Source organism: Orbicella franksi, chromosome 15, assembly GCF_964199315.1.
Source record: "Orbicella franksi chromosome 15, jaOrbFran1.1, whole genome shotgun sequence".
Taxonomy (NCBI): domain Eukaryota; kingdom Metazoa; phylum Cnidaria; class Anthozoa; order Scleractinia; family Merulinidae; genus Orbicella; species Orbicella franksi.
The window spans coordinates 12,439,193-12,510,974 of NC_138159.1; the positions used below are offsets into that span (position 1 = coordinate 12,439,193).

At 42.8% G+C, this 71,782-nt stretch overlaps 5 protein-coding genes, 1 long non-coding RNA gene and 2 pseudogenes across 7 annotated transcripts; 6 read left to right on the forward strand and 2 right to left on the reverse strand.

Moving 5' to 3' along the window:
* Positions 1-17,002: 17,002 nt before the first annotated feature.
* On the forward strand, positions 17,003-17,762 carry LOC145470033 (uncharacterized; annotated as a pseudogene).
* Positions 17,763-18,190: 428 nt separating this feature from the next.
* Positions 18,191-24,316, forward strand: LOC145470036 (uncharacterized; annotated as a pseudogene).
* Positions 24,317-24,511: 195 nt separating this feature from the next.
* On the forward strand, positions 24,512-24,892 carry LOC145469223 (uncharacterized). The gene has a single exon (XM_081452913.1). It carries the CDS (start codon positions 24,512-24,514, stop codon positions 24,890-24,892), a length of 381 nt encoding a protein of 126 aa, XP_081309039.1.
* Positions 24,893-26,918: 2,026 nt separating this feature from the next.
* Positions 26,919-30,709, reverse strand: LOC145470030 (uncharacterized). Of its 2 annotated transcripts, XR_014042413.1 has the most exons (4): positions 30,313-30,709; positions 29,827-29,924; positions 27,886-28,013; positions 26,919-27,445 (listed from the first exon to the last, which is right to left on the reverse strand). It is a non-coding gene; the product is annotated as an uncharacterized LOC145470030 (long non-coding RNA). The 2 variants fall into 2 exon arrangements; XR_014042414.1 differs by having other exon boundaries at positions 29,801-30,709.
* Positions 30,710-40,885: 10,176 nt separating this feature from the next.
* LOC145469224 (uncharacterized) lies at positions 40,886-47,042 on the forward strand. Its single transcript, XM_081452914.1, has 2 exons — positions 40,886-41,789; positions 42,004-47,042. Exons 1-2 carry the CDS (start codon positions 40,886-40,888, stop codon positions 47,040-47,042), a joined length of 5,943 nt encoding a protein of 1,980 aa, XP_081309040.1.
* Positions 47,043-53,078: 6,036 nt separating this feature from the next.
* On the reverse strand, positions 53,079-55,456 carry LOC145469225 (alpha-1,6-mannosyl-glycoprotein 4-beta-N-acetylglucosaminyltransferase-like). The gene is made up of 3 exons (XM_081452915.1): positions 55,438-55,456; positions 54,774-54,857; positions 53,079-54,459 (listed from the first exon to the last, which is right to left on the reverse strand). Exons 1-3 carry the CDS (start codon positions 55,454-55,456, stop codon positions 53,294-53,296), a joined length of 1,269 nt encoding a protein of 422 aa, XP_081309041.1. The 3' UTR covers positions 53,079-53,293.
* A 508-nt stretch (positions 55,457-55,964) lies between these two features.
* LOC145469227 (uncharacterized) lies at positions 55,965-56,336 on the forward strand. The gene has a single exon (XM_081452916.1). The coding sequence runs from the start codon at positions 55,965-55,967 to the stop codon at positions 56,334-56,336; it is 372 nt and encodes a 123-aa protein (XP_081309042.1).
* Positions 56,337-56,801: 465 nt separating this feature from the next.
* Positions 56,802-57,170, forward strand: LOC145469228 (uncharacterized). The gene has a single exon (XM_081452917.1). The coding sequence runs from the start codon at positions 56,802-56,804 to the stop codon at positions 57,168-57,170; it is 369 nt and encodes a 122-aa protein (XP_081309043.1).
* The last annotated feature ends 14,612 nt before the right edge of the window (positions 57,171-71,782 follow it).

Below are 71,782 nucleotides of genomic sequence, written 5' to 3' on the forward strand. Positions count from 1 at the left end.
ATCAACATTTTCATCCGTCATCCTCGGCAGTTGAAGTCACTAAAGCAAGAAGCTGAATGAAAATGTTTGAGTTAAAAATTCTACACTAAATGTGTATTGCAAAAAAGAAGCTTTGATGGTTTAGCGGATTTCATCCATCATGACGTGCACATTGTATGAAAATGTTTGATCATTGGGAAAGCCGACAGACCGGCTTAAGATTCCTCCTTAACTTGAACTGTTTCAATGATCTGTTTTCAGAGCCCATATTCAGCCGGATAATTTGTGACCAATTTAACTTTAGATATTGTGCTTCAATGACATAACGAAATTAAGGAATAATTTTGCAGCAAATGCAAAAGCGACCCCAACTATAACAGCCGCACACAAACAATTAAAAGCGACGCGCTGTTTTTCAGCATAAACACACAGTAGGATTACAGTCTATCCTTTTGATCAGGACAATTTACCAGGCTCTTTTCACCAATTATACTGCATAAAAAATTGTTGAAATTCTACAATAATACGAATTTCGTGCATTGCATTGTTACGTTCGTGTACCAGCAGCGTGCACCCATATATTCAAACATATCAGTTATTTCTCTGAAACCAACAAAAAAAAAAAAAACAAAACAAAAAAAAGCAGCCAGATAAACATGAAACACACAACATACCTCTTTAGGTTCGTGGCAGTCACCAATTCCCGCAAATGAATGGACTGTTTTGGCTTTGTTTTTTAAAACCTTCGCTGCACGTCCAGTCGTGCTTGTTACGCAAACCGTTTTCTCTGTACGCTCACAAATTTGCTTCATGAGGAAGGACTTCCCACTACCGGCGGCCCCAGCAATAAAAGTATTGTGGCCAGCCAAAACGACATCCAGCACTTTCTTTTGACAGTCAGTCAAACCGCTAGAGGCAAACGAACAGCAACATAATTTTTAAGCTGATCTGAATCGCAGTACCGAAAAGGTCGCCAATTAACGTGAATCTCGCCGTCTCAAATCACAAAATTACCTTAAAGTTGATTGACATTGGCAAAATCTTCTCCTACTATTAATACTTACCTCATGTTGTCAGGTGGAAGAAATTTCCTAACATAACAGTCATGAAATTCCTGAATTCTTCCAAATAAATGAGAACTCTTTCGAACTCTTCCCGCCAGTGTGGCGTCATAAATCGGGAATATCTGGCCTTGGCCTTGTGGCAGCATTCTATTTCCGGAATAAAATCATCCAACTTCCGGAATTAAAACTGACCAATCAGAACAAGCGACACTATCACTTCCGTTTCGATTCTGTCAATCAACGTTTCGCATTTCTCACTTCCGTGGCCCCCAACTGGCAGAAACATAGTGCGAAAGCGAGTTGTTTAAAACAACGCCAAAATATCGCAGACCTTCTAGATGTTTGGGCTAAATGAACGTAGATATATTTAGTTTAATGCTTCTTCTTCCCACAGAGTAATTTTCGTTAAATTACGAAGTAAATTTCTCCTCGAACTAATGCAAATTTAGAACGCTATCATCTCAGTTTCATTCCTTGTCATTTTCTTAGAGCTCCGAGCAGGCTCCGAGCGATCTTCCGTAATTTCCGTTCCAGACCTCGCACTAGCACACCGCGCGCGTATTAAAAATTCAAAATGGCCGCCACAAAACACAAAACACGCGCGATAAAGGTAGGTTCATCTTTTATTCATATTCTAAACGGATGTGAGGGCTCCCTGTGGCGGGCTTATAGATATCGGGCGCACGTCCGGGTTCTTTTAAATGCTAAAGGAAAACGCGGTTTTTCATTAAATTAGGTTATTAATTCTATGAGACCATATCCCCAGGCTTTCTTTAATCTTGTATAATCCACAATTTCTTCATTGAAGTTTGTCCAACAGTTCCTTTTCTTATCAATGATATGTTGCGAAACGGCTAGTGAAATCGCATAACACTTAAACCTTTTTATTTCTATGTGACTGTGTCCCCAGCTTTCTTCAGTTTGGCGTAATATAAAATTTCTCTGCGGTCAATGATATGCTGCGACACGACTAGCGAAATTACAAAACACTGTATTTCTGCGGGTAGCCAATGCCAGTAACTCTATTAAAAAGTGCGACCAGATTTCAGTCAAACAAATGGCTACGAAGCGACTTTGCAACACGTTAAACTATCAGTACTTACGGCTTCGTATAGGTCCATATGGTGATTCATCTCATCGTCGGTCAGCTCAGCCATGATCAGCGCTCGTGGTAAGTGAAAGGATTTTTTAGGCCGCTCCTTTTATACGCGAGCCTGAAAAGTGATTGGTGCGCTCAGTTTTGAGAAGTGCCGTAGTTGTCAGCTGCTTGCGCGCGCGGCCAAAGTTCAGGGGTAGCCGGGGCTCGCGCGGGCGGTCAAAGGTCAGGGGTAGCCGTAGTCGTCAGCTGCTTGCGCGCGTCAAGGTCAAAGGTCAGGGGTTGCCGTAGTCGTCAGCTGCTGGCGCGCGGCTAAAGGTCAGGGTTGTGTGCGCGGGCTAGGGTTAAGTTGATTTCTGCGCGCGCCTGGGTCGGGTTGACTTCTGGGCGCGCCTGGGTCGGGTTGATTTCTGCGCGCGTAAACCCAAAGTCTACTTAGGTGGCACACGTCCGGGGCTGTGAGTGGGGTTAGCATAAAGCGAAAGCGTTCGTGCCAGACTTTATTCGTGTCTTCCACAGTGGTATGATGTGTGAGTTATGAAAAAAATAACCAGACCTTTTTTATTCTGAACAACAAGTTTAATGATTGCTTTCAAATAAAAAAAAACTTTTACAACTTCCAACGTTTCTTGGCTTGCATGATTCTCTTAACAATGCGTTCTGTCATGGTTTTACGTCCGGGCAAATTATCGATGCCTTTGATCATCTTGGCGTCGGCTTTCCATTTGTCCTGTAAGTTCTTGGCCCTGGAATAGTCAATGTCGTGTTGTTTGGCCAGACGGTCCAGACGATTGATCCCAGGGTCTTCTCGCGCTAAACGTTTCTTCAATTTGGTCCCAGGTCCCATGTACTGATAACCGGGCCAATGAAACTCGATCCCAGTCTTGCTCAACCATTTCTGGATGTCGATCCCGTAGCCTCGTTGACGTCGGGTACTTCTTCTTCTCCCAAGTGGGGGGTGCTTTTTTTTTTCTTTTTATTCACTGTCATAGCCTAGTTCCCGTCTCCAAGACTCCTCAAAATCTTCCCACCCTTCTTGTAACTTTTCCGCCTCTGTCGACTTGGCCTTTTTGTACTTTTTTGCCTTGCCTTTGGGACTGTAACCACCGTCGTCGTCGTAGTCAATACCGAGTGGACTCAGTATCTTTTTGGTTCCTGCAGGTAATGGTGGTTTTTCTCACTCTCCTTTGTACTTGTGGATGGTTTCTCCTTTTTACTGGTGGATGGTTTGAGTGGAATGGGAGGTTTGGGCGTTTTCAGCGGCTTTTTAAGACCTCACGTGGAGGGTTTGGGAGTTTTCAGCTCCTTTTTAAGACCTGTAGTGGAAAGTGGTTCTTGTTTGATGACAACGGGGGCTACCGGTGGTTTGTTGACTCCCTCGATGATCTGTTTCAACAGATTTTCGACGGGTGCGTCGGCCATGCCTTCGGGTTGTGTCGTGCCTTGGTACGAGATAGGACCGCGTGTGCCTGTCCGTATACGTTTCACCAGTTTAGTTTCTTCACTGGCAATGGGTTTGGTCATCTTGACGGCCATGCTGTCGGGGATACGACTGTCTTTCAAGATGAGATGTTCTTCGGCGGCCAAACGTCCCGCTTTGTTCAACAAGGCACTCTGGGTAATCTGATCCTTGTAATAATCTTGTAATCGCTTGAATTCTTGGACGGGTACCATCATGACTTCGTCCATCCCTGACTCAAGGTCGTATCGGGGAAATCGGACACTTGTCTCAAGGCCGTCTCGTAACAGTCTTGCCAGTATCGTATGGCTTCCTCTTTCTTTTCCAGCTTCAGTTGAAGACTTTGGACGGTTTGCTTGCCTTGACCGCACTCCGTGCACAGCTCTATGCACCCACCGGGCGGAGTGGTATCTCGCTTCGTTTGACAGGTTTCACAAAAGTCACCCTATTTTAAAGCCATATGCCCTTGATACAGAGCGTGGTACCTACGATTCCAGTACTCGGACGAATCTTTCCATTTGGCTTCGCGTCGATTGGCGTCTTGTAACAACTGGACGAGTTTGGGGATGGTGTTGGACTCTTCTTCTTTTGGGCGGGGTGGGAAATTGGGTACCACGTCGATACCCTCGAACGGGTAACCGTCTTTGTCGCGTCCTTTTACCGTACACGACATGCTCGAAAACAACAGTGTAATCCGCTCCAGAATCCGCTTCCGTTCTGCTGCAGGAGATGTTGCCTTGGACGCTTGAGGGAGTTTCTGCGTTTACTCAATTCTAGCAATACGTTTTTATGTCTTTTCAGTTTCCCATAAGTCACTGCGTCGATGGGGATCCTCCTTTTCAGCAAATTGAGAACCATCTCGCTGACAGCATTGATCTGATCTTTGTTGGCGTGTTGCAACAATTCTTGACGTTTACGTCGATTGGCTTCTTTCAGAACGCTCTCCAAGAAATGACGTTGTCGTCGTAACCGCTTCATCGTTGATGTCTACGTCCGGGTGGCTTGTCACGCTCTTTTATTCACAAGCTTTCGAGACCCTTCAAAGCTGCCTTGGCTAAAACGCCTATCAAGGAACCAAGATCTTCTCCCTTTTGGAACTTTCTTCTCTTTTTGGTGATTTTACGTATTTTTATACGTGATGACGCTTGCCGTTTCTTTCCCCTTGACGTCTTCGGCATGTCGGTTCTAATGACGACTCGCACACACTTCCACCTTAATGATGCATGAAGGTGATCGCGTGTCCTTTTATAGAGGAACGTGATGAAACTGTTTTTCGTAGTCTCGAACGTATCGGTCGTAAGTAGGAGGTGTGAAATCCGTCACCACGTCGTCTAACGTTTGCATCTTGGTCAAAAACCCATCCAATTCGTCCATTCCACCCAGAGCATAGTTCCTGAGTTCGGTCAGCGTCTTTTCGTAAGTCGTGTAAGCAAACTTGGTCATGTCCATCTTGAACGAATACTTCTTGAAATCGTTCCATCCTTTCAGTAAGGTGGCGAGAGCTGTCAATCCTACCACTGTGTATCCATCTTCACACACGGATCCCACGATGATACTCGCGGCCACGACCAGTAAGGCTAGTCCGTTGAGAATGGCGTTACACAATTTGTAATGATTAAACATCTGTCTTCAACACCACCAATACTTGTGATAGAAAGTATACAATCCATCCAAACGTTTCAGGGAGTCCAATTCCACCACGGTCGTTAAAGGTTCATCCAATAAACAGACCGACGTACTCATGACTATCTTCTAACTTTCTTTCGGCACGTTCGATCTTTTTAGCTTGTTGCTCGTAGTCCCAGATCTCGTCCTTGAAAGCGGTCTCGATGGACTGGGTCAGGATGTCCTGGACTTGTCTGTAACTCTCACACCCGTCCACGATGCGTTTCATGTCTTCGTGATCCATGCTAGTCTCATCCCAGTAAGCAGAAAGTAGAAAGTAGGGCTCTATAATCACCGCCTGATGCCATCTCTTGCTACTTTCTTCTTGGCCAGCACTTCTTGGGTATGAATCAAATTCTCGAAATCCTCGTCGTTATAGGCTTTTACGATGGACCGCACTTGACGATAACTCGAACAGAGACAGATTTGTTTCACCGTCTCGTAATCCTCTTGAAAGGAATACGTGCGACGTAGCATGGCTATGCAACGGAGAATAAACCTAGGGAACCACTCGGCCTCACTCCTCAACATGGTGGTAGCGCAAACTGATGGCATCGTACGAATCCTTCGTCTTTCAACACACGGCTGAGGACCCGTTGATCGTCCAGACTGGCTGGATGAAGATCCAATAGCATGTAACCGTAAGGACGATCGGTGACCTTTCGAAACGTGTCCAACACCTCTTGCCATCGTGTGGGAAACGATTGCAGTAATAGATTTCGTATCCCCAATTGATCCCGAGGGTTCTTGAAGGCCACGACGTAATGGGCGTTGCGGGAAATGGTCTTGGCGAATTTTCCGTTGGGGAATAGATCCTGACACAAGTAAATCACCGTGATGTTCCGATGATGAGAATGTTTGATGAAGAGATCCAAGACGCGCTTGTCGTTACCGCCCTCGTCCATCAGGTCGTCCAGGACCAGGACACCCCCTCGTGGGAACCATCGGGGTAGCTGTTCGCTGTCCGGGATGCCTTCGTGAAACTTGACCCCTCCCTTCTTGAGCTCGTCGAAGCCATCTTGCCACGATCCGTAACAGTAATGAATACTCTTCGGGGGTTCTTGGAAAGAGTCGCCGTTCTCCAAGAGATGTTTGGTGGTAAACACCGTCTTGCGCAGCCCGAGGGACCCGCTATCAACAGACTCGACGGGGTGTGAAATCGAAAGGCTTTGCGTCATTCCATGTTTCAGACTAACTTGCAAAATGATGTCGGAAGTACTTATCGGTAAGCGTCTGTTTGCATTCTGGCTCGCAGTCGCAGGTAGAAAATGTCGTGTCGAAGTAAAGTCGGATAGGCTATATCCCTTTCAAGTATGAATCGGACTCGCCGATAACTGTCGCAATCCGCAATGCGTTCCAGGACCCTACGATGGGGATGATTCGAGGACAAGTCGAGATACTTGTCTCGACACAGTTTTAGGAATCGAGGGAACCATCGGACTTCACCACGCAACATTTTCGACTGAACACTTTTATTCAAACCAGCTTACTTTAACAAATGACGCACTCCTCTAGAGAAACCTCGCGTGTCCTGGTGACACGGGGTTTTACAAATCTTGCGCCAGATCAACTCGTCCACGACCAAACGTGTTAACATCTGTCCTACTTTATGATCGTTCTCTACAAAGTCGTTTCTCTTAAAACGATTCAAAAACGCGTCCATGTCACGACCTTCGGCTCGGTCGATCAGGAACATCAAGGCGTAGTCGCCGCAACTTTGACTGAAGAGTGACTGTAAACTCTGGCCGTTGAAAATCTGGTACTTGAAATGACGGTCCAACCATTCTCGGAGCGGTTCGGCGGTTCCGTATACCTCCAACGGGAGACCGTAACTGTCCAGGATCTCACACTAGTCCTTGTCGGCCCACAAAGCGATCCAATGCATGCCCGGTTTATCGTGAGGGTCCGTGTTCACGTTGCATGCGGTCGGTCCTTCTTGAGGCAGTGTGCTGGGAAGCCGATCGCAGGGTACCGTTCCGTAAAAGACACGACAGAGTGTCGGATGCGCTCGGGCCAAATGATCCAATTGTAGATTATTCAGGGCCACTTTCTCCATTGTGTTCACTGGTACACGTCGTAGACGACGACTCGGTTCTCGTTGATCTCCAGCAAGTTCTCGAATTCGCCGTACAACAAGATGGTCAGGTTTGCTCCTGGGTTGTCTCCAAAATCGATCACCAGACGCAGCTCACCTTCCTGCTTGGGGTTCAACACTGGACTGTCCAAACATCCATTGGCCGTGTTATCAAATACAAACAAGTTGTATCTCTTGCCGTGCCCCCAGTCCTCTTTTCTGACCATGTTTCCTTTTCCCGGACACAAAGCTCCTGAGGCTTCGAGGAATCTGTAGTAGCCTCTCTGATCTTTACTGTCCCCATCGTATTGGAGCTCCAATATCTCGTAGGGGTACTCTTCACCTCTCACCAATTGTTTGATGGAAGAGATATTGAATCTTCCAAAAGTGAACGGATTGACCGTCACAGTCCCATTGAAGGCTGTTTGTTTCATCAACACCACCACCAACCGATTAGGCAGCTTGTTGTGGAAAGGATTGCTGCACTCAAAGTGGCGATTGTCATTGGCGTGAGAATAGGTGCGAATTTCACCTCTCACCGTGGGGTAAGTTACCACTTTTCCACCTTGCATGTCGGACATGATTTCTCGGTACACCGAGGGAGTCACTCTCACTTGGGACAGGAACAGTCTCACTTTCACGTCGGCTTCAGTCAGTCTGAGAGTATCGGCACCGGCCCATTGGATGGTCCACATCTGTGGGGCATTGAAGTACATGTCCATCTGGATCTGCACGCCAGGTACCAGTAACTTGCTAAGATGAAACACTTCCAGGTAAGGTTTGAACCTTAAAGTCACACTCTTTCCACCTAGAAACTGGACTCGACCCAGGACCATATTCTTGAGATCTTGAGACAGAGCTTTGCAATCGTCGTGAGTCGTATCCATCATATTGGCTGTCATTACATCTGCTTCTCCACGACTGGGTACACCGAGACAATTGTACCAACCGTTGGGTGTCAGAACCGTTTCACCGTCGTCTCGGTCGTGGTTCAACAGCGTCTCGATGTAGGCTTTGTAGTGGTAAGTATCGGTCTGGGGGCTGATGAGAGTGCCATTCAATCTCACATTGATCTGCTTGAAGAGGCTGTGTGCCAGATTGTTGGCGAGTCCGACGAGATCCGCCGCGGCCAGATTGTTGCCGTTACCTTTCTTAACAGTCCATTCCACTTCGAAGAAACTTTCGTTCAAGTCGATAAAGTCTTCTTGCGGATCCACTTGGAAGGTCACTGGGTTGATTCCCGCATTGAACGGATTGATTCTCACAAAACGTCGAGAGGACATGCTGAGATCTGTGGGAGGGACACTGAACATGTCTAGGCGGGGGTTTCGTACCCCCGCCGACCGGGCATGAGCCACCAGGTCCGTCATCGTCTATGACATCGTTTCCTTCTCAGTGCAGACTGTACCCAACGATAGTCAGGAAGTTGTGATCGGGTGGGGAATATAGTACCACCTTTATACGTGCGTCTTCCCGTGTAAGGGACACGTCTCACGCGTCTCGAGTAAACGGGAATCATGGTCCAAACAGGTCTTTTCGAGATTTTTTACCGCCCAACACTCGTTTGATCTCTTGCGTCGCTTTACGTTTGACGGCTCGTGTGGCTCCTCGCTTTACCCCGGCCAGTCCACCTTTCCAATTGGGCTTTCCTCCTTTGCCACCCGCATTTAAACCTTTCAGACCCTCCACGACCGTCTCTTTCAGAACGTCCTTGAGAATGGTAGGACCTCGGGCCTTCGTGTCTTTCCAAGCCTGACCGAATAATCCTCCACCCTTGTGGTATCCATCGGGATGAAACCGTATCAAAGTTCCTCCGATCATGCTTTCTTGAAGTGTAACGTGAGTATTGTGTTCCCCGATCCTAGTCGCGCCAATTCTCCAGTGGTCTCAGCCACATTCACTTCTATAATGTCCACGACTTGTTTGCGTACCGGAATATATTGGATGTGCACCGGTTCGAAGTACTGACTACCTTCTCCTTTACTCGAAAACTTCACTTCACGCAATAAATCTGTCATTCGATTCCCCACCACAGTACTTCCTCCAGCATCCGAGTAGATGAAGAGGGAACGAGACAGGCCACCTACCACGTCTTCGAAGGCTCTCTTGATGTTCACGAACCTCCAGCTGCAGACACCGCTCAAGTGAATGCGATTCTCTGACGAATTTTTCTTGGTGGTCTCTCGCCAGAATCTAGCCGAGGTTGGAATGGTTCCAGCATGGCTCTTAGGGTTCACTTCATCCGTTTCAAACGGTTCCGGTATCTTGCTATACCTCCTCATGACCCTCCCTTTGATGACACCGTCCTTGATAATGGCCTTGATCTTACCGCGGGATCCACTCATAATTCCTATGCTACCATTTTCCATGAAGAATTTTTTCACTTCCATCGCGTCTTGGTTGTCATATTCCATCAGCATGTTGGGTCTTAGTATGGGCGTTCCATCCCTTTTGGCCGACAGCTAACCAAAATCCACACCAACATGCTTTTCAAACGAGGTCTCAAAAGGAGTCACTTTGTTCCTTATGACATTCAGATCCAGCAAGGAATCGTCCAAGATCAAATCCTCGCCTTCCCATCGAAAAATGGGATCCAAACGTTTGTCACCCAAGGTCAACGTGTTCCAGTTGCACGGTAGAGCCTCTCTCTTTTTCTGTTCAAACTTGAAAATGAGAGCTTTAAAAAAATCGATCCCGTTTCGTATTTTGCCGTATTGGTAGATTTCGTGGAAATACACCTCCATAGTGGTAGCCGAGACAAGACCAGCATCTCCTTTTTTTCTGTCTTGCAATTGAAACCATTTCACTCTCAAAAGAGGTTCGGTGACTTTCTTGTATCGAGACAAGTCGATGTTGACGTCAGGGAGGGAAATGGCACTCAATCCCACTTGCCAGCCAGACCCATCCAAATGTATGGGTTTGGGTAAACGGATCTTGAAATTATTACTGCGATTACTCGGAAACTCGTGCAGGTTGCTGTGACTGGGTAAAGACAAGTAAAATTCTTCATTCATGTTTAAAGTGTAAGGTAATCGTGGTCACCAATTTTCCATCGTTATCGGCCACTTGTGTCTCGAGAATGTCCATGAGGTTACTGCGTACGAACTTATAATGAACGTGGACGGGTTCGAAACTCATGATGGTAGGATTGTGAGGTATTTCTCTCAACAGATTCGTCATGTGATTCCCTGTGATCGTACTGCGCCCGACATTCGAATACACGTACATGAGACTGCGATGAGGTGCATTCGATGCAACGATATCACCATAGGCTTTCTGGTAGGCTTCGTCCAGATAGATGAAACGCCAGTTGCAATAGCAGCCTAGTTGTAAGCCTTCGTCCGAGAATTTCCAGAAGGGACTCCATCCACCCGCGTCATCTCCTGCTGTCCAATCCACGTGCACAACTGAGGGGACTGCATCATTGGAAAACACTTTCATGAGATTTCCATTCATATCGTAGGCATTAGTCGCCGTATCAAACACTATCCATCCCATATCCAGAGCCAACTTTTTACTGAAAATCCCTTTCGGACGTTCAATAGATCCTGAGGATCCAGGAACAACAGTGAGTTCAGTCTCGCTATTGTCAAGGATCAGGTCGTCCCCTTCCCATCTGAAGACGTGGTATAGTTTCTTTCCATTTTTAGACCGCAAGCTCTGTCCATTCGAAGTCTCAAACAATGTCAATTTACTTTCCAATCGATGAACGAGGTACTGCATGAACGATTTACCGCTTGTGATCTTGAATCCATCCTCGATCAGGTCATCGCCTTTGATGATCAATTGCATTCGAAAAGGAGTCAGATCACTGGAACCGGAGCTGTCTTTGGTGTGTCCATTCATGGTCCATCTGAACGTACAGACAACCTCATGCGGTTTGAAGGTTGATGTTGCAGTGGGATGACGCAGCGGGGGTATCGGGTACGAAATGCTAGCCAACCCCACTTTCCACTCCTTGTCGTCGAACGTGAGGGGATAAGGTAGACGATTCTTGAAACTGTTGGCTTGGTTGTCGGGGAATTCGGCGGTGCTGGCATTGCTCATCAACTTCACGTAAAACTCTTTCATTTTGTCTTTTTCAACACGTCCTTTTTCTCCAACCAACTGTCGTACTTGACTGGCCACCCTTTCCAACGTACCAAGACTTTATCCCCTTTCCGTTTGACGATCTTGTCGATACGGAACAGATCGTCGTCTTCCACGGTCACTTTCTGCAAATCTTGCGCGTAAAACGTTCCCTCGACCGCCGTACCATCCCATTCTTCCACCTTGTAGGTGGGAACCTTGCCCGAAGGCACCCCTCGCACCACAAACACCTCTTCGGTCTACCCGGGTAGATACCCTTTCTTGAACTGCCTGAACGTCTTGTTCAGTCTCACGCGATCCCCGACTTTGAGTTGAGGTTTCTTGAATTTGCCCTTTTTACCATAAAGCGTCTCCCACACGTCTTCGCTATTGGCCGAGGTCACTTGATCGGGAGCCATCTTGATACTACGATGATACGATCGGTTGTACCCTTTGACCAGATCTTGCAACACGGGAACAAAGTTCAACGTATTCTGCACGGTAAAGTACCGGTACTAACGTTCTTTCAAGGTCCGATTGAACCGTTCCACCACACTGGCTTTCGTATCCCCACTGGTCGAAAAATGATGAATACCCTTCTGTTTCATCAAAGCCTGAAACGTCTTGTTGTAGAATTCCTTCCCGTCGTCCGTCTGAAGATTGATGGGTTTTCTTCCGCCTTTCAAGATCTTGGCCATCGCCTCCGTCACCGCTTTTCCCGTCTTGTTTTTCACGGGCTGGACCCAGGCGTGCTTGGAAAACACGTCCACCACCGTCAGGAGATAACGATACCCTCGATTGTACTTGCGATATTGACCACTTCGATCAAATCGGCCGTCCATTGCTCGTCGATTCCGAACAACATCACGGGTGCCATGGGAAACCGACGACGCCTGGGTTTGTGCAACGTGTACCCCAAATCGCGTTGCAAGACCTCGCGAGCTCGTCGGACGGAAATCTTATTGGCCTTAGCAAATCGCGTCAGACCACCCAGACTACCGGGTTTCAAAGGATCCCGATACCGCGCCAATAACGTCCCGGTCGAAAGCTTTTTTTTTCCTTCTTCTTAGAATTCTTCTTCTTCATAACCGCCAAAGTTTGTAAACGCACTCTCTCCACAACGCACAACGTTGCTCCCGGACGTCGAGATACTTCTTAAATGAATAGGGTTGCTGTTTCAAGCACAAGATATAAACGACAAAACGCATCACGTTGTCCTCGACATTCGTGTAGTCCAACACCTCCAGGGGTGAATCGCTGAAATAATCGGAAATGGGACTACCATCGCCGTAACTCGCATAAACTCTCTCGCACTTGGAACACAGCGTGTACCAACTCCACCGATCGGCCATGTTCGCACACACTCTCGACAACCACCAACTCAATGCATGAGACATGATTAATGACTCAAGCCAATTTTATTTCAACTTCTTATATAGGTACAAACATCGTGTCTGATTGGCGAAAGACCTACTGAGTATACACTTCGTCCGTTATTTCCATGTTCTTAACATCTTTCAAATACTCTTCATCATATTCGTCCTCGAAGGACTCCCAGGAAAAATGTTTACAATTTCTCCAACAACATTCCACTTTACCGGGTCTCCATTTCAGGGCTTCCTCTTCGTCTCCCTTCACATAAAACGCCTGACGCATCTCTTCTTTACAAGTCCCACACAGTTCGTTCTCATCCGCGTTAAGGGCATGAAAGAAAAACCTTCCACATATCACGTTGACGCATGACATCATTCATCAACCGTTCCAGCTTCAGGCAGATCTCCCTGTAATCACTCTTGTTGAAAGTCAGCAAAGACTTCACTCTGGGACTCTCGTCTGCCTCCATCACCTGTCGTGCCAGGGCCCTGCCGAACCGCAAGGGTTCACATAGATCACGGACGGCTTCACGCATCATGTACGTGATGTTTTGGGTGGCAATCAAACAGGTACGATCCGCATCCATGACGGGTTCCCGACTACGAACAAATCGGAAATCGTTCAGCCTTGGTCTATACAGCACACGACACCACTCACCACAAAACAGATACACTCGTTCTTCTTCTTCATCAACTCCAGAATCGTACCACCCCAGTCCGGGCGACGCCTCATCAACGTATTGAAATTCCATGTACCCTCGGGTATTCTCCCTAACGGTTCAAAGAGATTGTCAAAAATGTACACTGTCACGTCTGACAAAGTCTCGAGAGCGTTCAAGGGTTTCACCTTCTCTTCCACAATCTGCATGACTAGTTCCCGAATCTGGTTAGAGTTGCTGTAGTAAGTCATTTTGACCAAAACACTATGTAATCGTTAAACTTCTTTCCTTCTGGATCTAAGCGCCTCGTGATCTCCAACTCCAGCAAATGAGGATAGTGACTTCGTGTACCCCAGTCAATCAAGTGCCTCTGAAGCCTATAGTACAAAGGAGAGACGATACGAAACTCCAAGTCAAATATCTTATGAGACAAGGGTCTTTCACCTTCTTCTTCGCCTCTTTCCAAACGCTCAGAACATAGGTTCAATTCTTTTCTCAGATCTTCAATAATCTCTTTCACGTCTGTCTCATTCAAAACTCTGGGTTGACGAGTCATCACTGCACAAGTGACGAATGCAGCGTACGCGCGCGCCTTTTATAGCCGAGCCGCAATCTCCACTTTTACTGGCCACGCGTTATTCACGACCAATCAGGAGCCAGAGTATGACATGTCTCTGATTGGTCCTCGAAAGACGCAATATAATTGATCCACGCAATTTCAAATCACACACATTATTCAATAGAGACACTCGTAGGTGTCATGACTTCCCTCGGTGAACCCAAAGAGGTACCCCATATCGACCCGAATGATCCGTCCGGTAAATTCGGACCAGACGGTCACATCGACTACGGAGCTTATTCCCCCGCCAAGTATCCCAACAAGAAAAAAAAAGCCGCTCGCAAGAGACTGAAACTGGATATACCCAAGAGAGAAGAAGGTAAACTACAATATACGTCAGACCGATGGCTCTTCAAAACACGCTCTCGTGTACGTTTCAAAAAACGCGTAGTCCTCAAAGAGATCACGCCCGACTCCGTGCGTTGGACCACAGTACCTCTCAAAGGCTTCTCCGAACCATGGAGTGCCTTCTCAAAGAAACGACAACAAGTCAAAAGTGAAATGAAACGTAACCATTGCTGGCGAAGACAAAGACCGACTCCCAGAAATGCGCGAAAAACCACGCACGTCCGGGAAAGACTGCTACGAGAAAACACTCGATTGGGATACTAACTTATTTTTCATTTTTCGCTCATAGACTCACATCCACCCGCATTCAAGGTGGCCTCATGTCATTAATAGGACTCGACAAGTTCAGGAAAGACAACCTCGTAGAAGTTTCACCAGAAGTGGACAACAAAGGGGAATTCACCGAAGTGCAAGTGTTGGAGGAGTTTAACCCCGATCAGTTCTTGGACCAACTGAAAAAACAAGAACACACCTGCTCGCGTTGTTGGGCGCCCATGCAATTCGGGAGTGTGCAAACCCCCGACAGACGTATCTGGGAGTATTACCGGTGCCCCTCTTCCAGATTCTTCACCAAGTGTTATGTGATCTGCGGAGCCAGTGAAGTGAGCGCCTACTTGCAACGCGTTGCCGAACAGACCCACCCCTGCTACAAGAAAATAGACCCAGCCCGTTTCCGTTGTCTGTGCAACAAGTCCCTGGTATTGGCCACCTCCCACTCCGTCAATAACCCAGGCCGACTCTATCTCAAGTGCCCCAACCGCACCTGCAAGTTTTTTCAATGGATCGACGAACCACCCCGAGGAATCGCCGAAGCACAGCTGATCAACGGACAATGATCCCACCTTTCTCAAATGTAAAACCATTTGTTACTTTATAATTAAAAACATTTATTCACATTAAATTGTGTCAATTGAGACCTTTTACGCGCTACCCACTCCTCAAAAAAAATTGACGCGCGCGCAGCTGACGACTACGGCTACCCCTGAACTTTGACCGCGCGCGCAGCCGACGACTACGGCACCTCTCAAAACTTTTAATCACCACTATCGCTGATGACCCTTATTTGGTCATCACCTGAGCTGTGACGTCATCAATTTTTTCAAACCACGCCCACTTTTTAATTCGTCAGCAAATGCTGCAATCTGATTCGTCGAGAGACTGCCACGTCATTTTTTGCTGCACGCTGATTGGCTACCGCCCCGAAGAGCGTGCTACACTACTATTGCTAAATATATTTGAACTACTGGTGAAATAAATTTGGCTAAACTATCGTCAATGCAGATTTTCCTTAGGACTTGGCAAGAACAGTGGCTAGTCAATAATCCCGCCCAATTCCCCGCACAATAGAAGTTTTCATTTTCCCGCACAATATGTCTCCTCCTGCGCCCAACTAGAAAGCCAACTAACTTGGAGGTAAGATATTTAATTCAAGTCACCGAAAGTCTTATCTTTACAAATTTGGACAGCACATATTTCGCGCGGCGCAAGAAACAAGTCGCATGTTTTTAATGAGCTACCAGTCCAAAAACGTTTTCGTATTTAGCTCGTTTTATTGCAATATGATTTGTTTTACTGCAATGCTCTAGATAATAACAACAGTAGCCACATGCAGTCATTGACTGCCTATTTTTTGTCAGTGTTTTCGTAGTTTGAACTCATACCGCGATCGCCTCAGTTGTCATCTTACGAGAAGGTTTTGAGCTTGACCTTTGCTTACCTGGCTGGCATGGCTTTCAAGCAATATAATTCGTGGACCGACCCTTTCCGAACACGATCGACATCTTTGTATGCGAGATGAACGTATAAGGCGCGATTCTCACCAAAACTGTCTTCGCAAAACGCCGCATTCTGTCACGATGAGCGAGCAATTTCGCGATTCTCGTCCCCAGTTTCCATGGTCTACCTCCCTTTTGGCGACCAAAACGCTTGCATTTTATGACTCGGGCTTCTTACGGAGGTCCGAGTGAAAAAAGAGAGCCGAAATTTAAACCCAGGCCTCATTGCCCGGGTAATAAGTAAAGCCAAAACCAATTGTGACTAGCTCGCAGTCGTTTTCCCGCACTTCACGACAGCTACATGTATTTCATTCAAGTTTTGATTGGTTCATTGGATTGGCTGTATACGTTTGATTGGTTTGAGTGATACCGAAGAATTCCGGAAGTAACGACCCACCCGAAAACAGTGGCCCTTTGGAAAAGGCACTAGAAGAGAAACTCTGATCTCAAGCGCAATAAAGATGAATCAGCCTGATTGCAGGACTGAACAAGTTAAAGAGTTATTTGTTTGTGGTTTTATATGAAACTTAACTAAATCTACCTTGAAGCTATGATTTAGAAGCCGTACTTGTTTGGCAGCAGAGTCAAATGATACAGGGTCATGCCATTAGTAACACTGCGATATAATGCAACCATTATACTTCCGCCCTACATTACCTTTTCATGCTACAGTTTGCTTTGTTTATGTGGGTGCAGTTAGTAACATATATAAACGGAACTTTTAACTGATCTCATGGTACGCGTCCGCTTTGTCTTAATTAAATCATACAAACGTTTTTTAAACCATTTGAAAGTAACGGCTCCTTTTGCCTGCTAAAATCGTCTCAGTAAATGTCGTAGTAGGAACGGATGCAAAGTTGAGAACTGTGACATGCGTCATCATACCCTTGTACATGAAGTCGAATTATAATTTATTGAACGGGCAAAAGTGAAACGTGAATTAGAACGAATGCCAGAACTTGAGAGATCCATTACCTGTCTCCCTAGAAGGCGAAGACTCGTCACCACGTTAGGCTGTGGAGCCTTTCGAGGGGTATCGCCAATCAGCGTACACAGGTTGTGAGACTGGTCGTCGTGCTTTGGTTGAAGTGCTTCCCATAGTTGTCTTTGGAGAAACAGGAAAACAACAAGTGATGGCATTGCGTGACTCAGGTTGTAACACAACACATATATGAAAGCTCAGCGCTCTCACTTGGGCTTCAAGGTAAAGAGGTTGATCTCGAAATTCAAGGAGTAAATGTGCAGAAGGTGTTTACCTCCCAGCACATCAAGAAATGCCATGTCGCACGAGTCGGAAAAGAGGAAGTCAAGTATTCCTTGCGAGATGTGAAGACAATTCCTAGCCCGAATGGTAGGAATCAGAAGTTGAACTGGGCGACAATCAAGCAAGAGTATTAACACCTGAGGCACTTGGACTTACGTGACACCGACATGGGTCCAGTGCAACTCATAATTGGAACTAACAACTCTGACTTGATTCTACCAAAACAAATTTCAAAACTTTCAGGTCAACCGGAAGTTGACAGAGTACCTTTAACAAACTGACGTCAGTTTTTTATGCGTCTGTCCTCTTATTGATGATAAATTGCGTCATAACATTGTCAAAGTGGCTCTCGAACCACGAGCCGCAGGCGAATGGTTCCGCAGTAAACTTTGGCAATGTTATGGCGCAATTTATCATCAATAAGAGGACAGACGCATAAAAAACTAATGTCAATTTGTTTTTTACAATAACAAGACCCTAAAATGGTCAAAAACCGGGAATAAATGAGGGGAAAAGACGCCGCAAACTTGTCGTAAACAAAGATAAGTGAATTTTATTCAAAATGACGCGAACATTGTCAATAGCTTTTCTCGTTTTTGATTGGCTACTTAAAAAAGTCCATGAAATCTTATTGGTTAAACAGCTGACAGTTTGACAGCTGAAAGTTGAACTTGAAAGCTTGATTAATTAAAATTTTATCCCTCTGTACTCTTATTGATGATAAAAATAAGCCAATCAGCGCGCGAGAAATTAGACAGTTACTGTAAAATATGCAGTTGAGACCTTACTTGGATGGGCGGTGACTAATTGGTTACCCGGTGAGCGAAGAGTAGCATCGCCATACAATGGGTTCGAAATGTATGAAAGAAGTTCAGTTGAAGATGAGGAGCTGAAGCAGCTGGTCATGACTCAGTGGGAGATAGAAACCTTACGCCAGTATGGTGGTTGTCCAGCGGCACTCCGCTGTAGTCGGTCGGTCAGCGGCGTTCATTGTTGTATAGAAGCCCGCGCGATCAGTCTTCATTCGTCCGCCATCTTGGTTGTACCTAGTTCTCGTTACGGGGAGATTTCGCTTGCATTAAAGATAAAGCTTACAGTTCGTCGGGGCCTAGTGTGTGTCCATTTAGACTACTGGCGTGGTGGCAGCGGTAAAGATTCGAATCATCACGTTCCCGTCAGATCCAACGCACTTTATCGACAGATTCGTCGGGATTCCCGAGCAGCCAAGAGTCGGTTGTCGATATCATCTCCTTCCGTAAGCTGCGATGTCTTCTAACAGAGCCCCCAAGCAGTGGTGCTTCTCAAAGAACGAAACTTTAACCTCCTTCGAGAGTTGGAAACAAAATCTTCTCTACACCTTGTCTCTGGACGCCAATTTCGCGCCATTTTTGGGCGAAGGGTCGTCGTGGCTGAAAAAGACTAGGGCGAGCCCGTTACGCGGTTACACGGATGATGGGGAGTCGGTTCCAGCTGCTCGAAGGCGAACTGCTACCCAAAAGGTAAACGTGCTCGAACTCATGCTAGGCCAGATTGCAAATTATTGCCCAATTATCTCTCGTAATACGATTGTCAAGAATTCTACTTGTATTGGGGACATGGCAGACAATTAGACTTCATTTCGGATTCCAGACTACTGGGGGTCACTTTTTACACCTGGATGACATTCATTTGAACCTCGATGAGCGCCCAGAAGATCTTTTCCAGCGTCTTGTGGCTTTTGTGGAGGACAGTTTAATTAAACCTCACACCTTGCTCCACCACGGTTCTGTTCTTGAGGAGGAAGAGGAATTGTCACCGACGTTAGAGAATTTTGTTATTTTAACGTGGCTGAGATTGATTAACCCTGCTTTACCTAAACTTGTTAAACAACGATATGGAACTGAACTTCGGTCTCGTACTTTGGCGTCCTTAAAGCCTGAGATCTCCCAGGCGCTGGACTCACTCCTTGATGAAATCCGTTCTGCTGAAGACACAAAAGTCATGCGTACAGGAGCCTCATTTGCCACTCAGAAGTCCTCTTTTCGGAGGGGTACACCGACCTACAGTAAGTCGTCTGCGAGGTTCCCGGGACGCTCCTCTCAAAAGGCGAAAGAATGCCCCCTCTGTAAACAAGCTGGCCGCGCTTCTCACAGCCACTTTCTAAGCGAATGTGGGTTCCTTCCTGAACAGGACCGTTTGTACCTTCTGAAAGCTCGTCAGATTGGTTCAATTCTAGATGACGACAGCGTTGAGTTAGACCTTTTGTCAAGTAATGTTGACCCGCCACGTCATCAGAATCTGGTTGAGCAGAGTGATCCATTTACGTCTGATGCATCCAGGAGGGTCCTCGTACGTCAGTCCCCGTACATTGACACGTTTTTCGGCCGTCATCAGCCTAGAGTCATTATTGACAGCGGCGCCACAGGTAACATGATCAGGCTCTCCGCTGTACAGAGGCTCGGTGCAGAGATTTGGCACAGTTCACAGTCAGCTCATCAAGCGGATGGCTCCTCTCCTTTGAAAGTCCTGAGGGAAACTCGCCTGAGCCTCACCCGTGGGAGTCATTCGTTTCAATTTGAAGGTCTTAATGTGGAGAATCTGGACGTAGATGTCTTGGCTGGTACTCCCTTCATGGAAGCGAATGACATAACCATTCGTCCTGCCAAACGCCAGGTCATCCTTGGGGATGGTACCATCTTCACCTACGGATCTGTCAACCATCCTCCGACTCACAATGCTGTCAGCAGTGCACAAGTGCTGCGTGCACCCTCTTCTTCTACCACTGTCTGGCCTGGCGACTTTATAGAAACAGTTCTCCCGGAAGATTCCTTACCTGATGCTGAGTACGCTCTAGAGCCTCGATTTGACGCCACTAACGCCCGTTCGGCCAAATTCGTCGACATGTGGCCGCCTCCCTGTCTCATCACAAGCGTCGCTGGTAGAGTGCGTATTCCTAACCTCTCAGATAGGCCTTATGTCCTGAAACGAAATGAACACTTTTGCCAGGTCAACCCTGTCTTCTGTCCGTCTACTCAAGATCAGTCTTCCAACCCAGTTGACAACCTTCCGTTCCACAAGGTGTGTTCAGTCCCAGTTTCAGAGTCAAAGTACTCCCAGGGCGTGGCACTAGACCCCGACAACCTCCTCTCTCCAGAAATCACAAGCAAGTTCCGTAACCTTTTGGTCCAGTACGACTCCGTCTTTGATCCAGCAATTACCGGCTACAATGGCGCCTTTGGTCCCCTTCAGGCAAAAGTAAATATGGGCCCGGTAGAGCCTCCTCAGCGTAAAGGTCGCCTCCCCCTGTACGGTCGCGATAAACTTGTCAAGCTCCAGCAGAAGTTCGATGAATTGGAAAATCTTGGCGTGTTCCGTCGCCCCGAAGACATTGATGTTTCTGTCGAGTATCTTAACCCGGTGTTCCTGGTCAAAAAGTCGTCGGGTGGGTTTCGTCTCGTCACTGACTTCGCAGACGTAGGTCGTTATAACAAACCCCAGCCTTCCCTGCTCCCGGACGTGGATTCTACCCTACGCTGCATAGCCCAGTGGAGACACATCATCGTCTCAGACCTAACCAGAGCCTTCTATCAGATCCCTCTCGCCCGTGAGTCCATGAAGTACTGCGGAGTCGCTACCCCATTCCGGGGCGTGCGCGTTTATGCCCGGTCGGCCATGGGTATACCTGGCTCGGAAACCGCACTTGAAGAGCTCATGTGTCGCGTCTTGGGTGACCTCCTCCAGGCTGGTATCGTAGCCAAGATAGCAGATGATCTGTACTGTGGGGGCAACAGCCCAGACGAGTTGCTCCGAAATTGGTCTTCTGTTCTCCAAGCTCTCCATAAAGCTAGCCTGCGCCTTTCGGCGTCGAAGACCATCATCAACCCCAAAACTACTTCCATCTTGGGTTGGACCTGGTCCCAAGGCACTCTTCGCGCCAGCCCTCATCGCGTCTCAACACTGTCCTCCTGCAGTCCTCCCAATAAAGTTGGCGGCATGAAGTCCTTTATCGGTGCGGTCAAGGTCCTTGCTCGTGTTGTTCCACATTGTTCTGCTCTATTGCCCCCCTTGACGAGGCTGTAGCCGGGAAACAGTCCCAGGATGACATTGTCTGGTCCGAACATCTTACTGAAGCCTTCAAGTCTGCTCAAGCTGCCGTGGCGTCTAGCCAAGCAATTACTCTCCCGAAGCCAGATGACCAGTTATGGATCGTAACCGACGCTGCTGTCAAGAGACCCGGCATCGTCGCCACTCTCTACATCTCGCGGGGTGACAAGCTAGCCCTCGCTGGTTTCTTTAGTGCAAAGTTGCGTAGTCACCAATTATCCTGGTTACCGTGCGAAGTTGAAGCACTTGCGATTAGTGTTGCAACAAAACACTTTAGCCCCTACTTAATACAATCTAAACACAAGGCCTGCGTGCTCACCGACAGTAAGCCTTGTGTCCAGGCCTGCGAGAAAATGTGCAGGGGAGAGTTTTCTGCTAGCCCGCGAGTGTCGACTTATTTGTCAACTGTCAGCCGCTTCCAAGCCAACGTGAGGCATGTTGCCGGTGCTGCGATCCTACCTTCTGACTTTGCAAGCCGCAATGCACCGGACTGCGTTGATCCTTCTTGTCAGGTGTGCAAATTCATCACCCAAGCTGGGGAATCTGTCGTCCGACACCTATCTGCCCAGGACGTCCTATCTGGTCAGAAGAACCTCCCTTTCACAAGTCGAAAAACTTGGTTGTCTATCCAATCTGAGTGCACGGACTTACGTCGAACACATGCCCACTTAATACAAGGGACTCGTCCTTCAGAGAAGCTTACTAACATTAAGGACGTGAAAAGGTACTTGTCTGTCGCCTCTATCTCCAGTGATGGCCTCTTAGTCGTGAAAAAGACTGAGCCTTTGGCTCCTTCGCGTGATTGTATCGTAGTGCCCAGACAGGTCTTAGATGGTTTACTAACCGCCCTACTCCTCAGGTTGTCTCAACCATCGTGTCTCCAGCTTAAGAATGTTGTCAGCCGCTACTTTTACGCCCTTGACCTAGACAAGGCCATAGAGCGCGTTTCTCTTGGTTGTCATCCTTGCGCTGCACTTCGCCACGTCCCCCACGCTGTTATAGAACAGTCAACTTCTGATCCTCCAGCAGCAGTGGGTGTCTGCTTCGCAGCCGATATCCTGAAGCAGTCTCGCCAACTTATTTTGGTGCTCCGAGAGTGCGTTACCTCCTATACTTCGACCCTCCTCGTGGTAGACGAGAAGCATGGGACCTTACGCGATGGGTTAATCCAATTATGCGTCGGCCTGCGACCCCTTGATGGGCCTAACGCTGTCATTCGGTGTGATCCAGCGCCCGCCTTCAGAGCTTTCGTGAATGACCAGGTCCTATTGCAACACAAGATTAGCCTTGAGATAGGTCGCGTGAAGAATCAGAACAAGAACCCTGTCGCTGAAAAAGCAATCCAAGAGTTGGAACACGAACTCCAGCGGTTGCAACCGGAAGGTGGCCCTGTCTCTCCTAGGACTCTGTCCGTAGCCACTGCCCACCTGAACTCAAGAATCCGCTACCACGACCTATCCTCTAGAGAAATGTGGACTCAGAGAGATCAGTTTACCAACTCTCAGATTCCCGTAACAGATCAGGCGCTAATACGCGAGCAGCATCTACAAAGACTGGTAAACCATCCCCACAGTGAAACGTCGAAAGCCCCGCGTAGTGACTTGCGCAGCTCTCCTTCAATAACTGTTGGTGACTTAGTTTACCTCTACTGTGATCGTAATAAGTCCCAAAGTCGTGACCGATACCTCGTTGTCTTAGTGGACGGTGAGTGGTGCAATGTTCGCAAGTTTGTTGGCTCACAGCTACGAAACGTTTCGTACCGTGTGAAGAAGAATGAGTGCTATAAGGTCGCTCCCATCCGAGTACACACGCCCTGGCGCCCAGTGAAGAAGAGTCCAGCAACTGCGATCTTGACATCGGTGTCGACCAGAGCCCTCCTATTGATGATCGAGGACTTCCTAACGACGAGGAACCTTCCCCAGAAAGCCCCCCGTTACCTCCACCTGCCCCAGGGATCCCTATCGAGTTATCGTCCCCACCTTCCGCTTTTGTCCCGGCAGAAGATGTCCCGAGATACGGTGAGGATAGCCAACCCGGTTCGCCGGATGACGTCGAAGTTATACCTGCCCCCTCTCCAAGTGTTAGCCCTGCAGTGAACAAACGTCCAACTCGGCAACGGCGTCTCCCGCAACGTCTTCAGGACTATGTAGTAGAGTTGAAGTAGCCCGGTCGATTCTAATCCTTTAGCCGTAGCCGGACAATTCTAGACATTTAGCTGTCTCTCAGCATTTGTTTAGTTTTTTTTCCTCTTATCTGGTCCGAAACTTTAAGACTGCTCTTCATACAGTACATTTCTCGTACATAACCTGTGTGTGTATTTCATACCGACTTATCGCCTAGTGTTTCTTTGTTTGTATGCTTATTTGTTTAAGAAGGAAAAAGAAGCCACGCCAGTAGGCTGGTTGTCCAGCGGCACTCCGCTGTAGTCGGTCGGTCAGCGGCGTTCATTGTTGTATAAAAGTCCGCACGATCAGTCTTCATTCGTCCGCCATCTTGGTTGTACCTAGTTCTCGTTACGGGGAGATTTCGCTTGCATTAAAGATAAAGCTTACAGTTCGTCGGGGCCTAGTGTGTGTCCATTTAGACTACTGGCGTTAGGCGTGGTGAAGCTTGCAAATCCAACCCGTTCGATTTAGGACAAGCGAGCATTGTCACTAATAGAAAGACAACCTTTAAGAGTGCGAGTGAAGACGCGTGTGTCAGGTCTACTTTGGAGAGAAGAGAACCATCTCCACCCAACAATTACGAAATGGCAAAGAGGAGACTGCAATCCCTAGAGAAGACGTTTGAGAGTTGGAGATATGTGCCGACAGAGGCTTATCCTGAAGATGACATCACCCGGGGACTAAGTCCTACAGAACTTGGCGCAGGCTTTTGTTACAATAGTGGAACCAAGTTTCTGTATAAATCAGCAGAGCTCTGGCCAGAAAATAAGATTAAGGCACCTTGCCAGAACGATAACGCGAAAGAAAAGAAGACGGAAAGATGGGCTGGTGCATCTCAGAAAACAAGGTGCTGTTAGGGTGGAAGAAGTATTCGTCTCTGACCAAACTAAGAAGAGTTACAGCTTATGTGATGCGATTCGCAAAGAATGCAAGAGTTAAGAAAGAAGCATGTCTACTTGGAGCACTTACGTCGAACGAACTGAGAGCTGTCCAGAATTGTCTAGTAAAGAGGGCGCAAGTTGAGTCTTTCGTCGACGAGATACTGTGTCTTGAGATGGGCCAGGAGATCCACAAGAAGAGTGGAATTAAATCTCTTGATCCAAGGATGGAAGATGGATTCTCAGTTGTTGGTGGAAGACTGCAGAGAGCACAATGCCTACCATACAAAACAGGACATCCCAAAGTAATTGACTCATCATGAGCTTGCACAGTTGATCATCGAGGAAATGCATCGCATCTACCACCACCCGCCAACTGAGCACTTGCATAATCAAATTAGGAGCGTTGGATCATCCATGGTCGTTCGCGAAGTTCAAGTTTAACTATACTGTTATCGAAAGACATTTAGTTTTAATGATGATTTTTTTCCCCTCTTGTCTTTATTTATACATTGCAGAGTTCCAGATACGTTTTCAAGGTATGGTGCCAATGAGGAATTCCAATGGGTCAATTTCCAATGCTCCCACCAAATCATCATAAATTTTCTATCAATTTGCCGGGTCATGTCGCTGACCTTGTCGGGTTTTTGACCTGAGACCCCCTGGAACACTGCATTGCTTAGTGTAACTTTACAAAAATTTAAGTATACAGGAATTCACGGTTACCACACACATATTTACACAAAAACACGCACACACGATAGACTGTATCTACTTTAAAAGAAAAACCTGGGTCACATGGTTTATGTAAGAGGCTGCGAATTAATGCGTCTAATATATAGATTTAGGCCAGCCTAAAAGCGGAGCTCCTCAGTTATTTTTCGGAATGTTGTTACTAATGAAAATAATCCAACATGTATGAGGTAAATTGCGAATGATTTAATAGTTTCAGCTGGAACTAGTATTACTTCAGCAGATCGAGGTGTAAGATGGTGTAATTATGAAATATAGAGCCACGATTTCAAGGATTTCTGGGAAGCTACCAAAAATCTTGATCACATAACAGAACTGTCTTCTGTGCTTTTTGGTGGCATTTCTTGTTCTTTCCTACCTTATTCAGAAAGACAAGGCATTGTCATTAAACATTATATTCTTCCTTAGTTAACATGGGGACTCCCACACAAAAGAAGTTTACACATTTTTTGTTGTTGTGGGGACTGATTGAAATGCAGTGGTTACAATATACTCAGTCCCTGAATCTCTACCAAATGAAATCTCACAAAAATACCAAAACAGTATACATATGTGAAAAGTTGGAAAGTTTTGTTTTCTAACTTGTCCCCAAAGATACATTTAGCCATCTTCACTATTGTATGGAGTCTCCTCCTGCTGGAAGGGTTTGCAATAAGCAAAATCACCCTCGCATGAATGGTAATTACGATATTTTTTTTTTGCTGATCATGAATACTTGCATAGGCTTCTAATAATAATTTTATTATTCAATTTCAATGTGATTTGTTCTTTTTCTCGACTGGCATTGTGGACTACAAGAGCTGCGATTGGGTTCCATTGATTAATTTTGCTATGATTAAATTATACAAGAATTATCAGTGAGCTAAGAGGAAGTTATATTATGTACATGTATTTTGTCTGCACTACACAATCAAATGCACTCAAAGGTTATGAGGCATAGGTACGTTTGTCAGAAGAGCCCAGCATATCCAAGATATGTTTTGATTGACACATCAATTAAGATAATTTACAGCAAAATGGATAAAAAATACATCAATATCCTACATGCACCAAAGCCAGACATGGGGTTATAAGGCAATCGTTTAAACAACAGATTGAAATAATTTATAAATTAGAGAACACTATTTCTACAACAGAATGGAACAAATTAACCTTATCGGACATTGCGAATGGCAAGGCTGTCTGTAGAATGTCACAAATTTCTCAACCCTTTCTTTCTACAAAAATGCTAATCCTGCAACTTTGCTTAAGACCCAGTTCTCCATTTCGTGTTGGCAAAATATCAATTTATGCCATGTCCAATGTAGATTATCACAAAATTGATTTAAAAGCTCAATAAATATCATTTTAAAATCAAAAAGCCAATTATTTAAATAAACCATGAGTAAATTATCTCTAAGAAAAACTGATTAAATTAACAGGCACTTAAAAATAATTAGTTAATATGTGTTTCTTAATAATGTAATGCAGTGTATCTGTCACAATGTTGCAGCTATGATATTACTACAAACAGGATGGGTTGCAGAACTGAACCTCCAAGTCAGTTTATTCAATGAACTTGGTGCAGAATTTATAATCCCATCAAGTTGTCTGTAAATACAGAGAAACCAAACAAAGCATTACAATCATAAGTAATGAATTACTAAACTCTTTTACATGTACTGTATGAACAGTGTATGTTCCATTAATATTGGGGATCTCTCAGAAGCTGCATCCATGATAAATTAATTTGTTCCCAGATGCATTTGTTTATAGAACTTTTCACAAATTAATATCTCTGTCATAACAGTGACCTCTGTGTTCTCCAACAATTAGCACGCAAGAAAAATACACTCAGTAAGATATTGTTTACAATAAAAATCAATGCCTATAAGCAATCATAAGGACCTTAAATTTATATTACCTCAGAAATATCTCACCAGGCCATGGTTGCTTTGAAAATCTTTGATGTTTTAATACAGGCTCCCCATCTGTAACCTGTTCATATATTGACTGACAGGAACAGGCATGTAATTCCTTTCTTTGATATACAGTGTACTTCATTGTTAGCTGTTTACTGAGTGTTAGTAGTGAATCAAATGCTAGGGGTTGGTACTCCAACTTTCACTGTGGCAGGCTCTGCCCTGAGATACAAAGCAAACTTACATAACTGTTATGAACTTCGCCACTTGCTTTCAAGAGCAAATGCAATTTGCTTCAAACAATCAACTGGAATATTGAGGGTTACAACAATGTGCACAGTCCCAATCACAGGGTCATCCAGGCTGTTTGGTTGTACATATAACTGTACAACTGTATATGAGTTCAGCTTCCAGAAGAAAATCAGAGTTTGTCAGGATAAATACTGATGTTCTTGCCTACTCAATGAATGAATGTGCAGTTCCAGAAGATATTCAAACCCAACACCCATTCACGGCCAGTCTTTAGAAATTCCAAATTAAAGTATCAGGAATCAAGAGCTCTAATAGAGAAAAAACCTCCATGTGGGGTATGAATCTTTTCTTGAAGAAAACAATGTCTGAGAAATCATTAATTACAAAATAATGTTTAAGAAACATCTTACCTTTCAGAGAATTTTGCAATCTACACTGTCTGGCCAGTTCATATACATGTATTTGACAAGTTGACACTGGGCATGTTTGTAAATTTGTGCACTTCAACATCACATTACTATGTAGTAGCACTGGCCAACTAAAAACAAACAGCATAATTTGGTTAATTAATATACACTGTACATTATTAGGTTGAAATATTGGTGTAGATTGTTGCACATCAACAGATACAGAAACTATTTGCACCTGAATCATAATGAGTGAAAAATCGTGCATGAGACATTTGCATGTACATGTAACAGCCCTCCACCTCAGAACCATCACAGATATGATATGATATTTTTAAACTCTCTGAAATTTCAGATTATTCAAGATTAACATATGCACATACATCATCTGGGGCAACCCTAAGACACTGAATTTGGAAACCGAAATCCGGAATCCAGAATCTGGAATCCGGAACCAAAAACCAGAATCTGGAATCCAGATATTATGAATGATGATAGAAATAATTCACTTCAGCAATGTCTAATAAATAAATATGAGCAAAAATCATTTTGTTGTTATTTATTTTCTTGGCTTTACTTCAGCCACAGACTGTAATTGCTAAAAAATTATTGACTAGTTCTGAACAACCCTTAGCTATATATCTGGCCCCGTTGTTCAAAAGCTGCATAAAGCTATTCATTCGCTACATCACTATCCAGTCAGGGTTACTGATTTTTTGGGTGGATAGAGTCACTCATAGCCTGCGAGCAGGCTCTAGCATCTGTCTCTATTGTCTCAGCAGGCTAAATAGGTGTCTAGTGTTTTTCTGCATTGGCATGTCACCAAGAGCCTTCATGCGGCTTTGCCAATCACACCCCCAGCCCAAACACGAGAGCCTGCTCATAGGCTAAGTTACCCATCTTTTGTTCAAGCTGGCCCTGGTGAGAGCCCGGTTCTTGTCTAGATCAAATTGCTCTGAGAAGACTGGTGAGCAGCACATTAACAACAAGCTATTATAGGCTATTGCAGTGAGTTTCTGGCAGTCTTTTAGCATCTTTGAACAGCATGTGGTCTGATCTGTCAGCAAGTGAGAAGCAGACGGAAGTAAGTGTGCAACATTTCTACAAATTGTTTTAATATGATGGCCGCCAAGAATATGAAATGCTGATTTGTCACAGTATGTGTGGAAATTGTGTTAATCTGGAATTGGTCTCGTATCTGTTGGAAAAATCAAATTTCATATTTAGACCAGACGGGTTAGCCCTTGGACTTCGAAATTGGGGGACGTGACCGTCAATGTACAGGGGGCTGCCACTGATGGATATCCTGTTCTCTATGACATTTTCTATCTTGTTCAGTATGTACTAGACATAAAGGATAAATTTATACTTCCGGTAAATTGAAGATCACTTATTAAACAAAATGGTAATTACCAGCAAGCTTATTTTAGACACTCTCGAGGTGCTTGGAATAAAATTAAGATGCACTTTACTGAGATTCTCATAATCATAGCCCTCACTAAAAATAACGGTTGCACAATTTCAACAGACAGGGAATTTTTGTTTCAAAAAAGGTTAAGTTTGAGGTCCTTTTTACTTGGCAGCTTACTTTTTACAGTCGAAAAGCTAAGCAAAACAATTTTCGCGTACTTGAAGAACTTATTTTCTTTGATTTGCGGATTCCGGTTTCCAGTTTCTGGATTCCGGTTTTTGGTTCCAGATTCCGGATTCCGGTTTCTGGGTTTTAGGGTTGCCCCATATTTAACATATTGTTTGCTTCACATTCAGTTTACACATGGCTGTTATCCAGCATAGGCAGACTTATAAGTTTTCCTTCAAAAATATATTGCAACAACTATTGCATCTTTCGTTACCTATTCTTGTGATGAAATGACACAAAATTCAAGAACAAGAAGTCATAAGCATAAAACTAACTTACATGGTAGTGCTTACAGTTCCTCTTACCGTCTGCATATGCTGTCCATAAACTGATGCTGCCTGGACAATGTACTCATTATTTTTCTGATCACACCTTTTAAAATGTCACTGTTATATAATTTGTCCTGAAAAAGCAATACATGAAATGTTATGCCTTTGGCACTCACCAAATGCCTTTACAAGATGTATAATGTACACCATATCAACATTCACAATTCTCTTTACTTTCATTGTAACTCTTTTGTGTCATTTTCCCTCACTTGAAGACAGGACTTCCACATTAGGTTATAATTGCCTCTGGAATCTCTATGAATTCACAGGGAGTGATAACAATTAAATCATGACTAATTTTAGCAAAGGAGGCATTCAAATGTCAGATTTTAATGCTAAGTTTATACAGTAACTTTACATTACTCTTCATACATATATATAACCTCTCAATTATTGCACCTATAGACAGAAGGTGTGCTGGGGGAAGAAATGTTCTAAACTCTCTGAACTTTTCCCCCTTACCTGTAATAGGATGACTATTATGAACTACAGTTTGTAACCAACACCAACATCAGGTTATGTATACACATGTATATTTGTTGTCGTCTGTAATCATAAAAAAATAAAAATTTAAAATCCCCCATAAAGTTCACACTCAATAACACTGCTACTGGAAACGTTCAGTCTTTCGCAACACGTATCCGGCCCAACCCATCTATCGGGTCATACCTTGGATCTAATTATTACTCGTTCATCGGATGATGTTGTTCTTGCTTCTCCTAAAGCCACTTTTCCCATCTCTGATCATTTTATTATTCAGTGCCCTATTGGTTTCCCGCGACCAGCTTTATCTTGCAAAGAACTGACTTTTCGTAAACTCAAAAATATTGATATTGCCGAATTCTCAGCTGATATTGCCTCTTCTATGCTTTGTGCAGGCGTACACTGGGACAACATTGATGCCCTCTCCGACTGCTTTAACACGACCCTTAATGACATTTTGGACAAGCATGCCCCGCTTGAGACAAGGATTATAAAAAATCGTCCAAAGATCCCGTGGTTTAATGATGACATTGAACAACTCAAGCGTAAACGTCGTCGCCTTGAAAAGAAAGCCTTGAAAACTGACCTCGCTGGAGACTGGAATAATTACCATAGAGTTCATAATCAGTACTCTGCATCTCTTAAATCTGCACGTGTGAATTATTACTCAAACCTAATTGATCAGTGTGCGGGTGACTCTCGCAAGCTATTTCGTGTGGTTAATTCTTTGTCCAGGGAGCCACTTGAGATGGCTCTTCCAGAGCACGATGATCCCACTAAGCTTGCAAACGAATTTGGCACCTTTTTCCTCAAAAAAATTGAAACCATAAAGGAAAATCTTGACAAGTTTCAAGTTCAAGTGCCTCGACTTGTTCCTGTCACTCCGAAGGAGAATCTGGAGAGTTTTTCTTCGTTATCCATAGGAGAAGTGTGTAAGATTGTTCGAGAATCCTCTAATGCCTCTTGTCGATTGGATCCTCTTCCTACATGGCTCGTGAAGTCCTGTCTTGATGTATTAGCGCCCTCTATCACTGAGATGGTTAATCTCTCTCTTCTCAGTGGTTCCGTTCCAGAAAATTGGAGAACCGCTGTTGTCATCCCTCTATTGAAAAAACCTGGACTTGATTTGGTCTACAAGAATTTCCGTCCAGTCAGTAATCTACCATTCATTTCCAAGGTGGTGGAAAAGGCTGCACTTCAACAACTTCTTGCCCACTGTGAGAAAAATGCCCCTCTTCCTAAATTCCAGTCCGGCTTCCGTAAGTATCACTCGACAGAGACTGCTCTATTGAAGGTTCAAAACGACATCTTAATGAGTATGGATAATAAGCAAGTGACACTTCTCGTACTTCTGGACCTAAGTGCTGCTTTTGATACTATTGAACATTGCCTTCTTCTTAATATTTTGCAACAGGATTTTGGAGTCGTCGGAACTGCTTTAAATTGGTTCGACTCATTTCTGTCTGGTCGCAAACAACGTATACTTGTCGGTGATAAGACTTCTGACGACTTCAATCTGAACTGTGGAGTCCCCCAGGGCAGTTGTATGGGCCCTATTTTATTTACTCTCTACGTCTCCCGTCTCTTTAACATTATTTCACAGCACCTCCCGTCCGTCCATTGTTATGCTGACGACACCCAGATTTACCTTTCCTTCCGACCTTGTTCTATCCATTCGGAATTTAGCGCTGTCTCTGTCATTGAAAAGTGCATCGCTGATGTCCGCTCTTGGTTTATTGGTAATCGTCTAATGATCAATAACGCGAAAACTGAATTTCTAATTATTGGCTCCCGTCAACAACTTGAAAAAACATCTATTAATTCTATTATCATTGGCGACACTGTCATTAAACCGTTAGAAAGCGTCCGGAACCTTGGGGCCTGGTTCGATGCTCATATGCGAATGAATGTTCACATTGGCAAGATTTGTAGCAAGGCTTTTCGCGGACTATACAACATAAGACAGACCAGAAAATTCCTTACCGCGCAATCCAAAGACACTGATCCATGTCTTTGTATCTTCGCACCTTGATTACTGCAATGCACTTCTATTTGGTCTACCTAAATACCAGATTGATTGTTTACAGAAAGTTCAGAATGCCGCGGCTAGAGTGATTTTTCGGATTGCGAAATTTGATCATATCACACCCGCCTTATCGACTTACATTGGCTCCCAGTATCGTTTAGAGTTCAGTTTAAATTGCTTCTTCTTGTTTACAAGGCACTACACAACCAAAGTCCTTCCTACATAAATGATCTTTTATCCCTGAAACCAGCTACTAATTACGCTCTTCGTTCGTCTGCAAAATCTCCTCTGGTTGTTCCAAAAGTCAACTGCTCTACACTTGGGGATCGGGCCTTTGCTCATGCTGCACCTGTTTTATGGAACTCGCTGCCATTAACTATAAGAACAAGTAGCAGCCTCGCCATTTTCAAAAAGCAACGAAAACATTTCTTTTTAAGAAAGCTTTTGACTTGTGGAAATAGTTTTAAAGTTTAGCATAGTTGTTGTAATAGTTTTAAAGTTTAGTGATTTCCATTTATTCATTTATTTTAACTTAATGTAAAGCGCTTTTGAGTATGTTTGTATAGTTCTAGCGCTATACAAGTCTATTATTATTATTATTATTATTATTATTATTATTATTATGTAGCGCTGTTACTGGAAATCAATTTAAGTGAAACTGTTGAAACAGCTCTGCCAAAATTTTTCCTAGCAGTTAAGGCAGGATAACAGAATATACATGTAGCACACAGCAAAGGCTAGAGATACACACATGTTAGTTAGCAGTTAGGATTTGGTGAGCTTCTGTGCTGTAGGTATGGTGGAAAATAACAGATTATCAGAAATGAAGGTTACTGAGACATTTTGACAGCACTGAGAGGAATTAATATATAAATTCACAAAAGAAGGAGAAGTTCTTGCCCTGTCCAGTTCTCTGTAATAAAAATATCATTTACATGAGTCATTTATAATATGTGGTTTGTGTTTAAAGCCGATATAATGCACACTCTGATTCGCCAATTCCAGTGCATTATTTACATTTACATGGTATACCTCGGTAAAACCATAAAACATTGCGTGGGACTAAAATAAAAAATATAAAAAATAAAAAGAAATGCCTAATTCATAACAATTTAAAATACTCAACACTGAAACGAATGTAATTCTTTACTTGAAAATTATTCTCCCGTAATGCCCATGGGCCAATTACAGGCAGGCTAAAAAGTCCTAACACAAAGTAAAAGGAAATTAAGAAAACTATCGCTTTTTTCCGGAAAATTGCAGCGACTGAAGACAATGATGGAACACTCTGAGAGTGCATTCTATCAACCTGATGAGATAAAATTTAAGGAGAATAGAGAATTCACGAAGTTATATCACAAACAAATTGGTACAGGACAGGAGAAAGGAAACTGTACAGCCAGGAAGAAACTGAAACTTACTTCGACCAGCAAAAAAGTATGCATGTACAACAAAGAAAACAGTCAGTGACATTCATTTAATAAGTTAGTAAATAAAAAATTAGTGTGAAGAAGAGAGTAAAGAGAGAGAGAGAGTGGAGATAGGAGAGCACTCTCTCCAACTAAATTGTGTATATATGTATGTAAAAGTTCTTCTTATTACTGAGAAATGGTCAGGGCAAGAACTTCTATTACACTGTTCAATTTACCGAGTCAATTAGTACTATCTCACTTTTTTGGAACATTTCCATATTAAGTGTAAATACCGCATTGGGGAATAACCTCTTATTAACAAAATACGGTCCATGTACCCCCAACCAAAAGCAATGGCACAAATAACATGAAATAGCCAATCAAAATCAAAGCAGAGCTTCATTTGCAGACAGGATTGCCATGCATAATCGTCTACTCGACATTTTGGACTATATAAGCATTTCACCAAACCGAACTAATTGGACAGACAACAAAATAAAACGAGGAAATCTACATTATAAACACAAGATGCATATCACTACATCTGAGCTCGAGTATCAACAGCAAATCCCTTTTCAGTGAACGGTGACCGAATAAAAGAGAGGGTAAAGAAAATTCGTTTAAGCTTGCGGTGTTAAAGTTGAAAAATTATTCACGCTTAAATTTGAATATTACTGAGAGTCTGTATTTTTGCCGACGGCTTAATTTAGCTATGCAGTCATTTCATTGGCAGTAGCTTTACCAGTCTTCAACCAATTTAACCTCGGAATTCACAAAAGCATTTCGCCAAACCGAATAAATTGAACTAACAAAACGAGGAAATCTCCATACTTTGTAATCACAATATGCAAATATTCACATAGGAACAAAAGTAAATTTAGCAAATCCTGTTCGCTTCGGCTTAAAATGGTTTGTAGACCTTTCTTGGTTCAGTTTTCAACAACAGAAGAACAAATTTTAGCAGTCTACGAAGCGGCAGTGCTAACTAAATCAGAGAAAACTTCAAAACTCGCCCGGCCGTGTTTACAAGTACGATTTTGGTTAAGCTTATTTTTAGATGTGACGTTATAAGCTTAAATTGACGACGAAAATCGATAGAAAACATAATTTGTTGACAACTTACAGCAACCTCCAAAGCGACCCACGTGTTATTGTTTAGAGAAGAGCGAAATTAAAACGATGCAATTTTTAAAATCTCTTACAGCATGGCTTCAAATAAGGAAGACTTTTAATGGATTCCAATTGAAAATAAGCTTATATCGCCGAGGAAACTTGTTAATTTTCATACCAAACGCAACAACAAAAGTCACTTACCGCAAGTTGGCAATTCAGTTCGGCCAGTGTAAATCTTCCAGGCAGAAACTTGTAGCAAAAGTTGTGAAGACTAAACTGAAGTTATATTTTCGATAGATCAACGAATCAACCACTTCTTTCCGCTACGTTTAGTGTTTTGCAATTTCTCTAAAACACTCGGGTACGTTTGATTTCTCTAATGTTCATCACCTGACCAAAGCAGGTGACTTTTGAATTTTCTTGCACGGCTGCACAGCATCACGTTCGCGCGAATTTTGAACTTGGCCATGGGGAGTTCGGCAGTCTTCTGAATCAATTTGTCGGGTACTTTCGCCTCCTTTCTATAGCCCTCGTTAGCTTTGGTTCACGGCATTGTTCGGTATTATTTCACCTCCTTTCTCTAGCCCTTGACTAGCTATAATTCACGGCATTGTTCAGTACTGTTTCGCCTCCTTCCCCAGCGCTGGCCCGCTCAGTCTTTTTCGCGATATTCTTCGCTACTTCTTTGCCTGTTAATTCTGGCTTTCTGTCTTTTGCTTCAGCGCAACCCTGTCTTAAAAATATTAAATCAACCTCCGCTATCGTTTTTCTTTAAAAATCCCGCCAAGAAAAATGGCATTCACCCGCCACCAACTGAGGGTGCATGCCTCTGTCAACCTATTAGCTGGAGTATAGCCGCCATCTTGCGCGACTCCGTCGTCGTCGCCGTCGTGCGTACGCGCCCACGAGCAATACCGCTAGCCATGATAACCATGAGAAAATCAATTCATGGGTTTCCTTCAGGGGCGGGGCAGAAGACTCCTGAAATTTTCGTATAGGCATCATCCAACAAAAAATGACGTCACATCCGGTTTAAACTGCGCTTCGCGGCTCGTTTCAGAAAGCGAGAAAATGGCGTTTCGGTTACTCACCATTTCCCTCTATTTGTAAACCATCAGTTTCGTTTCATTTTATATTGAGTATGGAAGGATATTGCAGACACATTACTTCGACTTTTGAAACAAACATTTCGGGAAAAGAGAAAAGTTTATTATTGTTTTGAAGCAAAATAACGGAGAGCCTTCCGTCATCGTCGGGCGAATTTTACACATTTGCAAAACTGGTGTTGTTCCGACTTTTGGTTCTTGTTGTTCGTGATTTAGTGATAAAAATAAGTGCAATAGCCTATAATGTTAACAACAACCTGGATGAAGTATTGCTGGCCATAGTTTGCACTGTGTACTACGGGAACATAATTAACAGAAGCCGTTTAGCTCCGAAAGTCGCTGTCACCAGAGCTTTTGTTGCTCTTAGCTCACGTGTATTGGTAGAAGAGACAAGCTGGATCGCATGCTGAAGGTCAGTATCCCACATTCCTACATCTCTCGTTGAAGATTGTTGTTTTCAGTAAGATACAGTACATATGTATTGGTAGTTTGGGGTCATCAGTCTCTTTCTCTTTGGTGAGTGCTATTAAAACGCCCAGTAAAAACTTGATTCACGACATGGAAACGTATGCCTCGCTGGATCGAAATTCGAGCAAGATTTTTAAGTTCTAGTCCTCTTTAAAAGTAATTAAATCAATTATTCAAATCCAAGCCATCAGAGGGAATCTGCCATTGAAGCTGCCCTAAGTTAAGGTCCTCTTTATGGACCTTCCCCTTTGAAAATCGTGGGGGTGTTCTTTGAGGCAAAACAGGTCCCATTTGTATGGTCTCGGGTACCCGGGATAACCCTCCCCCTGAGGCAACTTTATCAAGTGCTTGTATGAGAAAATGTAGCCCATGTAGGCCGAGTAAAAGTTGACCCTGCATGATTATTCGTAACTCTTATTGAATAATGAAATGTGCAACTATCCCTCTTTGTTTAAGTTTCCCTCACTCATTTGATCAGAGTGGGTTTTGCTGAGTTAATTTTCTCTTCTTTGATACAAATTGCTGCTTTAAATCTTAAATCTAGGCATTACGTGACACTCGCCATGCTGAGAGTTGTTCCAGTTAGGCGAGCCAAAGTGTTTATGTATACTCAAAGAAAAGTTGTTGGTTACTTTAGCTGCCAAGGCGAGTCAACTTGCCCACCTGAATTGTCTCACCCCCAAGTCTGGTTCGTCATCCTCGTGTAAACGGTTGGTTGAATTTTGCAGAGAAATAAGTGAAAAGTTAGCTCCGCCAGGGTAACTCGGAGAAAGGGTTGTCTCTGGTACACAAGAGCCATTCTATTTTATTTCCATTTTCCCTCTTCCTCTTCCAACTGATTATGCAAAATATACTGTCCAAACTCTTTATGGGTACTGGTGTTTGAGAGTGTCATCTTTATCACTACTGTGGAATGTACCTCACCATACAGCCACCCCTGTTAACACAGCCACCTAGTCTTTATGGCCACTCTATTCTGGCTCAAATAAAAGCTCAGTCGGTCATTTTCTTATTTATTAATTATACAGTCAGATTTTTGTGACCTGTTGGTGACCAGATTAACAGAATTCTGGCACATTGTAGGAGTAATTTATATACAATTTACAGCAAGCAACAGGCATCATTTTGTTAGTGAAGTCCCCTGCATATATGTAACTCTTGATTATTTTGAGATTTTATCTTTATTATGTTATCAAGGCAATAATATTTTGATTCCTGCCCCAGCGGTAGGGGGGGGGGGGGACTCTCCTCTATGTGCTATATACAGCTGTGCAGCCCCAAAGGGTATGGTTATTCAGCCGTTTTGGTCATAAATACTCTAGGGTAAGGCTTTTGCCCTCTAGTCTTTAATTTGTTATGTTTTTTTAGAATAAGCTACCTCAATTTTCATCATTATTGATAAGACCATCAACAAAAGTCCTTCAAAACTTATGTTTAGGGCAACTGTAGCAGTCACAACAGTCATAAATGGGGTAGGGAAAATCACAGATTATGGTCATAAATAGGTTAAGAGTTTAACTTTTGTGAAGAGGGCTGCACTGACCCCCACCCAAGTTTTCTGGGATGTACAAAACACATTTTCTTAGCAGTTACTACAGCTGCCTTGCTTTTGTAAATCAAAATAGTACTTGCTGCCAGGTACTTTATAAAAGTATAACCCCTCCAGAAGCCTTCACAAAGTACATGTAATATCTGGTGCTAACAATTTTTTTTTTTTCGGCTGATTAAAATTTGGTATTAAATTGTACTAAACTGGTGCAGATTTAATATACATTATATTTTGTCACACTTAGTTCACTTATTTTAAGACTACTCAGCAGCAACTAGTACCTCTTGTATGACCATGCAGTAACAGTATATTCCAAACAAAAAAAAGGTACATGTATATGTATTACTATCCTGCCTGGAAGAGTGTGTAGAGAGAGCACACAGTGCAGTGCCCTACTGTTGTCTTTTGTTAGGTATAATAATCTTAAATTTAGAAGACTCATATTGATCTTAGAATTCACAAAAAAGTTGATTTCTTGACAACTCTCCTTTAGCTGTGTCACTTCATAATAAATTAGCAGTTTGGTATGTTGTAGCATAGAACTTTAATTAATTAAGTTATCACACCGGTATCACAGAGGTCATGGGTTAGAATCCAGTTCACACCTAATTTTTTTTTCAGGCTATAATTTCACCTTTGCTTAAGTTGTGTATAGTATGTTGCAATGATCAATCATGTCTTTATAAGTTGATCAATGTGTATATGTCCCACTGACTTATACTTCAACATTTTATCTTAAAGTTTGTTTATTTGTTTTATTGTGTGGTTCTAGAAAATGTCCATACCCACCCCAAGGAGATTATTGGAAATTCCAGGGATGGGGAGGGTCTCAAAAGCCAAACCTTTTAAAGAAAGGTATTAATAAAAATTGGAATTTCCATAGGGATGGGATGGGGAGATCTCTATTTAATAAATACATAACTAATATGTACAGACCCATTATCTGATGTGAAGACTGTGCAATATATCCTGGCCAACGAGTTGCCAAGGTGTAGCTTCCTTGTTATCAATTTCAAGTACCAAATTAAAGAAGATCAGCATGTTAGATGGGAGAGGGGAATTTTTCAAAATATCATAAACTAAAAATATATATATTTTCCAAACTCAATCATGTTAGTAGTGTTAGTGTCTATTTATTTATTTATTTATTTATTTATTTATTAATGAATACCTGTGAAGAGATAGTCACATACATTCTTGCAAATATTCTGGGAGTCTCCCACATACCATTTAGATCATCCAGTCCCCCAGGAAAGTTATGAAATTTATTGTCCAAGTAAACTACTGAACCATGGGCTCCAGTGGGGACAGTGCTATTATGATGCAATTTGCAGATGTGCTACATAATATGAGCTTAACAGTTTTGTTACCATGGCAACAGACTGCATTTCAGACCTTCTCTAATATTCTAGACTTTCTGGCCACCTCATGGCCTTGATTAATGTTTTTCAAGCTGAAAATCACTGCATTATTGAAACTGGGTTAGAGGGGACTGGAAAAGATTGAGTTGCCAATTGGGAACATATTTTTATAGCCATATTAGTGTGTTGCCTGTAGAACTATAAGGCTACCAAGTTTCAATGATCTCTGCTGTATATATGGTCTGCACTTGATGTAATATTGGGTTTGGTGTATGACATCATCAGTCCTCTCATTTGCATATATTTTACACATTTTAAACTTAAATATCTCCAGAATTAATGCAAATATTTGTTAAGGTAAACAGCATTTGTAATCTATAGTGGAATTCTATTTGATACTCCTAAAAATTCTGAATCAAGGGGTAAACATTTGATGATAGTTAAGCATGCCAAATCATTGAGTTGAATTTGTGCTGCTGACATTTACATGTACTGTAAGGTGTTGAAGAGAATTTTGCAGGGGAATTTGGTGTGTTTATTGAATTGCCAGAGGTTGGTTGGCTGGTTTTGTTATTGCTTTGTCATTATCTTCTGTAATGAACACTATATCGAGGCTTCTCTAATTAAGTGAGTAATCTTAACTCTTTCTGATTCGCCAGTTTGTTGCTTAGCAATGACGTCATCCGTTTTTACACGTGGACGTATATAGATAGTTTTAGCGACATATTCCCACCGGTAGTTCAAGTTTCAGTTATCGTGCGTGCACAGTACGTGTTTTCAAGTAAATTAAGTTTTAAGCTACCCTTGACTATTTAGAGTGCAAGCGGGAACCGATGTGTAAGTACAAACTATTTTCTATGCTTGCTTTTTAGTATAAGTTTCAAGTTTTGACGTTTTTTAACCTTAAGTACCTTTAGTCTCGGTTTTTTATACAACAGCCTATTGTACTAAGTCCAACACGTGGCAGAGCCCCAGTTTTCAAAGTTTTTATTTCATCTTGTTTTTAGCGATAGATCTTTATAGTTCACACTCCCCCTAGCTTAGGTTTCAATTTAGCAACTTTCCTATAAGAATCTGAGAGTGTTATCATTTATTGTATTAGGACAGTTAGCAGTATGCGTATCTGCTTGGGATCACTGATGATTTTAATTGTATCTTTACTGAGAAGTTTGACTGGAAGTATTGTCATATCGCAGTTATGATTGGAATGTTTGCTATTATTGTTTCGTTACTCTTGTCATCTTGTAATCTTCTATTATCTAGTAATTAGTTTATTCATTACATTATATTTCAGTTTACGTTCGATTATCGTCAATTAAATCACCGTCAATCACAGCTGATTTTCCGTGATCTCTGGCTTTATTCGATTGGTAAAGCATCTCCCACACACGCTAGTCTCATCGCGACAAGTTGTCTAGCAAGTGACAATTCAGCCTTTCAACAGTCGCTGTGAACCTGACGTTAAAGTATAACATCGTGCTTGCTCTAAATTCGTCATCGGTATTTCGTGACAAACAATGAGCATCGCATCCGCACCTGAAGATCTGGCGTCGTTTCTTGACGAAGACACTGATGAAGACCGAGAAAATGTCGTGCCCATTGCCCAGTCAGAACTCAATGTCAAAATTTCAAAGCGAAAACAGAAGTTCTCAGAGAAGGGAAAGAGCTTTCTAAAGGAATTGAGAGCAAAAAGAAAAGAAACAGCTTTCCGAAATCTTAAAAGAAAATTAGATCACATTAAGAAACTACGTGAAGATCCCCAAACGGAATTAGAAGTTTTGGAAGTCGAACGCAATGAATTAGATTCTCTAAAAGATGTCTTTAATCAAGCGTGCTACACATACGAAAGTCTGCTGGATAGTCCCGCAGAAAGGGAAGAATCCTATCAGTGGTATGACGTTAGAGATCGAGAATTTACCGAACAAAGAATGAAGCTTTGTGAACAAATCCAGCGCCTTGAAAAAGGATCGCTTTTCACCAAATCTAGCGCCTCGTCGAGCCATAGATCAAAAGTAAGATCCAAGTCATCTAAAGGGTCGACTAGGTCCTCCTCGCGTTCCGTTTCACAAGCTAGAGCGGACGCCGCAGCGAAGGCAGCTAAAGTCAAAATAGAAATGGAATTTCTGGAAAAGGAAAATGAACTCAGGCGCATTCAACTAGAAAAGGAGTATGTGCTCGCAAAGGCAGAAGAAAGTGCGTTCAAAGAAATTCTAGATGAAGAATATAAATTAAACACGCAAACAAAACAGGAAATTAAACTCGAGGACAAGGAGATAAGCCCCCAACAACCAACAGCCGTCACGACAAGAATTGCAAAACAGGAAATGAACACCAACAACCCTCCTTTTGTGCCTAACACGATTCCAGACAACTTTGGCCAGCAACCAGCAAACAATATACCGAACTTTGAACCATCATCTAGTAAGTTTCGCCCTTAACCAACTGGTCAACCTTCAAGCCCAACAAACGCAATTAAGCTCAGCGCTAATCAATCAACAAAGGACCTTTCACCTCCCCGTTAAGGAGCCTCCGACATTTTCCGGCAACTCATTCGAATATCCGGCTTTCGTGACCGCATTTGATAGTATTATCGCCGCCAACGTCCCCGCTGATAAGGACAAATTGTTCTTCTTAGAAAAATACACGACCGGCAAGGCCAACGAGGTGGTTAAAGGTTTCCTAGCGACAAACTCTGAAACCGCATACAGCGAAGCCCGGAAACTGCTCGATCAGCGTTTTGGAAACCCTGTGGTGGTAGCCGAAGACTACAAAAAGAAACTTAGAGGTTGGCGACAGATCAGTGATGGCGATAGTAAGGGACTGGAGGAATTCTCTGACTTTTTGGTGCGCTGTGAAGAGGCTATGAAGACTATGAAATCTATGTCGGAGCTGGATTCTACTCAGATCCTACAGTCGATCTCCGCCAAGTTGCCGTCGTACTCGGGCGTCAAGTGGTGTAGGTCCGCTCATGAGACTCAAGTAAAGGGAAAGAGGCTCGTGGGTTTTACGGACTTTGTCAAGTTTGTCAAACAAGAAGCCGAAGTAGCAAACGACCCGATCTTTTCTCCAGACGTACTTAAGAGAGAAAGGAAAAGGAACGGCCCGGTTAGAGACAACACCCGTGGCACAAGGTCGAGGTATCAAGGTGGAATCAATCCAAGTCAATCATTGGTCACTTCTACCACTCCAGTAGGCCATTCTGAACAGACACAATCAGCAGCCACATCGGGGCGCGAACAGTCCTGCCCAGCCTGCAATGGCAAACATACAATAGTGAAGTGCAGCAATTTCACCAAGGCTACTGCAGACAAGAGGTTGGATCTCATCATCGAGCAACGCCTATGCTTCAGATGCTTCAGAGCGGGTCACGTTTCCGCTGACTGCACATCCAAGCAAACCTGTGGTGAGTGCGGAAAACGTCACAACACCTTGCTACACGGAGCGACTCTAAAGTCAAAGACACGCAGCGAGCAAACTCCGCCAAGCGCTCAGTCGTCACGCAATCCACCCCAACCCTTGCAACCAGACCACGCTGCCGAGTCTGCTCACTCAAACGCTGCCAGCGTCTCCCACAGTTCTGTCGGTACATCGAACGCCATCATCATGTGTCGAATCGTGCCTGTAGTCCTGTACCATAAGGATAATCCCAGCAAAGAAATTAAAACGTACGCACTCTTGGATGACGCTAGTGACACGACGTTCGTGACAAATAAGGTAAAGAGCGAGCTTGGAGTTGAGGGAGTCGACACAAATCTCAATTTAAGCACAATGCACGGCCGCAAAGTAATCCCTGTATCCCGTATCGACGGATTGATAGTGGAGCGCCCCGACAGACGCGCGCAGGTCGAACTCCCTAAGGCGTATGCAAGAGACATAATCCCATCCAGAAAGGACCAAATCCCAACCCCAGCAGTAGCAGACAAGTGGCAACACCTGAAGAAAATAAGGGACAAAATACCTCCGCTAGACGAAAACCTCGACGTTGGAATACTGATCGGATCCAACTGCCCGAAGGCGATCAAACCAAAGGAAGTGATAACTGGTAAAAGCGAAGACCCCTACGCAGTCCGAACACTCCTTGGTTGGTGCATAGTCGGACCGGCCAGTCTTTCAGAGACCCCCCTAGACGAAGACGGTGTAGCAACGTGCAACAGGATTATAGCACATGAGAACACGCCTGAAACAAGCCACGTTAGTTTTATCCTGGAAGACAAGACAAAGGAGGTTCTAAACCCCTGCTATGTAAATCAAATGTTTGAGATGGACTTTGCGGAAAATAAGCACTTGGCTCAGCAAAGTCTCTCCAAGGAAGACAAGAGGTTTCTAAACATCGCAGAGACGCGCATACACAGACGTGACGACGGCCACTACGAACTTCCACTCCCGTTGAAGGAAAGCTTCAAAGGTCTCCCTAACAACAGAGATGACGCTGTCCGACGCATGTACCACCTCAAGAAACGGTTTACGTCGCCGAGTAACAAAGAATACAAAGAAGAGTACATGAAGTTCATGGGAGACATGATTGAAAACGGCTACGCCGAAAGGGTTCCGAGTGATGCTGAGGCGAAGTCCGGCATGATCTTTTACATTAATCATCACGGTACAAGACATCCGAAGAAAAAGAAGTTAAGAATAGTCTTTAATTGCAGCCAAGAATACAATGGGGAATCCCTGAACAAGAATCTGTTGCAAGGTCCTCTACTGACGAACAACCTTACTGGTGTCTTGTTGAGATTCCGACAAGAACCCGTTGCCGTGACATGTGACATTGAGAGCATGTTCCATCAAGTCCACGTTAATCCCGAGCACCGTGACCTGCTTCGCTTCCTCTGGTGGGAGGAGAATGATCTTTCTAAAGATCCAGTAGACTATCGCATGACAGTTCACCTGTTCGGCGCGACGTCATCACCAAGCTGCGCCAACTTTGCACTCAAGCAAACCGCGAATGACTTCGAGGGAGAATACGGTGAACAAGCAGCCAACTTCGTGCGAAACGATTTCTATGTAGATGACGGCTTGAAGTCAGTCGCTACAGCAGCGTCAGCAGTAGAATTGGTGAAAAATGTAAAAGCCATGTGTCATCAAGGAGGATTCAATCTTCACAAGTTCTTGTCCAACAGCAGAGAGGTAATCAAGAACATCCCCGAGAGTGACAGGGCAGAGGGAGTTAAAGAGATAGACCTAGACCTGGACGCACTTCCCTTAGAACGCACACTAGGAGTTCAATGGTGCGTCGAATCTGACAGCTTCGAATTCAGCGTCGTCCTGCAAGACAAACCATGCACGAGACGAGGTATCCTGTCGACCGTAAGCTCTATATATGACCCTATAGGTTTTGTAGCCCCCCTGATGCTTCAAGGGAAGTCAATACTGCAAGAGTTATGCAGTCTCCATTTGGACTGGGACGATCCAATACCAGAAGACACGAAGATGAGATGGGAGAAATGGAGAATGGAACTGATGAAACTATATAGCATCACGATTCCTCGGTGTTACAAGCCTAAAGATTTCGGTCAAGTCGTCAGAGCAGAGCTGCACTATTTCAGTGACGCAAGCGTCCGGGGCTATGGCCAGTGTAGCTATTTACGTCTCGTAGATGATGCAAACAAGGTCCACTGCGCTTTCGTGATGGGAAAATCGCGAGTAGCTCCTCTGAAACCTGTAACCATCCCGAGACTCGAGCTAACCGCCGCTGTTTGTTCCGTACGGATAAGTCAAAAGATTCATCGTGAGCTAGAATACCGGATCGATGAGGACTTCTTCTGGACGGACAGCAAAGTTGTACTTGGGTACATAAGCAATGAAAGCAGACGTTTTCATGTATCCGTCTCTAACAGAGTACAAGAGATACAAGACAGTACCCATAGAAGCCAATGGCGGTATGTTAACACTAAACAGAACCCAGCAGATGAAGCGTCACGTGGAATGAAGACCGATGAGCTCCGAGATTCGCGGTGGATTCTGGGACCAGAGATGTTATGGAAGGAAGAAGGCGAATGGCTGAACGATGACGAACAAGAACATAACTTGAAGTACGACGACCCAGAGGTCAAGAAATCCGTCGCCATGGCATCATCCTTAGTCGATCAAAGAATGGCCACCCTAGAAGAGAGAATCGAGCGTTTTTCTGATTGGTACCGAGCCCGGCGAGCAGTAGCACTCTGTTCGAAGTACATCCAGAAACTAAGGAAACGCGTGAACAAAGAACCAAGCGAAGTGGCCCAAGTGTCAGCTGAAGATTTGGAGGAGGCCGGAAGGTCAATCATTCACGCCGCGCAGTCTAAGGCCTTTCAAGGCGAGTTTAAGTTACCTGCAAGGGAAGCAGAAGAACAGGGATCCTTCCCGAAGCAGAAAACTGCGAAGTTACGGAGTTCAATCAACAAGTTAGATCCGTTCATCGATGAATACGGAGTCCTACGCGTTGGCGGCCGCCTCAAGCATGCAGATCTCTCAGACAAGGTGAAGCATCCAGTAATCCTACCCAAAGGCAGCCACGTGACCAGCCTTATAATTAAGTACTACCACGAGCGCAGCAAACACCAAGGCAAAGGAATAACGCTCAACGAGATTCGATCCCGCGGTTTTTGGATCATTGGAGGCTCGTCCGCTGTGAGCAACGTCATTGCTTCCTGTGTGACATGTAGGAAGCTGCGAGGTACCGTTATTGAGCAGAAGATGTCTGACCTTCCCGAGGACCGACTAGAAAGCTGCCCACCCTTCACATATTGCGGCGTAGACTATTTTGGCCCATTCACGATTAAAGAAGGGCGCAAGGAGCTAAAACGCTATGGAGTCCTATTCACTTGTATGTCGTCAAGAGCTATCCATCTGGAGACTGCAGCCTCGCTGGACACAGACTCCTTCATAAACGCGTTGAGACGCTTCCTAAGTCGTAGGGGCCCAGTGAGACAGCTAAGAAGCGACAATGGAACAAATTTCGTAGGAGCTCGTCGAGAACTCAAAGAAGCTTTAGAAGAAATGAATGATAGCCGTATTAGGGAAGAACTCCTAAAGTCACAGTGTGACTGGATCAAATTCGAGATGAACGTTCCAGCCGCAAGCCACATGGGCGGAGTATGGGAGAGGCAAATAAGGACGGTGCGCTCAATCCTGTCCTCACTTCTCTCTAACAATGGTACACAGCTGGATGATGAGTCCCTGAGGACGCTAATGTGCGAGGCGGAAGCGATAGTCAACAGCCGCCCCCTCACCACCAATCACCTTTCAGACCCAGATTCGCCAGAACCGCTAACCCCTAATCACTTGCTGACAATGAAATCTAAGGTTCTACTCTCACCACCCGGAAAATTCGAGCCAGCTGACATGTACACCCGCAAACGCTGGAGACGTGTGCAACACCTCGTCAACGAATTCTGGACCCGCTGGCGAAAAGAGTATTTACTAAGTCTTCAGGAACGACAGAAGTGGACGCGGCCTCGTCGAAATCTACGTGTCGGCGATGTCGTGATGGTTAAGGACACCAACCTTCCACGGAATGCATGGCAACCCGCCCGCGTCGCCACGGTCTACCCAAGCCAGGATGGTCAAGTCCGCAAAGTTCAAGTGGTTCTACCAGATGCCTGCCTGGATAAGGAAGGAAGGAGGTCAGGACCCATTCGGTATCTGGAGAGACCGGTACAGAAACTGGTACTTCTTGTGCCATCCCCTGAGTAAAGACCGGAGTAGTCCCGGCCGAGGAGCCTGCTGCCAACCATGAACTGTGACATTAATTTTCATGATAAATATAGCTTATGAACATTGTAGACATTGAACATTAGTTAGTTACATAAACAGCGATTAGTGAAATATCTGGATATTTCAGGGGAGCCATGATATGAACACTATATCGAGGCTTCTCTAATTAAGTGAGTAATCTTAACTCTTTCTGATTCGCCAGTTTGTTGCTTAGCAATGACGTCATCCGTTTGTACACGTGGACGTATATAGATAGTTTTAGCGACATATTCCCGCCGGTAGTTCAAGTTTCAGTTATCGTCCGTGCACAGTACGTGTTTTCAAGTAAATTAAGTTTTAAGCTACCCTTGACTATTTAGAGTGCAAGCGGGAACCGATGTGTAAGTACAAACTATTTTCTATGCTTGCTTTTTAGTATAAGTTTCAAGTTTTGACGTTTTTTAACCTTAAGTACCTTTAGTCTCGGTTTTTTATACAACAGCCTATTGTACTAAGTCCAACACGTGGCAGAGCCCCAGTTTTCAAAGTTTTTATTTCATCTTGTTTTTAGCGATAGATCTTTATAGTTCACACTCCCCCTAGCTTAGGTTTCAATTTAGCAACTTTCCTATAAGAATCTCTGGTAATTCAGTTAATTCCTTTCCTTGCTAGTAAATTCCCACATCGCTTTCAGTGGCGCTCACGCAAGCACGTTTTTATCGCATCGTACAATTTTATTGCTTTCAAATTTTTAGAGTGTTATCATTTATTGTATTAGGACAGTTAGCAGTATGCGTATCTGCTTGGGATCACTGATGATTTTAATTGTATCTTTACTGAGAAGTTTGACTGGAAGTATTGTCATATCGCAGTTATGATTGGAATGTTTGCTATTATTGTTTCGTGACTCTTGTCATCTTGTAATCTTCTATTATCTAGTAATTAGTTTATTCATTACATTATATTTCAGTTTACGTTCGATTATCGTCAATTAAATCACCGTCAATCACAGCTGATTTTCCGTGATCTCTGGCTTTATTCGATTAGTAAAGCATCTCCCACACACGCTAGTCTCATCGCGACAAGTTGTCTAGCAAGTGACAATTCAGCCTTTCAACAGTCGCTGTGAACCTGACGTTAAATCTTCCATGTATTTTTTTTTAAAAGCAGAGTGGTTGGTGGCAAAAGCAAAACTGGCAATATTCTCACTTACCCGTGTTTCTAAAGTCATGTTTTTAGGTTTTTGTGGTCAATCTATTAGTAGCTGCACTGTCTTAAATTACAATAGAAAAGATGTGATATTAATTATGTAAGTTATACTTTGGTATCATTCATACCAAAATTATAGTATTTTCTGGTTCAATGTTTGCCTTTGCATTAATTTGATTAAACTACTGTAGTTTATTTTTTAATGGAATTTAATTCTGTCAATAGGGAGGTGGGAATCTGAGAACAATAGTGAACTAGACCAACAAATATACAGAAATCTACCACCATTGCTTTCATGGCTGAGTGGAGATGAATCTAAGTCAGACCAAAATTAGAAAAAAATTACTGATTTATTGGAGGGTTGAAATGAGATCCTGGCTATGGGAGAGTAGGAATTGGGGCTGAGGGGGGTAGGTGGTGTGCCTGTGAATTTAAGGACCTCTCTGAAAGTGAAAACAAACTGTAGGTTTGAAAAGTTTAAAGCGGAGTTAAAAATTATACTTAAATATATCTTGTTTATTAAGGTGGTAATGAGCATAATACCCACTTAGGGTGAGTCATTGACACAATGACATAATTTATGTTTGTCTTTTCTTAGATGGTTACCTCCTGGCATATACACCCCACACAGCCATACAATGTTATGATTAGATGATGCAACCTGCTTTCCCATGTTTAACATACACGTACGAGTATTGATCAGTGGACCAGTGTACAAGTGTGATTTCTCTACTGATAATGAGAATTATAATAAAGATACAAAGCCACGCTGGTGTGATTTATTTAATTATTCCTTAACGGTAAAGTGAACCAGTTAAACCAAAGGTTGCACTCTGTAAGATCAGGTGTACAAAAATTAAATAGAAAATTTCACTACATCAATTTTATTAATTAAGTATACTTCTTTGCAAAATATAGTTGGTATTTTGTTGTACTGGTAAGAATATAATTTGGAAATTTTTTATGGGAAATGTTTCCATTTAAAAATGTAGCTCAGATGCCACAACTATAGTTCTCCTTTCTGTGGTGTTTTCTTTTGTGGTAAATTGCGAAAACAAATTATGTTGACCTACATGTAAGTTAAAAAAATATACAAGTAGTAGCTCTTCTGAAAAAAAAAGTTAATTTGTTGTTTCTTCCTGTTCATTTTTTCCTTGAACATTTTTATTTTCCTAATAAGTAGTTTAGTTAGCCATAAAAATGTTTTGTTGTCTCTGAGACCATTTTCAAGATAAAAAGTGATTTGTATATAAAATTTGAATTTTTTTTGGGGGGGGGGGTGGGGACCTTTTCAGAATTTCTCTAAAAAGATCACAAGGTACAAGGGAAGAAGCAAAAATAGAATTTTAAGTGTTAAAACATATGTTTTCATCATCAGTTTGGGCCTCTCTGTGAAGCTGCATAGTATACTTGAGGATCATGTTATACCCATTTTAATTCAAAATACAAATGGAAACTTGCATTGACAATCACTTAATCTCTTGGCACTGTTTTGTTTTTTAATAATTGCCTTTTTTCACAAAACAATAATTTGAACATCTTTGTTTCACAAGCTGAGAGGGGGGGAGGGGTATTCTACAAAGTTTTAAATGGAAAGGCCTTATCTCAAGGTCCATTACCCCTTACCCTTTTGTATACATTTGTACCATTTTGATAGAAATGGCACTTCTTTTGTCGACCTTACATTGCAAAAGGGTAAATGTACCCCTTTAACACACCTATTTAAGAATACTGCATCCCTTTTCTATTCCCTTGGAAAGAAGTTAATAAATAATATTATAGAATCTCTTCATTCTGGCTCAGGAGAGTAAATGAGAGCTTTTCAACAACATTTTAGAACCAGAAGAATGGAATCCCTAAATGACAGATTTTCCTACCCTTTCATACACCTCAACTTGTGAAATCCCTATCATTAAGTTTATACCTGAAGCCTGAAAAAGGTACTCATCGTGAGCTGAGCCTCCCCATACAGGTCATTACAGAGAGCCTTCCCACATACACAAGTCAGGAACTCTTGACAAGTACTGTAAGTAGATGCTGGCTTTAAGACTGGTCTGAGCCAGCTTCTTCAGTTTTTTAGCACAAACTTGTTGCTCTCTGTCAATTTCTAGTACAAAACCATTTCTTTGCTGACCTGGTCCAAGTTCACAGACACTAGCATCACTCTCACGACACTGACTCTATCAATGTCACTCACAGTCTGATTCTTCAGTTTCACTGCACCATGCTTCATCATCACCCATCATTGTTAGACATGAGTTCATTAGCTTGTAAAATTCACCAGCCTGGCAGTGTCACTGTTGCTATTGCCTGTTCCCAGACTTCCTTTTATGGCTAGGTGTAGGGGCATGAAATTTCACTACTGTTTACGAACAATTTGTTTAGATGGCATATTGAAAGTGATGAATTACTGAAAATTGTCAGTATTGCTAGTGTTCTCTCGTTTCCTTAGGGATTGAAATATCTTGACGTAAGATTACAAAGAGAAAGCACACTGAACTATAATGCACAATTTTTTAGTAACCTTTCAAAATGGGTTGCCAATATGACAGGGACTAATAGATGAGGAACTTGGTCTGCAAACAGGGCAAATGAGAGGGTTTGAAGAAATTAAAGGTGCATGCTTGACCTCAGTTGGGGGGGGGGGGTATTGGAACTTAGCGCTGCTGACGTCAAACGCTGTTGAAACGAAAAAATAAATTTGATTATAAATGAGAAAAAACCACGACATGTCCAAATTACTTAATCGCCGTTAAAACTAATCCTCTTGCTTTTTTTAAAGTTGTTCACGGCCTGCCTGTAACGAAGCGTTTATCAATTAAGGGATTGCTTAGGGAAAACATATCTTGTTTAAGGTTCTTAACCAATCGTAACATATTATATGGCATCAGTTTGAGTCATGAGCAAACACACGAGTTTGTGTTAGTGTCGATCGGCAAGAAAGTTCTGCAAAGCGCGTTATGTGTGTGGGTCTATTCTTGCAGTGATACGATTAACAGCACTCAAGTACTCTCGAGTGTCTGGCAACAGTAAATTTTAAAAAAGGCGCTTCTGTTAATAAGGTTCCCCCATGTCTAGAAACCTGTCATTGTGCATTTTTCTTAGTGTAATGCCTACCTAAGAGAATAGGATATTTGAATTGAGTGCAACTTACCTAGAATTCATTATTTCCACACAAACGATGACTCCTGTGGAATTCAGCGAGGAAGAAATGGCGACATTTCGTAAAAAACACGCCTTCAAAACAGCGTGTTTTTGAATAAATAATTACCCTGTCCCTCAAACAAACTGATATGACGAGGAAGAAGACAAAATTTTGTTTATCGTGGCCAAATAAAACGTTAAAGATATCCGGCCGATTGCAAAATATTACCATTTTACTTACTGAGAGAACGATCATGCCATGTTCAAATTTGATTTTGCCGCTCAGCGCTCTTTTTTACCGGATGTGACGTCATTTTTTGTTGGCTGATTCAGATACACAAAAAGTGCCAGGCATCGCAGAGTGTTCTCCCCCGCCCCTGGTTTCCTTTTCTCCCCTATATGGGTATGGGGCTCCGCCGGAGCTCCGCTATAATTACATATCAAAGTGCAAAGGCTTAAACTTTTATTTCTTATGAAAAGTGCGAATATTATATCTCTCCTTCAGGCCGGATGAGTCGTCAAGTCAACAAGGTGCTATAACTGCCGCAAAAAATTGCATTAAGGCCATTCGCTCATGGATGGACCACGACAAACTCCTTCTCAATGATGAGAAAACGGAATTTCTTATCATAGGAACCCGACAACAGCTATGTAAAGTTACTATTTCTTCAATTACCGTGGGAAACATTGATGTTATGAGATCGTCCAGTTGTTATGGACCTTGGCTTTTACATCGATGACAAGATGTCGATGAACTTCCATATATATAAAATTTGTAATACGTCATTTTATTATATGTTCTATCTCCTCTCTACTTAATCCACAGAAAGAACAAATGTCTGAGTCTACTACTCCTGTTTTTTTCAAAAGAATATTTGTACAAGTTATATAGTTAAGTACCTTAAACTGAAAATCTCTTAAAGACGTTTAATTCTATGCAAACTTTTATTGGTAGAAGGTATACCTCGAATAAATGCTCATAGCTGATGTTAAATTTTTCCTTCAGCTTTTTTGAAGCGTTTGGTAAGGTAGCTTTTTATTGAATTAACAAATTATAGTACTGTTTGCTTTTGGCCAAACTTACGTCGTAGAAAGCATCACTACAAAAAAAAACCCAACTTTGTTATATTACTGTCACAATCATCCTTCCTCAAGAAATAGGGTATTGCCGATCTTAAACCCGGACAACTCTGAGAAATTACAACTAATAGTCGTTTCTTGTCTAATAACATCCAATGAATCCAAATTGTTCTTTGATAAACCTAGTTGACTGATTAACGTTATGCTCTTTCAAATATATATATATATTTTTTTTATAAAAAAACAAGTTTGCCATCCGTCCTTATGTTTCTATTACTACACATAATTGAGCTTTTATTGTCCTTATCAGAGACAGCGTTTCTAAACTCAGCCCAGAACTTAATCAATTCGGCATAGAATTGATTTGATATATTCTAATCCTTAGGATCATAGTCACATTGAAAAAGAAAGAGACCTTAAAATGGTTTAAGCATATGAGTGAGGTAATTCTTCCAGCCAGCGTTTTCACTAGCGTAAAATCTTTTGAACCGACAACCTGACAGATTTTACTAGAGTCTCAAGGTCTAACACCCTTAACCCTCCATTTTCATAACAATTAATCATTGCTGTTCTTACAACTCTATCTTGAACTCGACGCAAAAATTTAAAAACAATCCTGTTAATATCTTTGACTACCCCCATCACTGTCGTGGTTGTTATTGTTATTATTGTGGCGGTTGTTGTTGTTAGAGTCTGTCAACACAGGGGTCATTTCGGTACTGACCAAAAGAATGAGGAAAACGAGATAGTCTCTTACCTATAACAATCGTCTCTGCAAACTTGAAACTGAACTAGGGCCTAAACACAAAGACTTGAGTTTAAACTTGCCAAACATCAATCTCCCTGAAGAAAACCCCGTTAGTCTGGTCTTGTGTCACCAACATCCGTAAACACGATGTGTTTTTACCTTCATTGAAAGTGATTTCGACTTTCCCGTGTTGAAAATTTCCAATTGTCTCAAACACTGTACAAGTTTTAATTCCATTTGCATTTGTCTGCAGTTCGTTTTTATTGTTAAAACTTGCTTGCAAAACAGCTGACCGAAGGTGATCATCAGGAGTAATATAAGAGCCTGTATCAACGAACACTTTACGTATAGACACTGCTCGAGTAAACTGGACAATAATAAAGTCATCTTTCTTGACTTTCTTGGTCCTGAAATAGCCATAACCTCTGTTGTAAGCATCTTGAGGATGTCCATAACTAGACGTCATTTGGCTGCTGACGGTCGCCAAAGGATTCAAACCCTTGTATTTGAGATCGTACTGGTCAAAATATTTTTCCCTCGCTTTATCACGGCGCTTGTTTTCCGCAAAAGAAGAATGACTTCCAATATGTTGAAACAGGGAAGCTGGAGGAAAACTGAGACTTCGATGATAAGGTCCATCAAGTTTAATCTTTCGCCAAAACGTAATCAACCAATCTACGGGCATTTCGTCGTACATGAGGTAAAAATACGTGGCAAGATTCTCCAGGTCGTTGGCGTGATAAATTTTGGCTACGTGTCCCTTGAAGGAAGCGTTCAGAATGGGCCAAGTTGTCTTAACCGATGAGATGAAATCACGGAGCTTGAGATAAAAGCTTGGCGCTGGAAGTACATCGTCTTCTAAATGAAGATAGTACTGCGAGAGACCGTGGCAATAGCACATTAAAAATGCAAAATCCACGTTCTGCTTTGAGCGCCAAAAGATCCTCTGCGGATTATCGCGAAATTTCGTTTTCATATTCGAGAGCGACGGGTAAAACTCATTTGGTGCAAAGATTACACGAATAAAACCTTGGTTAATGTATTTCCTGAAACGATTCGACAACTCCACCAAAGTGGCAGATTTAGCTGCTTCATCAAAGTTGGCGAGGAATATCACTACGAAGATTTCGCGCCTGTCCTCGTCACTCGTCTGGTTTATCAAGCCTTGGATTGTTCTAATAAGGTAGTTATCTCCACTAGGACGAGCAATTGATGAGATTCCAATAGTAAGAAAGCCTAAAGTGGAAAAATAGGTTGCATTTACACTTCCAAGACTTTCTTATGGAAGGGATGTATTTTGAGAGAAGTGTAGCTTTGAAGATTGACGGCCAAAAACAAGCACGTGATCAGCCAAAGTGTCTCTACACGCATTTTCTAGATCCACGGAAACAGCTACGAAGTTTGAGCAGCAAGATTATCCACGGGAGGACTGGATCCGACTAGAGCATAAAAAGGTAATTAACTCCCTTACCCTTCATATTGTATTGACTAATGTTCATTGCACAACACCGTAGCTACATAGCATTTGAAATGTAATATTCTAATCTTACCTTTTCCTTTAGGGTAGCTTCCCAGTCTAGTTATTGTGGAACTGTTTATGATCTTTTTTTCCAGGCAAATAGAAGGCTGTTCGCCTGTGAAGATCAAGAAAAGTACTGAAGTGACTTTCGTGTAGCTTGATTCAGGTTTGGAACTGACTTGGGAATGAAAAAAGAGGTGAGTAGAAAGTGCGCGCGCTGTTTTAGGGGAATAGGCTACTTTAACGCGTTAAATCCTTGCATATGGTAGCTGCCCCCGCAGTGCGAGCGAAAGTCAAAACCGACCTGTCCTGCCGAAACGACACGATAATAGTCTTTTTCTCACGACAACAAACAAAAATAAGAAAATGCCCAAGTTGCTCTGGCCTCTTCTAATACTAGGCTCAAGCAGTCTGGGTTTAATTTGATGAGGAATAACACATTTTGTTTAAAGTTACACAAATATTTTCCTACCTACGGATACTCCACGAGTAATACTACTACTACTACTACTAATAATAATAATAATGATAATTATAATGATAATGATAATGATGATGATGATAATGATAATGATAATGATAATAATGGTTTAATGATGACTTTTTTACAGATTAGTACTACATTCTACATTGTCGTGGTGTAGAGGCTTGTGCGGCTCGATGATCTCAAGGGTTGTACTGACTGGGGTGCATACCCCTGGTAGGTTCAATCATGTCAGAGAGGTCTTGAGTGAGAGTCCTGACAAAAGCATTCCGGCAGTCTCCTGATTTGTAAAATCAGGTTGGGCAGAGGACCAGCAACCCTCTCCCATAAAAAACGAACTTGCTACAGAAACCACTTTAGTAACAAATGCTATCCGGGATCGGACTAGTGCGACATGCGACATCCCTGATGACAGTTTCCTCCACTGGGTTGAAGCAACAATGACTGCTCCAGGTGAAAGCCGTAAAGAAGCCAGGAGCACGACGAGGTCGCGTAAGAGATCCCTCCTTACACCCAAATACTACTCAAACATAGGATGCTGGAACGTCAGAACAATGGATACCATCGGAAAGACAGCATCAGTCATGAAAGAAATGAGAAGGTACAAGCTGAGCATTCTCGGACTCAGCGAGGTAAGGTGGGTAGGTTTCGGAGAAGTGAAGAAGAAGTGACAACTACCGAAGGATATCCTTACTTTCAGTACCATAAAAAGTCTTCTGCAGAATGCTCCTGATGAGGATGAAGGATGGAGTTGAGAAGAAATTACGGCAAGAACAGGCTGCCTACCGAAGAGGAAGAGGGACAACTGAAAAGATTTTCATCCTCAGGAATTTCTTAGAACAGTGTGCTGAATGGCAAACACCCTTGTACATTGCTTTCATCGATTTCAAGAAGGGCTTTGATAGTGTGAGAAGAGACAAGCTATGGAACATTCTCAGGCATTATGGAATTCCTGACAACTTCGTCGACATCATAAAAAAGCTTTATGATGGAAGCACCTGTTGCTTTGTTGAAAACGGACGAACATCAGATTGGTTTCCTGTAGAGACAGGAGTCAAGCAGAGCTATGTTATGTCAGGTTTCTCTTCAACATCACTATTGACTGAGTAATGAGGAACACCACCAATGCAAGGAGAGGCCTGAGGTGGAAGTTCACCACGGTCGTAGAGGACCTAGATTATGCAGATGGCATAGCCCTGCTCTCCAGCCGGCACAAAGATCTTCAAGAGAAGTTCAGTCGCCTCCATCAGGTCTCAAGGTATACCGGACTCTGTATCAACACCACAAAGACAAAAGTGCTACGAACAAACGCCAAGGTCACCGACACGATTGCCATTGATGGCTTAGAAGTTGAAGACGTCAACTCCTTCATCTACCTAGGTGCCACAGTCCATGGAGCCGGCGGGTCACATGAAGACATCTCGCGCAGGCTGTCAATCGCAAGAAGAGCATATGCCACTCTAAATCCTGTCCGGAGGTTTAAGACATACAGCAAGCACACCAAGCTGAGAATCTCCAAGAGCTGCGTGATCTCTATGCTCCTGTATGGGGTTGAGATGTGGAGGGTAAACTGACATGGAGCGCCTGGGTGTCTTCCATCGAAAATGCCTAAGAAGAATCCTTGGCATATTTTGGCCGTACACCATCTCCAACCGTGAACTCTATGAAAGAGCTAGAGAGGGTCCCATCTCAGAAACTTTGAAGGTCAGACGATGGAGATGGATCGGTCACGTTTTGAGGAGAGAGAAAGATAACAACTGCAGAGTTGCGCTCACCTGGAACCCTGAAGGCAAGAGAAGGCCCGTCAGACCAAAGATCACTTGGAGGAGAACCATTGAAGCCGAACGGAAAGATCTGGGATGGATAAGATGGAATGCGGTTGAGCTGGAAGCTCAACACCGTGATGGATGGTACTTGTTGTTGCGTGGCCTTATGCTCCACTGACGAGGGAGCGAAGAGGATGAGTGAGTGAGTGAGTTCTACATTCATCATATGCTAAGTAAAAATTAATAATACATATAGATATATCAGTATAATTTACAAGTAAAAAACCATGTGGAAAACACAAATATGTAATTATATAAAAAATTAATTAATTATGTAGATTCAAAACAATCTAATCTGCATTCGGCCTTAGTTTTTAAAAACTTATAACCTTTCCTCGCAGATGTTTTAGCATTAGACTCAAGCTTGATGTTATCTGGCAGACTGTTCAATGACCTGGAGGCTGAGTCTTGAAATGTTCCTGTTTCAAGTGACGAGTGACGAGTGACGACTGACGACTGACGAGCGAGTTGCCGGACACGAGCGACACATTTAATTTTTGGCCAAATTAAAACCGTTGGAGACAAAAAATGCTTCATATTTTCCCCTTTCTACAATCTGATACGGTTTTTTGCATTATAAATTCCTTTTCGTGAATAATGCCGTCTCCAGAGAGAAAAGTTGCCCGACCTCAATGCCTTTCCTGTTAACGTACATTGATTTTGGGACTTTGTTAGAGCAGGACAGTTTTTCCCACCGTATGCAAGGACGTACAAAGACTTTTCTGTCAAGAACTTCTGCAAATTTGCCAAATAAGCAGAAACAATACGAAATTATTAAAAAACAGATTTTTGCTGATGATTAAACATTGTTCCCATGCAGACACTCGCAAGTTAACACGATACCATAGAAGAAGAGCGTACGTGTAAGGCGGGCTGACCTTATTCAGTCATATAGCGAGAAATCGTTAAATTGCTACATTTCTTACGATTTCTCATTTGCTATATGAATGAAATTACGAACACGCCTGTATTAATTTGCGCTGCAGTGCAAATTAGAAATAAATGATAAATGTGCCTGCTCCCAGCTCATCACAATGGAGTCATTTTCTCAGTCTTACCGTAATAATAATAATAATAATAATAATAATAACAACAACAACAACAACAATAATAATAATAGTAGTAAGAATGATAATGATGATGATGATGATGATGATAATACTACTTTATTATTGTTGTCTCTGTAAGTGTTGATATACGTGTAAAGAATCGAAATATTAACCTTTAAAAGACTGTAATATAGGTAAACGTTTTGTTCATAACAAATTCGGTAATTTACTAATCAAATTATTACTCACTACATATTAGTGAAGGTTTGATCAGATTCTTACAGATCGAAATATTTTAAAAATTTGTAGTGATTAACGCTTTGCCTAAGCACTCGTAGATTTTTCAAAGACTTCAAATCGCGCTCACGTGTCTTATTGACTCTTGCAATTTTATCAGTCTTTGAAAAATTCACTTGTGCTTATTCATTTCCAGTTGTACCCATTTGGTTACCTAAACAATTTGCACTCCACTCAGTTCAATTACCATAATAAGTTTTGTGAATAACAACTTTGTTACTCTTTTGTCCCGGTCAATGTTTACCGTATCGAGTGTACTCACTAGCTGATCTGGTTAGCAGCCATGGAAATTTCTTGGAACAAAAGAAAGTGTTTACATAAGGAAAGAGTTTAACTCCTTCAGGATTGGTTTGGCTTAAACACCCTGAAGAAGGCAGTAATCCCGAAACTTTGGTTGATTTATACCGCCACTAAGTTTCTTTTTAACGATATTTTTAACATTTACTTGTAGTTTAAAAGGCGCTGCGCAGTTTCTTCACCAACATGGCCGACGTTTTATTGTTTTGGAGAACCAAATATGGCTTCCGTGAGGTTATGTGAAAACGCTCTATACGATTGAACTGAGTTGTCGTAAAAAGGCCATTTTAGAGATACCATGGGCCTTTGTTTCAAAACAAGTCCGCGTGCAAAATTTTTCATATGGAAATGAATTTGATTTACCGTAAATCCTCGAATTAGCGCCCCACCTCGAATAAGCGTCCCCTTCGAGTAAGCGCCCCTCCTATCAGCCGAAATTTTAAATAAGCGATCCCCCTCCCCTCCCCATATTTTGTGGACGAGTAATGAGACAACAAAGGATGTATAGTTCTCGTCGTGTAGTATTAGATTTGTACATTGTTTCAGTTTGTGAACACGTCAAGTGAACACGATGAACACGTTAAACGCTAACAGTGCCGCGATTTAAACTTTGGGATCAGCTTTTCATATCGATTAACAGCTTATGTTGTTGTTTACGCGCAGACGATGTATTAAAAAAAATGCCAATGTTAGGCCACGATTTGGGAAAGATTAAATAAGTGCCCCCTAGATTAAGCGCCCCGGGCGCTAATTTGACGATTTAAGGTACGTGAAAATGAATCTCTAGGCGGAACACAGTTTCATAAGAATGGTTTTGCAGGAAAACTGTCTTTGACACAGAGGCAAAAGCCAACTCGGAAATGGCCTATTATGAAACGCTGGGTGGTCGGACGGAACGGCAACCAGGAGCAAAAAATAACTGTCGAATACTCTTATTTCAATGTACAGCTCGGATACTAGCTTACGACTCGAATACAACTCGAGACCGTTCACAATGTTCGCCCGATCATACGAGTCAATCAATAATCATGCTAAATAAAAATTTTCACGAAATGTCTCATGAAATTATTGGTCTTCCGAAAAGTAAACAATGTCTTCCGCATACATTGGTCAAGCGTTTATTCTTAAACAATGTCTTCCGAACATTCTCCCCCACTTAACTCTGTCAAACTCTTCGCGACTCAACCTCTTCGTCCTAGTTGGACTCCAGTAGAACGCATTTAGAAACAGGCCTCATAAAGTGGTTTCACCAATTTGAATCTTGGCGGGTCGAACGTGACCGTCTTGTCCTCGAAATACTTCGAGAACTCTTCCCAATGCCAGTGTGCCGTGGGACAATCAGGAGATATGACAATATCATCAATCTTTAAATTCGGCTTCGCCTCAGTCCACTTCTGACTTGGAGTTAATAACGGTAGCCACACTCTCATCCATCTCTTCAAAAAATGCGAGATTAACTCTTGAACTCGTCTCCATCTATTTCTTGGGCTGAACGTAACTTCGTCAATGGACTCCGGAGCTGAGACACCTCCCATCTGGCCATGGAGAAAATGATTAGGGGTGAGTGAAGTAGCATATTTCGGGCTGGCTGACTGATACGTAAGAGGACGGGAATTCAACAAGTCTTCTACTCCAACAAAGGCCGTCATTAGTTCTTCGTCATTAACATCTACATTGCCGAGCATCGCACGTATAGCCTTTTTCGCTGCTTTAATCATGACGTCATGCATGAACTCCAAAATGGGGCGCTAATGGAGGATTGAAAGACCATTTCACTCCTTTACTGGCCGGTTGATCTTGGATTTGAGTGTGATCCAAGTCGTCTGCTAACTCCCGAAGCTCTCTCTCTGCGTCAGTGAAGTTGGTTCAACGATTACTGACGATCGTTAACGTATATCCTCTGCGACTCGTCATTCGGACGAAACACCTCAAGAAGCTGTCGGTGTCCAGACCATAAACCATTTCCAAGTGTATTGCCCGACTTGATAAGCACGTAAACAGACACGGCCAACGCTTTTGTCCACGACCTTGCACAGCAATGAACGGGCCTCCGTAATGGACTGAAAGGTGGGCGAATGCTCGAAGTGGATGTACTCCTACATCCGGTGGTGGCGCCATGATTTACTCAGCGGCTTTCAACTTACGTCTCCTGCACTCATTGCATGCCTTTTCCCAGTCTCGGATTTCTTCTCGAGCTGCTACTACCCAGTACTTGGTCGAGAGATTTGTAGCGTGTGATTTGTGCCGGTGACATGATGTCCAGCTTCGTGAAAGAACTTCACGGTCAGTTTAGTCGTCCAGTTCCCTCTAGGCAAGATGATTGGAAAACGCACATCATAGGGAAGATACTCGGCGTACTGCAACCGTCCGTCACAGCGAAGTAAGCCATCGTGGTCGACTTTGGGTGTCAGCTTTAACAATCGGCTCTTCTTAGAAAACGCTCGGCTTCCTTGAATGGCACTAAATTCTTCATAAACGTCTGTTCGCTGCGTATCTCGAATAATTCTAACTTCAACATTCTGGATCTCGTCAGGTGTTAGGGAACATCTAACCGATGTTCTCGGCTTGCACGGCAATTGGCAATAAATCTGAAGACAAAAGCAGACACTCAGACACTGCGGAACATTCCACCAGAGTTGGCTTTCCATTAAGCTGCGCGCTCTTAATCCACGGGACACACATTGGCTGTATTTTCTTTGGATTCTATGTACTGCCACTGCTCGGGGCTAGACTGGCGTTGAATCTCTCCAATTCTATTTGCCACAAATGGTCGAAACTGTCCTCCCCTGCCACGGATCTAGTATAAAGCATTCATATTGTCTGACCAGAAATGTGCGTCGGCTGTCGGAACGTTCAAGGTTTCTGTGATTGACAAGGTTAGGTTCAAAACCAGGATTGCTGCGATCAATTCCAGTCGCGGTGTAGTCATGGGCTTGAAAGGGGCACCTTTCGTCTTTGACGCAATGATTGAGACACCGTAATAGCCCTGGTCGTATTCAAGTCTCGGGAAGCTCACTGCTCCATAGGCATCGTTTGAGACGTTTACAAAGGTGTGAACGGAACTCGATTTCTCCGCCTTATGACCTCTCAGGCTCTTTGGAACCTTTCCTTCAAGCCCTCCAACTCCAAGAACCATTCCTTCGCTCGAATAGAAAGCTCCTGAGTAATAGGCTCGTCCCAACGCAAGCCCATTGTCCACAAATCTTGAATAAAGATCTTGGCACGCACTATGAACGGACTCGCAAGACCCAATGGATCAAAAACTTGTGCCACTCTTCCCCACGATGAACCTCTTTGTAGCAGTATCCGCCACCACAGGTGTTGCGATGCGAAAGGATAAAGCATCTTCCTGTGCGTTACACAAAACCACAAGGGTATAGGTTGATGGCAAAGCATTGTGGTTAAGATCGATTTCAAACGCTCTCAGTTCCTGAGGAGTGACTGGAAGTATCTCGGGCGAATTGCTTAAACGTTTTCGAGCTTTCATCCCTGCTTTTCGCCTCAGGCCTTGACGCTCGTGAAATAATTGGATTGCAGTGTCATTTTCTCTAGTTGAATCCAACGAATCAACCATGTACGTCGATTTTCTCACTGTCTCGGATGCAAGCGGAAATATCTCTTCGTGGATCCCGGCACACGAATTGGGCACGAAACGGGGCAGATGCGTCTCCGAACGCGACACATTCAAATTCGTATACATCAGGATCACGATCAACTTCCAAATTCCTCCACAGAAATCTGAACTTCAGACGGTCTTCAGGCGGTATGCGTATCTGTAAGTACATTTCACTGGGAAACGATGGAAGCGAGGAAGCACATCAAACAGATTTGTCAGTAGCTTGGGACCGGGCAGGATGTGATCGTTTAAGGATGCACCCTGGAATTTAGCGCTGGCATCAAATACGATTCATGTCTTCGTTGGTCATCTCTCAGGACGGCATACTGGGAAGCGAGGAAGGTAGCAGGTCCTTTTCGGCTCGTTCTCGTTCTGTTGTACCTTGCGGATGTTCCCTTTCTCAACATATGAGGTAATGACCCGCTGATAATCTTCTGCCACTAACGGTTGGCGAATCAAGCGCTTCTCTGTGTTTCTAACACAACGTTTGGCTATCTCACAGTCTTTTGGCAACATTGAACAATCCGTTTTCCAAGGTGTGGCAAGTTGGTAACGCTCCCCATCATGGATAAGTGAAAGGCGAGTTTTGACCATGCAATCTTCTCTTCTCTAGTCATCGCTTGCACGATAATGGTTTTCCCTTCTGGGGACCAACACACGACCAGCCCAAAGCCCCGTCTAGCGGAAGGCGTGGAAGGATCCTCATGAGGATGAGAATTCAAGGATTACTCGGCAACAGCTACTCCACGGTTTTGACTGTCCTCTGATTGATGCAAGAGTCTGCCGTGATTTCTCTTGCAACCATTCACACCACATTCTTTCGCTCTCCTACAGTCCTTTCCTTGGTGGTTATTAGCCAAACAACTGCAACACAGATTCTTTTCCTTAGCAATTTTCCATCGGTCATCAACACTCTTAGCTATGTATCTTTCACAGTTCCTGACTGCGTGACCTCCACGGCAAATATCACACTTCTGCTTTACGATAAGAAAGTTTCGATTCGACCGTTTCCTATCTTCCTCTCCCGACTTTCCTTTGGCACCGTGAAGGTCCTCCACGGTCTCTGCAGCTTTCGCTTGATACTCTGATTCCCCAGTTATCCAGTCTGGAATAGTCTCAATGGATTCTGCTCCACCGGTGAAATCTGGACAACATGGATTTCGGAATCTTTTCCAGAACAACAGTGAGAAGAAGGCCTCCAGGCTGCAATTCTCTCCATCGGCTATGTTCACGGAGAGTAAAGACTGTGCTTACGAGGGTATAGGCAAATTTCTCGGGCTCCTTTACGTTTCTTTCCTGAACTGGTTGAATTCTCTTCACCTCCTCGAGATAATTTTGAAGTTGTCTTCGTTTGCACCATCTTGTACTTAGCGGGCTCATCAGAATCGTCCACGATACTTTCGAACGTAGTCCAAAAGTCTTGTCACCAGAAAATGTCGGCAGTTTAATTCCTTCGAGTTTCCTGTCGGCCGACGAACTTGTCGGTTGCTTCGATTATGAAAAGAAAGGCTTCGGTGTTGCTTCAGGATTTTTCGGTGGCAAGTTGTGCTCCAGCGGCGACAGTTCCTGTTGTTTCGCCTGCACGTGTTTGTTAGGAACTGGCGACGACGGTTTCCGGGAGGAAGAAGAGGAAAAATCTTTCACTGAGGCAATTTCTTTATCCCTAGCTTCGACTATCATTATCAAAAGCAAAGTTCATGCTCGTTCTCGCGAGATAGCAAATGAGGCATGGACGAGTTCAAACTACGAAAACGCTGGCAAAAAACTACGACTACTGACTTAAAAACAAACTATGACGCCGAGACGAAAACCTCCGATAAGCTTCGAAGATGAGGCAAACAACATGGAATTGGATAAAGACTCGACGAAGCAACTTGAATACACTCTTTCTTTCTTATAAGAATATATTTTCCATACCCTCACTATTGAAGTTATCGATGATTTCACTGATATCAAGTTTGTCTCTTAAATTGTACTTAAATTTGTTGGCGTATGATCGAAACATCTTCGGGTCTTCCTCGAAAGTCTTCGGCAATCTTCGGTAGTCTTCGGAAATTTTCGAAAAATGTTCAGCAACGTTCGTGTGACCTTCGGACAAGTTTTGTAGAATTTTTGGAACTCTTCGAAAAGTGGTTGGAAACCTTTGAAAAATCGTCAAAAATTCCGTCATCAGTATGTCTATATAATAAAAAGAACATTACACGTTAGCTCGAAGATATGAATTTCATGTTCTCGTGGCAAGGACAATATCTCACGAGTGAGATATTGTTCTTGCCACTCAAACATAAAATTCATATCTTCTCGCCACCGTGTAATATCCTCTATATATTTTTACTCGTTGTTTGTATTTTGACTCGCCCTACGGGCTCGTCAAAATACGGCACAACTCGTAAAAATACACAGCGATACTACACACCAAAACATCTAATAAGATATATATATCAGGCTTTATTGCCAGCAGTCTGGCTCCAAAGTCACTTTAACCCCATCAAAGTCATGGAAGGACAGGTAGTCGGACGTTTTGTCGGCATAGCCCACTTTGTATTCCTTTAACTCTTTGTTCAAATAAACAATTTTTCCTGTCAACCAGCCATTTTCATACAGGGCTGTGACTTTCCTTCCAACACGACCATCGTTGTAATTTCTATCTTCAAACCTATCTTCTTGGATCTCTGCCATGTCTGTGTCGGATAGCTCTTCACAAGGATCCTCTGGATAGGCTACTTCCTGTGAGACCATGTCTTCTGCTCCTGAGACAGGGTTCTTCTCAATTTGAGGAAGACAAGCTGACGGTAGGAGATAAGCGGGTGGTGGAACTTCATAGTTCTTCAGCCCTTCTGGTTTTATTAGTTGGTCCTCTGATCCGTCAGCCGTTATCAGGCACCCGGTCTTCTGCCACACTCGCCGCCGTAGGTGGTCGTATTCAGCGCTGGTCAATTTCTCATAGGCCTCACCTATCCAATGTGTGTGATGAGGATCCGTCTCTCCTTTGATGTAAAAGAACTGTCGTGGCCATACCACTTTTCTGCGTTTTCGTTATCATCCAACCATCTTCGCTGAGCTTGATCTGGATCTGAGGGTATCCGGCGTCAACAGGTTGCCACATATCGGTCGCATTTGGTAGCCCATACCAAACTACACCATTCAGTTGTGAAACACACTCCTTAAATTCATCCGACACTGGTGCCGTTAGATTGTCACAGAAAAGGAAAGACGTGCATTATCCTTTACAGACGGTGAAAGAGTTTTCTGCACTCATTCAACAGACACTTTTGTATCCACCCATGCATTTTCCTGGTAGTAGACATCGACGTCTGGTAGACTTCCTTTTCATCTTGGCTTATGCGTTTTCCAGTTCCACGGAAGATAACACCAAGCCTGTTGCTCACCAGTTGGTCTGAAACAGATCTGAAGTGTGCACTGGCGCTTGTCCAAACCACTTCCAGGCTGACTGATCCAGACTTTGTGGCCATGCTGATCGACGTCTTTGTCTAAGTGGTCATACCTGCGTGATGTTCCAACAACAAAAGAGAGAGGGCTTTGGCCAACGTTGAGGCGCTGCTTTGGTTGATATCTGCTTCATTTTTCATCGTAGCCGTCATTTCTTCCAGTGCGCACTGATTTCTCCCGAGTGGTTGTGTGCCATTTCTTTAGGTCGAGCTCAAAATTCTGCTTTGCTGTTTTTCGGCATCTTTGGCACGCCCGCATTCTGACGTTGTATTTCTTCAAAAAGGACTCAACAACACTGTCGCGTTGAGATCGCCAGTGATCTCTCTCTGCGTCACTCTTGCTTTAGACCACAACCAGTTGAAATCCACGCAGTACCCTTTAGATCTCGCTTCTTTAAACTTGGTAAAAAGAATACAGTGGAGCTGTTTGTGCTTTAATCCATTTCTCATTTTGAACATTTTCTTATGGGCATCCACAGCAGCAGGCATTATCTTTGCCTTGCTCTTCATCCACTTAAAAACTAAGGACTGGTTGATACAGTACTTGCTTGCAATCTCTTCTTGGGCTAATCCCCCAGCTTCAACATCATGGATGACCCTGGCTTTAAACTGGACAGAGTACTGCTCCCGTCTATTTGCACTTCTTAGTTTGCTCTTAGTTTTACCACTTGACGGAGCTGCAATTTTGATTTAAACGCCTTTTAGAAAAAGGTACGGACGATTTGTATGCACATGGTAAAAAAATAACTTTTAACAGGTCTTTTAAACTATATGTTCCGCTCAGTAAAATGGACTTTGATCGTACAAAACCTTCTTTAGAGACAGTACTTTCATCGGAAACAATTAATAGGAGTTTACCCAACGTATCTTGAACAGCAATTTTGATTTCACTTTCAGTTTCACCAACAGGATCCTTCTTCTTTTTTTTTTTTAAATAAATTTGTTTATTTCATGCACAACAAATTACTTTACACTTAGGTACTGAAAACGACTTAAAGAAATACGAAACTACTTAAATACGATAATACTAACAAAACGATACTAATGCTTCTAAGAACAATACTAATACTACGATACAATACAATCACTTACAAATTGATAAATTTAATTAAGTTACTTACAAATGGATAGTAACAGTATTTGCATTTGCACAGCTAGCCTCCAATAATTAATTGTTTAAAAAGTTGGACCATTTTTTGTTAAAAGAAAGTAGTTTATTTGTCGTAATCGCAATATATTTTTCTAATTCAATTTGTTCGTTAACAAGGGTTTACAAAATCTGTGAACTGGGGTCTTTTTTCATCATGAACTGCTTTAATGTAAAGAAAATATTTTCCAATTATGATCAAGTGATTTAGGCTTAAACTGGACGATGTGTATCTTAAAACACCATATATAATTTCGTTTAGCTCCAAAGCAATGTTTCCTCCGCATGTAGCGTTGTACCACTTTGTAAATTTATTCCAAAAGGATTTAGCTGTTGGACATTCCACGGATATATGGAGTGGTGTTTGATCAATGTCATAGCAATAAGGACAATCTGGTTGCTGTTTCTTTTTCATCTTGTACAGAATTTTATTTGTATAGAGAATATTATGAACTATTTTATATTGAAACACGGATAATTTTACCTCATTTTACCTCAGGATCCTTCTTTGGTTGAACTCCTTTCCCGGCTGCCTTTGTCATTCCGCTAACACCATGCACACATTTTTTATTGACAGACAACCCTTGCTGGTTCACAAAGAGTTTACTGCAGTTATCACCTTTAATTGTCTTTGATATAGTTGAAACAAAATCGGGCATTTTCGTTTCCATCACGGCATTTCTGTGAGAAATGTTTTTTTTTTAAGCCAAAACGGCCAAGTGTCGTCTGAGTGATATCTTGACCTAACCGACTGTAACGAACAGCGATGGAGCACGTGCACAATGTAAAGCAAGACAGATGTAGACACCAAACACTTGTAATTGATACCCCAATACATCCTTAAACGGAAATGTCGTAAGCTATAATTAAGCATACTACAAGAATATTTTCAGCCTAAAATCGGCACAAAAATAGGAATATTCAGCCTGGGCCGGAAAAACAATATTTGAACGCAAGCCTAATTTTGGCCTGTGGCTTTCCATAGTTGGGTGCCCTGAGCACGGTTATATGCAGAAAAACTCCACATTTCTGTAAGGACACCAAAATGGCCACCCCGCTTGAGTTTTGCAGGGGCATTGTCACGGCCAGTAAACTGGTACTGTTTAATACTAAGACATGTGAGTACATGTCATAAGACATGTGGCGAACATGTGAGCATGTAAGCAGGCTATGCGAGCTCGTCTTTGCGCTGGATCTTTCTCAGAGTTCTTTCCATTCAGTCGCCGTGGGCTTCGCTATTTTGTGCTCTCAGCGTTGGGCATTGGTGAATATACACGCTTCGACGGTAGCATTTATCGAAATCTGAGCGAATTGTGCTTGTTTATTTTATATGTTAACGAACACGACTTTGAATCGCCTTGGTCTTGGAATGTTAATTGTGGGAACAGCTATATTTAGATTGCATTTGTTGATTAGTTCCAGTCGCGAAAGATACATGTAGCTCAGTCTTTATACGGTCAAATATTGTTTGGAATCGGTGGAAAAAGATCCATAAGAGTGTGCCTGAACCAAGGAACGGCAAATTATGTAAGTACTGTCTACTTTATTCATCGGGGAAATACTCGAATCAGTCGCAGGGAGTTTGTTTACGCTGACGATGAACGAGCACACGACTGCAAATGTACCGCTTATATTTCACCCTGCAAGCAGAGGCTTTTCTTACGGCACATATGCTTTGCACCGCTCAAAAAAGCGATAAAAGAGGCTCTGTTCGCAGGGTGCTTATATTTGTGCTTCCAGCTTAGAATAATGTAATAAAATATACGTTTTCAAACTAACTTTTACCCTTAAACATTACCAATTAATGTCAGAATATTTAGCACGAGATGAGTCTACGGAAACTGGCGCTGTCACGCAACGAATCAACAAATCATAGTTTGTACAGGGACCTCTTTAAACTGGCATGATATATCTGTCTGTAAAACCTCGGTTGTCAATGAAAAACGTTAATTTTAGCAATAGACAGAGGTTGAAAGTCAGCTAGTAAAATCATTTATTTAAGGTATATATATTAAAGTGACGGCGTCGAACGCACTCTCATAATCTTTGATTACTACTAGTAATATTCTTATTAAAAAAGTTAAAATTTCCTGATTCTTTTATTTGTTTTCATTGTGTGCAATAAGCTTACTTGTGTTGAGGTATGAAACCCGAGTAAACGCTCTTAGAGCGTTTAGTTCTATGGAACTTTTAGTTACTCACCTAGAAACCGATTCCGTTTGGAGGTTTCCGTCACGATATTTGGTAGTCCATCCTCTTGATCCTGATGATCCAGTGGTAATGGAGTGAACACGTTTCCAAAGAGAACCCCGATGGCGAAAACCGTGAAGACCATAAAGGCAAACTTTGCATGAGACCTGCGCTTAAATCTGCAACGCATACTCAGAATTGGTTGGTGTTCTTGAACTGCAACGGAGAAGAAAATATAAATGAGCACAGGAATATTAATTGCAGCAATGGGACACATAGAAATAGGCTTTCAGCGTTTTCTAGGGATCCATACTAAACGTGAGCTAGACGCATTTCCCTGCTTAGAAGACTGAATATAAGAAGACTATAATGACAGGTGAACGGTTGTGACAAAAGCCTGGCTGTTGTAGTTTAATTGGGATTCACGCGTTTGAAGAGCATGTGACTCTCAAAACTGTCATTAACTCGATAAACTCACTTCCCATGGCATCATCCAATACCGTAAATCCTCGAATTAGCGCCCAGGGCGGTTGTTTCAAATTTAGGAGAAGACGGAGGGCGCTTATTCGAGGGAGCGCTTAATCAAGGAGGGGGCGCTTATTAAATTTTTCCCAAATCGTGGCCTGACATGATCAGTTTTTAATACATCATATCCCAGGGGCGGGGCACAAGACTCCTGAACATCCAACGAAAAATGACGTCACATCCAGTTTAAACTGCGCTTCGCAGCTCGTTTCACAAAGCGAGAAAATGGGGATTCGATTACTCACGATTTCCCTCTATTTGCAAACCATCAGTTTCGTTTCACTTTATATCGAGGATGGAAAGATGTTGCAGACACATTACTTCGACTTTTTAAGCAAAAATGTCGGGAAAAGAGAAAAGTTTATTATTGTTTTGAAGCAAAATAACGGAGAGCCTTCTGTCATCGTATGGCGAATTTTACACATTTGCAAAACTGGTGTTGTCGGTGCCGACTTTTGGTTCTTGTTGTTCGTGATTTAGTGATAACAATAAGTGCAATAGCCTATAATGTTACCAACAACCTGGATGAAGTATTGCTGGCCATAGTTAGTACTGTGTACTACGGGAACATAATTTACAGAGGTCGTTTATAATTAGCTCCGAAAGTCGTTGTACCAGAGCTTTTGTTGCTTGTATGTATACAGGGAATCCTAGGGTGCCTCCTCGGTTTTGGCCTCCAGGCCAAAACCCTGCGGGGGCAATTCTACAGTCAGATTTTTGTGGCCTGTTAGTAACCAGATTGACAGAATTCTGGCACATTGTAGGAGTAATTTATGCAATTTCCTGTAAGCATCAGGCATCATTTTGATCATGAAGTCCCATGCATACAAGTAACTCTTGATTATTTTGAGATTTTATCTTTATTATGTCATCAAGGAAATAATAGATTGATTCCTACTCCAGCAGGGGAGAGGGGGAACTCTCTTATATGGGCTATATATAGCTATGTGCAGTCCCAAAGGGTATGTTTATTCAGCCGTTTTGGTCATACATACTCTAGGGTAAGGCTTTTGCCCTGTAGTCTTGAATTTGGTATGTTTTTTAGAATAAGCTACTTCAATTTTCATCATTATCGATAAGGCCATCAACAACAGCCGTTCACAAATTATGTTTAGGGAAACTGCAGCAGTCGCAGCAGTCATAAATGGGGTAGAGAAAATCGCAGATTTTGGTCATAAATATTTTAAGGGTTTTGTGAAGTGGGCCGCACTGACCCCCACCCAATTTTTCTGGGATGTACCAAACACATTTTCCTAGCAGTTACTACAGTCTTGCTTTAGTAAATCAAAATAGTACTTGCTGCCAGGTACTTTAGAAAAGTATAACCCCTCCAGAAGCCTTCACAAAGTACATGTAACATCAGCTGCTAACAATTATTTTTTATAGTTGCGGCTGATTAAAATTTTGTATTAAATTGTACTGAACTGGCGCAGATTTAATATACATTTTGTCACATTTAGTCCACATATATTAAGACTACTCAGCAGCAACTAGTGCCTCTTGTATGACCATGCAGTAACAGCATATTCCAAAAAAAAAAAAAAAAATACATGTGTATGTATTACTATCCTGCCTGGAAGAGTATGCAGAGAGAACACACAGTGCAGTACCCCACTGTATGTCTTTTGTTAGGTATAATAATCTTAAATTTAGAAGACTCATACTGATCTTTTAGAAATCACAAAAAAGTTGATATACAGCATTGAAATTGATTGTGAAATCATGAGTTTTACTAATTCCAGCTTTGTCTCTATTTTTAGAAGAAAAACGAAGTGATCGTTGCATTATATTGTATCATTACATATTCTTTGACCAGATCATTGAGTTGATTGTTATTCAAGATTCCAAGTTTATTCAATGTATGCGCTGTTTGCATAAATTCTTCTTTTACTGCATCATTACCAGCCATAATACTACCTCCAAGAAGCTTAAGACGACTCAGAAGATCTCGGGGATTATTGTAATACATCACACCGCTTCCGATCTTTTTGTCTTTTTTTGGAGGTTCTGTGAATTGGAATCGCACTCATTCTGTCGAGGTCGTTGAATACCGTTTTTGACAATCCACTATAATTCTTGTGGCTATTGAATCTATTTGTGAGCAGATCAATTCTATCAAAATCAACCTGTTTGTCGTATACTTTTTCACCATTCTTGTGA

What these genes read in the sequence shown, in the direction of transcription:
- LOC145469223 (XM_081452913.1), top strand. Translation starts at nt 24,512, where the DNA reads ATGGGCTGGTGCATCTCAGAAAACAAGGTGCTGTTAGGGTGGAAGAAG.
- LOC145469224 (XM_081452914.1), top strand. Translation starts at nt 40,886, where the DNA reads ATGAGCATCGCATCCGCACCTGAAGATCTGGCGTCGTTTCTTGACGAA. An exon ending in GAACTTTGAACCATCATCTA is followed by an intron (nt 41,790 to 42,003) that starts GTAAGTTTCGCC and finishes TGTTCTTCTTAG; the next exon opens with AAAAATACACGACCGGCAAG.
- LOC145469225 (XM_081452915.1), bottom strand. An exon ending in AAGCTACCCTAAAGGAAAAG is followed by an intron (nt 54,460 to 54,773) that starts GTAAGATTAGAA and finishes TTTCCACTTTAG; the next exon opens with GCTTTCTTACTATTGGAATC.
- LOC145469227 (XM_081452916.1), top strand. Translation starts at nt 55,965, where the DNA reads ATGAAGGATGGAGTTGAGAAGAAATTACGGCAAGAACAGGCTGCCTAC.
- LOC145469228 (XM_081452917.1), top strand. Translation starts at nt 56,802, where the DNA reads ATGGAGCGCCTGGGTGTCTTCCATCGAAAATGCCTAAGAAGAATCCTT.